Source organism: Lontra canadensis, unplaced genomic scaffold (assembly GCF_010015895.1).
Source record: "Lontra canadensis isolate GAN:19392208 unplaced genomic scaffold, GSC_riverotter_1.0 scaffold54, whole genome shotgun sequence".
Classification (NCBI taxonomy): Eukaryota; Metazoa; Chordata; class Mammalia; order Carnivora; family Mustelidae; genus Lontra; species Lontra canadensis.
Window position 1 is genome coordinate 5289456 of NW_022631048.1, and position 72089 is coordinate 5361544.

At 41.1% G+C, this 72089-nt stretch overlaps 1 protein-coding gene and 1 non-coding gene across 2 annotated transcripts; both read right to left on the reverse strand.

The window, feature by feature from the left end:
• Window positions 1-1750: 1750 nt before the first annotated feature.
• LANCL2 (LanC like 2) lies at window positions 1751-51625 on the reverse strand. Its single transcript, XM_032874986.1, has 9 exons — window positions 51321-51625; window positions 44220-44337; window positions 18713-18920; window positions 17698-17845; window positions 16315-16461; window positions 12642-12824; window positions 5283-5459; window positions 4916-4988; window positions 1751-2091 (listed from the first exon to the last, which is right to left on the reverse strand). Exons 1-9 carry the CDS (start codon window positions 51522-51524, stop codon window positions 1988-1990), a joined length of 1362 nt encoding a protein of 453 aa, XP_032730877.1. The 5' UTR covers window positions 51525-51625; the 3' UTR covers window positions 1751-1987.
• LOC116877972 lies at window positions 28233-28342 on the reverse strand. Its single transcript, XR_004384743.1, has one exon. It is a non-coding gene; the product is annotated as a U6 spliceosomal RNA (small nuclear RNA).
• Window positions 51626-72089: the final 20464 nt, after the last annotated feature.

Sequence of the window (72089 nt, forward strand, 5' to 3'; positions counted from 1 at the left end):
AGGCAGGACGGGCTGCAGGTGTCTGGGGGCAACCCATGTGCAGTCCCACTGGCTTCCCCTGAAGAATTAAGTTTGGGCAAAGCTTTTAGCAAAAGCCTCGAGGCAGGCAACACCTCCTAAGCTCTCATGTGTGGTTTGGAGGAGGTGGGTGGGGAGGGAGCGAGCAGGGCTGTTGGGCTCGGCCGTGTCATCAGGGGAGCTCTCCTGCCAAACCATCTCCCTCAACGGGTTCAGGACCGCAGAGCCTGACTAGGAATGGGGCGCTTGACTGCCCGAGAAGCACTGGGCGGGCCCGGGAAGTTGGTTACACTATAACCATGAGAATTTACACCCAGGGAAGCCATCAACCTAACTTGAGAGAGGATGGTCACGACTTAGAAACAATGTCTGCAATGAAGGGATCCATGAGGCTTCATTTAGAAAATGAAGGTCACAAGCTAGGAGGCCACAGCCCCGCAAATAAAGGGTCAGCAACATCCTACACGAACTGCATATGCCTGAAGATTTGTCTTCCACGTTGATATTCTTGCTCCTTTATGAAAGGAGAGGGAACCAGGGCTGATGAGTGATTAGACAGACCCTTACAGGCAAGGAGCAGACCAGCGGAGAAGCCTGTCTAGGCTTTTATGACCCATGCCTTAGCTCCCAAGAGGACAAGTACATGGAAAGTCCTAGGCCACTGGTATGGTGATGACAAAACTCTTCTAAAAACTGAAATCTAAAAGAATTATTGAGGATATGCTAATCAAAATTAATGCCCCCTTTTTTTTTTTTTTAGATAAAACAGGTCAGACAGATAACACCACAATTTTCTTGGTTAGATTATGTTTCCCATATGTATAAATGCAGACTAGTCCTTTTTCACTTAATATATTTCATCAAATGTGAGATTTCAATCACCCAAAAGTAGGCCAAAAAATGACTATATTCCTCCCAAATTTATACTGCAGTAACTTACCAAATTTTGAAGTAAGCTTAATTGCAAGGACAAGGAAACAGATGAGTATCTGCTTATCACCATCTGGAACTGTATCCACTGAACTTATAATAGGTTACGATGTTGATAAAATTGAGGTGTCGTCTGTTTTAATAATGTAAACCAAATCTAGAACGGCCAGTGCTTAGTCACTCCTACTTGATTTACATTATGCTCATGAAAAGGCTTCCCTTGACTGTTTTCTGGGATCACGAAGTCCACTGCCCAGGGCACTGGCCGCTTTGGATAGGGTTGAAAGGAGCCTCTGGAACTCCACACCGGCGCCCGGAGCTTCTGCTGAGAACAGGGAGCCCCAGTAGAGCTGCCGTGCGTGCCCTCTGGCTTCTTAAAAACACTAAGGGTGAACACAGAACACAAGGGGGGAGCATTCAGCTAGCTTGTGCAAAGGCTCAACCCCCACCCCCAACCATTCCCGCCCCCCCCCCCCCCCAATTAACATGACTCTTAATTTCAGTCTTTGGACCAGTCTCCCCTCATGCTTGTCTGAAAGGTACTCACAGAAAGTGCTGACAAAGTATCACTAGGATATCACCTCAGAGAAGCTTTCTGATCTGTAAGAGGGACACCACCTGACCATTCCTGCTTGTCAACACAGAAGACACCTCCCTTGAAATACTATGTACAGAGAAGTGGCTGCCACCGTCCTCTCGCGCGCGGTCGGCTCCGGGCTCGCGGAAAGAGCAGGGCTTCCTGTCTGGAGCAACTTACACCTACACACAACACACACCAAGAAACATGCAAATGCTACAGAAGGCCGGATGTGAAGAATTCGTATTTTACACCGGGAAGGGGAACACTGTTACAAAACGCTGATGGGATGGTTTCTGTCATTCATGCTCTAACTTGAGGGTCTCTGCAACAAAGGGGGCCCGTGAAGGTGTTTGCTTCTCTCTCTCTCCTTTTCTTGCCGTCTTCAGGATTCATAGTTGGTTCTGTGGCAGGCACTAAGCAATCTGGCTTTTGGTCCAAACCGGTGTCTTAGTAGTCTCTCTACATCTTTGTGTTCCTCTGCGAAGGGGCAAGTTCAAATGCCGGAAACCGGGAGGTCTCTGGTGCCAGGATGTCGGAGAGGAAGTGAATCGCGCCGGCCATGCCTGCAACGTACAATGTGGGTCCCTTTATTAGAGGCCATTAGGGAGTGTCTGAAACCAAGTGAACTTTAATCATTTCCTTTGCCAGGGGCTATCGGGATGATGGAAAAGGTGCTGAGGACTTCATCAATGACTTCATAAAAAAAAAAAAAGTACAAAACAAACAAAGAAATCCTTACATTAGCACCCAGCAGATAACACCAGTTTTCTTCTTCTTTTTTTTTTTTTAATTGGGTTCTGGGCTTTAATCTCATATCTTGAAACTTTAGGATGATCTCATGGAATGGCTTCCTACAAAGCTACAGTGCTGCTATGGTGAGATTTCAACTATAAAACTTCCTCTCTCAGAGCTTTATTTTTAGTCCAAACAAAAGGTTGCATTTTTTTTTTAATCTCCTTTAAGTTTTAGGAATTCCACTTTAATTTTTAAAACTCTAAATTTTAACATTAGCTTCAGGTGTACCACTGAGGGAGTCAATACTTCTATGCATTATTCTGCACTCATCCTGGGTCCTCTTCATTCCCTTCCCCTATCCAGCCCCCGCCCCGCCCACCTCCCCTCTGGTAACCTTCAGTTTCTTCTCTGTAGTTAAGGGTCTGTTTCTTGGTTTGTCTTTTTTCCCCTTTGTTTTGTGTCTTAAATTCCACATATGAGTGAAATCATACGCTATCTTTCACTGACGGATTTGGTTTGCTTTGGGAAGTGGTACATTTGACCTTCTCCATCTATGGCAGTATGGCAAGATTTCTTTTTTTTTTTTTAAATTCTATTTATTTATTTGACACAGAGAGAGAGAGAGATCAGAGGTAGGCATAGAGGCAGGCAGAGAAAGAGGGAGAAGTAGGCTCCCTGCTGAGCAGGGAGCCCGATGCAGGACTTGATCCCAGGACCCTGAGACCATGTCCTGAGCTGAAGGCAGAGGCTTAACCCACTGAGCCACCCAGGCGCCCCAATTTCCTTCTTTTTTTGTGGTTAAATATTCCATTATTCTCTCTCTCTCTCACACACACACACACACACACACACACACAAATGCCACTTTAAAATGAACTTTGTTTTCGGGCGCCTGGGTGGCTCAGTGGGTTAAGCATCTGACTTTAGCTCAGGTCATAATCTCAGGGTCCTGGGATTGAACCCGGTGTCAAGCTCGGTGCTCATGGGAGAGTCTCCTCGTCTCTGCCCCTCCTCTTGCTCCTGCTCTCTCAAATAAACAAAATCTTAAAAAAAATAAATAAAACGAACTTTGTTTTCATCAAAATCACTGCAAATCATTGTGGTCTGCACCAAGATCGGGTTTTAAATTGATCTACAGGAGGGTGGGCAAGGTAGTCTGCTAGCTGGCTGGCCCCAGCCTCTAGGCCTTATTAAACTATTAAACAGGGGCACCTGGGTGACTCAGTGGGTTAAATCCTCTGCCTTTGGCTCAGGTCATGATCGCAGAGTCCTGGGATCGAGCCCCACATCAGGCTCTCTGCTTAGCGGGGAGCCTGCTTCCCCTCTCTCTCTGCCTGCCTCTCTGCCTACTTGTGATCTCTATCAAATAAATACATAAAATCTTAAAAAAAATAAACTATTAAACAAACTGATCTTAAGTTTTAAAACTACCCCTGCCCAAATCTCTACTCCAAGATTTCACTGGAGAATTCTACCAAACATTTAACACCAATTAATACATTATCTGTCCCAGAAAACAGAAAAGCAAAGGATAGTTCTCATTACCATTTATTAGGTCGGTATTACTTTGATACCAAAACAGACAAAGATAGTACAACAAAGGAAAACTCTAGGCCAAATTCCTCATGAATACAGACACAAAAGTCCTCAGCAAAATATTAGCAAATACACTTCAGCAATATGTAAGACCAAGCGAGGTTTACCTCAGAGATGCAAGGCTGGCTTAAAATTTGAAAATCAACCAATGTAATCCACAATGTTAATAAATTTAAAAGAAAAAAAAAACATTATGTCAACTGATGCAGAAAAAAGCATTTGACAAAATTCAACACCCATCTATTGTTTGGTTTTTAAAAAAATAGTCATTTATTCCTTCTGAAGTTTACTTCGGAATTAGTATAAAATGAAGCCCTAAAGTAATTAAAAGTCATCAACAATTTATCCTAATACCATTTAGCCTTTGCCCTTTGATTTCTGTGGCTGGCATTACAAATTATCTAATTCTCTCTTTCTCTCTTTCTCTCTCTCTCTCACACACACACACACACACACACACACATAGAATACAAATACAAAAAATGTATGAGTCCTCTCTGTAGGGTTTCTATTTTGTTTTCCTGAATTATATTCTACACATGGTGCTTTGCAACAGACTTATTGTGTTTGTCCATTTCCTGTCTTTGCTTGTTTTTCAGAACTTTCTTCAGTAGGCTATCATTTTTCCAACTACTAATACTTTCAAATTACTAAGATCAATTATTTATACTTCTTTATACACCTGAAATAATTAAACACATTTAAGTAACCAGTTTCCTGTGAATAGATATTATATACACACTGTTAAAGACAATATGCAGAGGAGTAAACTTATTTCTTCTATTACTGAGCAGCAAACATTCTATCTTGTCTGCAGGTATTTTCTACCAAAGATTGAGAAATATCTGAAGGACACTCACAGGTACATGAATTAGGTAAGGCAGAGAGACTCAATATAACTTTCAGCAATGAACTACATTGTTCACAGTTATTTCATGGCTGTGGAGTTATTACTTGAGTTAGGAGCCAATGTAATAGAGCCAGTGCAGAGAGAGGCAGAAACACCAAACTCACTCACCCACGTATTTAAACCGGGCGTTTCCCGCTTGCTCTTACCTTCAAAGAGAGAATAGGGCCGGTCGGGAATGCGGCACCCATGTGCTCCATAGTCTAGACACCACTCGGCAAACTACGAGGAAACATATTTAAGAGCAGAGATTTCACTAGGTGAAAAGGCAGCAAGTAAGACACCGCATGAATTCACCAAGAACACAAGGAAGAAGATTCTCGGGCAACAGAGAGCGGTCAACATGGCCCAGCTTGGCCAGAGGTGCGGTGCGGGATGGGGGGGCTGGGTGGGCAGGAGAAACAGGGGAGACCACAGAGTTGCAAGAAACGGGCTAAGAGAAGGGGAGAAGCTGTATTTTTGGATTTTGTGCAGGCCCTGGAGTATTCAAAAGCTGTCTGAATAAAGGCTCCTTACTTTGCAAGCTCGGTAGAGGTACTTTTTATCCTGCGTGAGATGGTACAGGGACAGGAACGAGTAGCCATTGCCGGCGGTCCCGTGGCAGATCCCGTAGCCCTTCCGAAGCAAACCTCGCTGCCAGATGACGTCACTGCACTCCATGGCGTCCTTCAAGTACTTCTCCTCCTTAAAGACCTGGGCCATGAAAAGGCAAAGCGGTGTTAAAAAGATGTTTCTAGTTTCCCGTTCTGCTTAGTCGACGACACATTAGGAAACCTGACCCGGCTCTGGGGGTAGAGCAAACGCCATCAGCAGCGCCACGTATGGAGCCTCACAGTCTTAATCCACCCAAGGTCTCCTCCCCTCGTCCTCCTGGTTCATGGCTTTGCAGAAGTAAAATGAGTGGTTTGTACGGAAAGAGACAAATGAGCTCAGCGAGGACAAAAGCCCGGCGGGAGGGAGCTGTTTGTGCCTCCTCCAATTCCCTTTTACATTTTCTTCTCTTTCTCCCCACATTTCATTTATTTTGTTTCTCTAGTCCTGCCCTCAGAACCTGTCGTCCGCATCTCCCCCTGCTTAGCTCAGTCCATGCATGCATAAATGAATTAGAGGCAAAAGCGTCATCAGAGACGCTCTCCTTGTGGGAAGCAAACAGGATTCATCTACCTGTAACTGATTAGCAGTGACCTCAAAAAAAACGAGATGAATGATGTGAATCCGTGTCTGCAGAGGGTCGAAGGGGAAGGAGAGAGACATTTGCATTTCACTCACTTTCCTCATGTGGGATCTATTCACCAGGGTCAGAAGTAAGACTCCGACTCCTGAGAGCAGCTGAGGGGTGAGCTCTGGGGTCACACTGCCCTGCATCGGAATCTCAGCTCTGTCACCTTTTTAACTGCGTGGCCCAGCCCTGGACGAGTCGCTCAACCTCTTAGGTCTCAGTTTTCCCAGCTATGAAAGGATATAAGGTCTTCATCTCAGTGGCCTGTTATGAGTATTAATGACACCAAATCAATCAAATGGGGGAAAAGAAAAGTCTTTTCAATAAACAATGTAGGGACATTCAGACATCCTGATGCTTAAAAAAAAAGACTCTCTTCTTGTCACATATACAAACCTAATATGTGAAATATACATGTAATATATAAAATTTAAGATAGCTCATAGTTCCAAATCTCAATCCGTGCAGGCAGGGAAGAATGCTATCTGTATAACCTGGGGCTAAGTAAAATCGGTGACCATTAAAAAAATAAAAACTGGGGCGCCTGGGTGGCTCAGTGGGTTAAAGCCTCTGCCCTCGGCTCAGGTCACGATCCCAGAGTTCTGGGATCGAACTCCACATCGGGCTCTCTGCTCAGCGGGGAGGCTGCTTCCCTTCCTCTCTCTCTGCCTGCCTCTCTGCCTACCTGTAATCTCTGTCAAATAAATAAATAAAATCTTTAAAAAAAGCGAAAACTCACTGAAGTGGGGTCAGGAGGTTAGAAGGAAAACCTGCCACTCTACTCAATTCCAGGAAGACTTGTCAATTACAGACCCCAACAGAAGAGGAAACTGGAAAGAGGAAAGAATCGTCAATTTTAGGCCCCAAGAGGAGATCACTGCGTCTCCTACAAGAAATTGACTAGCCCTGCAACTCAGCCAATGAGAAACCGCCATGACCCTGAACAGCTGCTCTTGTCCAGTGGACTTACATTCGAAACAACCTCTCCCCGCTTCCTCCTCCTCCTCCATAAAATAATGTTCATTTCCTTTGTTTGTTGGACTTGCCTATGGTTCTGTTACAGCTTGCATATCCCAAAATGTAATTCTCCACTATTCTTGAATAGGCCCATTTTGCTGGTAAAATAATTGACTGTTTTATTTTGTAGGTTAACAATTTCTTAGACAAGATACAGAAAGAAATTACCATAAAAAACTTGAAAACACATAGACTTTATCAGAATTAAAAAACTCTATTCATCAAAAGATACCACAAACATTATGATCAGGCAACTACAAAATTATTTCTAAAACATCTGTCTGACAAGGACTTGTAACCAGAGCATATGAAGAATCCTTACAACTCAATAACAAGATAAAAGAAAGAATAAAACAACGTGGATAAAAGGAATGAACAAACATTCAACAAAGGAAGATATATAAATGAGCCAGGAACACGGGCAAAATTGCTATCCATTAAAAACTACAATGCGGGCACCTGGGTGGCTCAGTTGGTTAAGCGACTGCCTTCAGCTCAGGTCATGATCCCAGGGTCCTGGGATCAAGCCCAGCTCAGTGGGGAGCCTGCTTCTCCCTCTCCCACTCTCCTGCTTGTGTTCCCTCTCTCTCTGTCCCTCTCTCTCTGTCAAATAAATAAATAAAATCTTAAAAAAAAAAAAAACAATGAAATATCTGCCCGAATGTAAATAAAAAGCCTTTTAATACCAGGTGTTGCCAAATATGTGAACTCTCTTACGTTGTCGATGGAACGTAAAAGGAACGAGATTCTTTGTGAAAAGGTCTAGCAGTTTCTTACAGTTACTCTGATCCAGCGATTCAACTCCTAGGTGTTGGCCCCAAAGGAATGAAGACACGCATCTACAAAAAGACCCGTACAAGAATGTTCATGGCAGCTTATGCGTGAAAGAGTAAAAAACTAGAAACAACTGGAAAACAAATGGATGAAGCGTGGTAGATTTATGTACGTGATGCTTAAACTTAGGAAGGAAACTTAAATCTTGAGGAAGAAGGAAACAAAGTGCAATTTGAAGGGATCTCTCCAGCTCATTCTGACGGGCACCCCAAGATAGTTCATGTTTCAAATAGTCAACTTGCAAATGAGCTTCTGGAGCACTGTTTACATGAAAGCATGTTTGATGTATGCTCAGCAGCCGGCCATCAGAGAGCATTTCTAATACGGCTCTGATGTGGGGTTTCCAGCAGAGGGATGTAGGTAGGAGTGGGGAAGGCGGGATGGTTTCATACTTCACAGAATCAAGAGTATATTAATCTCACTGTGGTATGACTTACATGGTTTTCCTGGGCAGCATATTTGTAAATACCTTTCCAAGTACAATTTTCATTGGACCAATGTGAGCATTTGTTGATAGTGGCTGAATTCACACAAATGCTAACACCGGAGGGCCCATCTGTGTAGTTAGAAGGTAGAATTTGTTACCATCGCCTGTAATCTACTGTCAGATAATCAAGAACTGCTCAGCAAAACAGCTTCCAGCTATAGGGTCCAGAAATGTAATCTGCTAGAAAATCATCTGCAATTCCTATAATTCCTAATATAGCATAGAATATTATTAAAACCCTGACATTTTTCAAGGATCATCTCGAATACTACATAATTTCAAATTAACAATATGTGTTCATACAAAGTAGAGGACACCCAACTACACACATGATTAGCAATTCTGAGAAGAGAAAACAAATGAAGTGAAACTAGATTCAGTTTATAGTTTTATCTGTGAAGGATATTAATATCTTTTTCAAATACTTGAAAACCTTATGCTTCCATAAGCGTTCTTGAAGAACTTACGGATTCACATGGCAGCAAGAGAAAACAGTGAAAACTTATATAAAATGTAAGCACTTCCTAATTCTGAGACCGCTTCAGCGAATGCAGATGCTCTGAATCTGAGTTAACAATAACGCGAGAGAAAAGGGAGCCTCGAGCTGACTTTCTTCCTCGCCTTCCTCGTGTTTGAGAGTCTTGATGGAAATGGACAAAATCAAGTTTTAGTGACTGAGTATGGGATCTTTGTGTCTTTGCTCTACGCTTAAAAGAAGAGAGAACTTTCTGTTTCAGAGTAAGCAAGGCAGGGCCAGACATTCAAATGACAGTCTGAGCCGAAGCCAGACAGGAAGCAGGGGCTCAGGGACATCTGTGACGTTGCTCCCCGTGTGACCAGCAATGCTAGAAGCAGACGGCAGGGACAGGCAACAGCACCAGGAGAAATGGGCCTCCTCAGGATGATGGCCCCGCTGGATGTCGGGGCTCCTGACGACCCGCTTACCACTGGCTCGGGTGGGGACGGGGGAGACCCCCAGAAGCAAAAGGTTCCACTTTTTATCAAAGTCATACATCTGTTTTGAATATCAAAGAGTTGTTGTTTGTTCACAATACACTCATTAGGGTTGGACAATTCTAAAATTGTAGACTTATCTCTGTGTCACCGAAGTTACAACCATCTCTCTAAAGCTCTAAAAAAGGGAGGCAACCATTTGAACAGAATTTTATTTTAATTTAAAGACTGAGGTCGTGTTAAGTTCTTATTTCCAAAGAGTATATTTCACTGTGCTTTTTTTTATCATAACTTTCTGAGTTATTTTCTTAAATGCTCATACCTGAATTTTATATTTGAATATTTTACGTATTACTGTTGTAGGAGGACTAAAAAATTCAGAAAAATTAGCCAATATCATGAACAATTCCCACAGTTTTTCTAGATTATTATGGTTAGCCACAAAGGGAAAATAAAATTGATTTGGGGACTAGTTCTTTTGTTATTTCTAGGTAGAAATATGAATTCTGCTTCACTGATTCTATCTATTAAAACTAAAGAGTTTAGGGGCGCCTGGGTGGCTCAGTGGGTTAAGCCTCTGCCTTCGGCTCGGGTCATGGTCTCAGAGTCCTGGGATCAAGCCCCATATCGGGCTCTCTGCTCAGTGGGGAGCCTGCTTCCTCCTCTCTCTCTCTCTGCCTGCCTCTCTGACTACTTGTGATCTGTCAAATAAATAAATAAAAATTAAAAAAAAAAGTTTATGCCAAAACACTAATTATTATGGTTACTATTATATACCTTGATATATGAACAACAACCTCCAACATCAAATATTACAAATAAAGATGCATTAAAAAGATAAAACTACAGAAGAAGTACTGCTTACAATGCAATTACAAAATGGGCAGAGGACCTGACTAGACATTTTTGCAAAGAAGACATGCAGATGGCCAACAGACAATGAAAAGATATTCAACGTCACTAATCAACAGGGAAGTACAAATCAAAATCATAATGAGGTATCATCTCACACTGTCGGAATGGCTAAAGTCAAAAAGACAAGAAATCACAAGTGTTAGAGAAGATAGGGAGAAAAAGAAACCCTGGTGCACTATTGATGGCAATGTAAATTGGTTCGGCCACTGTGGAAAACACTATGGAGATCCCTCAAAAATTTAAAACTAGAGGGGCGCCTGGGTGGCTCAGTGGGTTAAAGCCTCTGCCTTCAGCTCAGGTCATGATCCCGGGGTCCTGGGATCGAGCCCCGCATCGGGCTCTCTGCTCCGCGGGGAGCCTGCTTCCTCCTCTCTCTCTCTGCCTTCCTCTCTGCCTACTTGTGATCTCTGTCAAATAAATAAATAAAATCTTTAAAAAAAAAAAAAATTTAAAACTAGAGATAACATATGATCCATTAATTCTACTACTGGGTATTTGACCAAAGAGAACAAAAACACTAATTCAAAAAGATTATGCCCCTCTGTTTACTGCAGCATTATTTATAACAGCTAAGATATGGAAGCAACCTGGATGTACACTGATAGACAAATGGATAAGATGTGTGTGTGTGTGTGTGTGTGTGCGCGTGTGTCTATTAATCAGCCATAAAAAAGGAGATCATGCCAGTTGGTACAACATGGATGGACCAAGAGGGTATGATGCTTTAGTGAAATAAGTCAGACAGAAAGGCAAATACCATGAGATTTCACTCATGTGGAATCTAAAAAAGAAAAGTGAATAAACAAACAAAAAGACTCATACCTGTAAATACAGAGAACAAACTTGTGGTTGTGGGGGTATCGGGAAAATGGGTGAAGGGGAGTGGGAGCTAACAGGCTTCCAATGGTGGAATGCATGCGTCACATGAATAAAAGGCGCAGCATAGGGAATAGAGTCAATGACAATGTAATAGCATCGCGTGGTGACAGATGGCAGCTACACTTGTGGTGAGCAGAGCATAATGTAGAAAATTGTGACACCACTAGGTTGTACGAAGTAATACAACTCTGTGTGTCAACTACATTCAAAGAAAAAAAATTAAGATTTTATTTATTTATTTTAGAGAGAGAATCTGAGGGGGAGTGGGGCAGAGGGAAAGGGGGAGGCAGACTCGCCGCTCAGCAGGGAGCCTGATGTGGGGCTGGATCCCAGGACTTCGGGATCATGACCTGAGCCAAAGGCTGATGCTTAACTGTTGACTGAGCCACCCAGGCGCTCTCAAATAAGAAATTCAAAAAATAAAATGTGGTACAGTCTCCTAAAAAACTTGCTTGAAACATTTTTTTCTTTAAATGTGAATTATTTTTCCAAGAAACACTAAAAAACTTAAAAATATTGCAGGATACAGTAAGCTGTTTGTAATTTCAACTTCTATGCAATAAAATACTATGAAGACACACTTAAAGACAACTAAAAAAAAAAAAAAAAGGCAGCATTGTTTGCTTTCAACTTACAAGGTTAATTCTTAGTCCAGGAGAGAAATCAAATGTATTCCTAATATTGTGCCCAAATACTATCTTGAGACTACCAGAATTAACCAGTAAAGGTACTGCCTATTTGTTTGTAATACCCCATATGTGTAAAACTTTGAACATCACACTCCTTCCTTATGAATAATTTTATAGAAATTTTAAGGTCCAATTTAAAGGGCCCCAAATAAGCATATCGTCCAGGAATGAAGCAAGAAAATAAAATGATGTGAAGTCCAACAAAAAAGCATTTGGTTATAATAGTGCCGACTGCCTTCTCAGATATTTGCATGCAGAATGGAAATCCTTACTCTGCTGCCACCCAGCCTTTCTTTCACACATGAACATAATCCCTATTAAAACACACACGCATTGGGGCGCCTGGGTGGTTCAGTGGGTTAAAGCCTCTGCCTTCCGATCAGGTCATGATCCCAGGGTCCTGGGATCGAGCCCCGCATCGGGCTCTCTGCTCAGCAGGGAGCCTGCTTCTCCCTCTCTCTGCCTGCCTCTCTGCCTACTTGTGATCTCTCTGTCAAATAAATAAATAAAATCTTTAAAAAAACAACAACACACACACACACATGCACTGGGGAGGGTATGTGCTATGGTGAGTGCTGTGAAGTGTGTAAACCTTGCGATTCACAGACCTGTACCTCTGGGGCTAATAATACATTATATGTTTATAAAAAAATTAAAAAATTAAAAAAAAAACCACAAAAATACACACACACATGCACTCACAGCTCCAACTTCCGGGGCAAGATAAAGTGAAATAGGGAGACTTAATTTTGTAAAAACATCAGTTCTGAAGGGTTTTTTGTTTGCAATCAAATGTGCTGGCCAAAACCAGACTAAAAGCCTGGCAGAGGAAAGCGGATCTCCAAACATCCAATGCGTGTGACACGAATGGCGACACTGACCTTGTAGGCCTGCATGAGCATGTGGATGACCCCGGGGGCACCGTGGCACCAGTGGACCAAGCGATCTGTTTCATTGCTCAGCGATGATGGGTAGTTCCCAGAGCGGAATCTTTTGTGGCGCACATAATCGATACTAGGTTTCACCATTTCTGTCAGGGTTTCTTGGTCCACTTTTGCTGCTGGCTTTAAACAGAGGAAAACAAAACATTTATTTTTCCTTACTTTTTTTTTTAAGCCTTTGTACTGTAGCTAATATAGCAAAGCCTCAAGGCCTCAATTACCTGGAATACCAAGAAGCATATAAAGCTCAAATTAATTCAATTATCTGGTTATTTAAGACTTGGGGGGGACCTTTCTTTAGTTCAATTTGTCTTGATGTCGAAGCCAAAGTCTGAAGGCCGTCTGCTGGAGAAGTCCCTCTTGCGCAGGGCAGGCCTTTGACTGACTGAATGAGGCCCACCCACATTATGGAAACGGCTTTACTAAAAGTGCAAGCATCTGTGGGAGTGCTGGCAATTATGACTCCATCTCCGGCCCCCCTCTTGTTCCTATTTGCTCGGTGACCTCTCCTGCGGCTACGTGCTCCGGGCCCCGGGAGACTGACACACGTACCTTAGAAATGGCGGCCAAGGCAGGGACTGGGGGAGGCTTGTTTTGGCCTCTCATGAATCTGCCTGAGGTAACACAGTCTTACCCTTTCCTGATGCACAGACGGGGGCCCCAAGATCTCCGTAAAGGGTAGCTGTCAGTTAGGTGCATGCAAGCCCTTTAAGGGGTGTGAGAACCTTCTGACCTCACTACAGTGCCCTCTGGACGTCCCCTCCGTCTATAAAATCTATGGTCTAAGGTCTGGTCTTCCTGAATAATAACTAGGCAGCTGCTGTGGACCGTCCTCTGCTGCCCAGCCCCCCCCCCCCCGCCCCCCCCCCCCCCCCCCCCCCCCGCGTCAGAAAGTCATCCTGAATAAAACTCTGTAGACTCTGTGAATGGCCTGCTTCGTTTTCTGGTCTCCAAGTGTCTTCTCAGTCAGGGGATACTTTACTGTCCCTCCCCACCTTCCAATGCCGTTTAAATGTAAATCTCACCCAAAATGTCCTCACAGAAACATCCAGAAAAATGTCTGACCACCTACCTGGGCATTGTGGCCCAGCCAAATTAGTAGAGACTAAGAACCAGCCAGCTAACATTTCTAACGGGGACTCTGAAACTCCTACATTGGGCAACCTTTCATCTGAGCCATTCCTCCAATAACAGAATACAACAACAACAACAGCCCAACTTCAATCCCCGTGGGGGCAGGGAGGGCTGCCCAGAACCCGGTGGACACGCAGGCCTGCCCCTGTGTTCGGTTCTATGCTTCACTTCAACTGTCTCACACTGGCCTTTCTGAAGCTGCAGGATCTTGTTCAGTTGCTCCAGACCCTTCCATCTCCAGCAGAAGTCAGGGGAGGAACAATCGGTTTGCGGGGCCATCTCACTGATGGAGATCCAGTGGCTCCGTGTGAATATTTTCAAAGCTGCCCTCCTGCACCCACACCTCCCCCGTATGCAACGTATCCCCCGTTCGGCTCTGCCTCCCCCAGCAACGGCACTTCCAGTCCCCGGGGCCCGGGTGCTGCCGCACAGACGCGCTGGCTTCCGGGGCATCTTCCTCTGACCCCACGCATGATCCGCCTCTGTCCCATCTGGTCCCCCGCCGCTCTTTCCTCTACGCTCAGTCTACGTACATGTACTCTGGGCCTCCAGAGTGTCTCGTAGTCTCATCAAGGAAGTTGGGTTTCTGGGTTTTTTTTGTTTGTTTTTTTGTCTGTTTTGAGATCGTTTTCAAGAGGAGAAATGTCTTTATTCTGCCATCCTGAAAGCGAGTTTAAGTCACATTTTCAAAGTTTTCGTGCGACCTCTTCTGAGAGCCTTCCCAATGAAACCACACAGCAGAACCTACGGCACCACGCAGTCCCCCCGCTGCTCCGCGGAGTGGCGTTAAGTGCCTGGCTGGGTGGACAGGTGCGACCTGGCTCCGGCTCAGAAGCTGGTGTAGCACACTGCGGCCTGTGATTGCTACAAGAAAACTGACATCGATTTCTATACAGAATCCTGCCGAAAGTGTATTCTCACGTTCTTCACTTTAAAGCAGATAAAGGGGACAACTTTGTGACTTGCGTTTCTCTCAAGGAAGCCCCTGATATCTAACAAAATTAGCCTAAACATCTACATCTAAACTTTAAGGTTATGTCTTATTGGTGTGGTTTTCATAGGGTTCCGTTCCCCTAAGGGCATCATTTAAAAAGAAAGTTTCAGGGGCACCTGGGTGGCTCAGTGGGTTAAGCCTCTGCCTTCGGCTCAGGTCATGATCTCAGGGTCCTCGGATCAAGCCCCGCATCGGGCTCTTTACTCAGCAGGGAGCCTACTTCCCTCTCTTTCTCTGCCTGTCTCTCCGCCTACTTGTGATCTCTGTCTCTCAAATAAATAAAATCTTAAAAAAAAAAGTTTCAAAGGCTAGTGTTAACACATTTTCTGTGAAAATAGAAAATATACACAAACTACCAGTGTTCCAAACTAATAATGCTATTTTTAAATGAGCTCTGGAAACCTAGTTACTTGAAAACGTGTCTGCACCATAAAGAAAATTCATAAACTGGGATATGTACGTTTTGCTTCCTACAACAATAAACAAAGAGAACTAATTACCAGAAAAGGGGGTTTTCGTCCCATGTAGATATGGATTTCCTTTAGCGGTAGAGTAGGTTTAAAAAAAGGAATTTGAAGTAAAAAATTTCTCGCTTTTAGTTAAAAAGTTTTAATCCAAATGCTAATCCATGTTCCTTGACTTACTAGCTGTGTGATTTCGAGCATTAATGAACTACTCTGTTATGGGTGTGGTAAAGAAAGGCTTAATTAAAAAAAAAAAAAGGGAAGAAAAGGCTGTGGACAGAGCAGGGAGGGGAACCAGAGGCCCAGAGGCTGAAGCAGGGTGAAGCGGTGTGCGGGGGGTTCTCCGCCTGCCTGATGCAGCGGTGGCCGCTCCAGACGGCAGGCACGACTGAGAGACGAGATCATAACCACGACAAACCAGTTACAGGTTTAGAACACAGCTGGTAGCAAGTTGGGGTGTCTGAACATGAAAAAGTCCCTGTCTCCGTCAGGATCCTGGAGACCCTTTCTGCTCCCTGAGGGTCCCCCTCTGTTCAGTCACTACTGCAATGCGCAGAAGGACGCGGACAGAGGAGGAATGTGGGCAACCAGACCCGACTCAGCACAAAACCACATGGAGAAGGTGCTCTTGGCTCCTCGCTGCCTGCGGGCCACGAAGTAGAGCTTAGGTTTCCATGATTCAAGGGAGGATCCTTCTTTTCTATCAGCCTGCTTGACTTATACTAAAATTTCCATCCCCATTTACTCTTTGGCCAAATAGTTTTTTCTTTTCTTTTTTTAAGATTTATTTATTTGAGAAACAGACAGAGATAGCGAGAAGACAGCATGGGTTGGTGGGGGAAGGGGTGGCAGCAGGCTCCTCACTGAGCAGGGAGCCTGATGCAGGGCTCGATCCCAGGACCCCGGGATCATGACCTAAGCCGAAGGCTGACACCCAACTGACTGAGCTACCCAGGCGCCCCACGGCCAGATATTTTATACCGTGGCCCCTGTCTTAGTATTTCCGAGTGCTCTCACCTACCTGCATTAACATGTAGTAGATCCCGGTCATGCCGTGGGCCGCTCCCACGTACTGCTTCCGGTGCCACTGATACAGCAGTGGGCAGCGCTCGGCTTTCCTTTCTTCCCTTGACAGAGTCTTGCCGGAGTCAATGATAGCACTGACCACCTAGGAGATAAGGCGACAGCGTTGGTCTAGAAAACTTACATGGATCCTGCTTTCATCTCCTTGACACTAACAACTCTCTATTGATCACTTAATCTAAAAATCTACAAGCAGTCAGCAGCCACGACTGTTACCTTTAGTTCCTAATAAATACGGTCAGAGAGAAATCAGAAGACAATCTCAGGACAGAAAAAGAAATGAGGAAGTCAAACCACGAGACTGGAAGTTCTTGGGATGAACAGTTTACTAGAATCTAGTAAAACTTCCTATAAAAACTCTTACTTAGTTGCCTCGTAACTGCAATGTTTCCTCAAAGGACTGGCACTACGTCTTCTAGGAAAGGCTGGAGGGATTACCCTTATTTATGGAAAGGCTAATGAAATGAGGTCTCTTGTGGCCCGCAGAGTTTAGTTAAATCAAAAGAAAAGCCTGTCTGTATTGACTATGTAGCAAAGGCACGAAATGTTCCCTCCTCTCCTTTCTCCCTTCATACTTTCGGTAACAGTGCTCCAGGTTCTAGCTGGGTGTCTGGCCTATACAGACACAGTCTTTTGACTATTTCTGGAAGTAGGAAGTGAGCAGAAGTGTAGCAGACAACTTCTGGATCGTGGCCTTAAAAAAGAAGTTTCTTATCTTCTACTTCCTCCCCCGCCTTGAGCCGAGGGGTGCTTGATTAGCTTTGGGCAGGCAGGCAAGGGCATGGCCCTAGGATATGGTAGGATACAAGAGAAGAACCCGGATCCGGAGCCATATTTGCTGGGACTGCCTACCAGTTTGGATGCATTAGGAAAGAGGAATTAAACATCCTGTCTTTCTGAAGCTGCTGTTGTTTTTTTTTTTAAAGATTTTATTTATTTATTTGACAGAGAGAAAGATCACAAGTAGGCAGAGAGGCAGGCAGAAAGAGGGAAACAGGCTCCCCGCTGAGCAGAGAGCCCGATGCGGGACTCGATCCCAGGACCCTAAGATCATGACCTGAGCCGAAGGCAGCGGCTTAACCCACTGAGCCACCCAGGTGCCCTGCTGTTTGGTGTTAGTAAAGACAGGTGAATTAACAGGCCCAAGAGGAGGACAGATTAAAAAAAAAATTCCGAGAAAGGAGAATAAAGGAGCTACATATTGCTTTTATGAGATGCCTTAAGAAATGACTCCTACCTAGAAGCAGCGTCCAGCCCCTAATGGTAGGTTGGGACAGTAGAGATGACGGGGCGCCCACGGTTGACGCCAACCCCACAGTACCTCTTTAATAGCTGACTCACACACGGTGCCTGGACCGATCTCTGTGTTCAGGTAGAGTAAGGCGTACAGGTAACCTGCCCGTCCGTAGAGCAGCTCGTCGGGGAGGTCTGAATCCCGGCACACAATGGTCCTCTGAAGCTGCAAAAGTCTACCCAACGAGAACATTCCGTTTTCCCAGAGAATGGTGGAAACACCTCTTCCGGAAACTGTTAGTAACCCTATCGCTGCAGAAGTTTCCTGTTATTTATTTTTCATTTAAAACTGATTTTAAGGAATGCAAACAAATGGAACCCAAACAACAAAAACTTCTCCACTACACTCATCTCCTCTCAGATATCACAGTAATGACAACACACCTTTCTGTTCAAAGTATCTACCTTGATACTAGCCTAAACCATGTGAGAGATGATATTCAATTTTGAAATCAGGATTAGAAGAAGGTGATTTAAAATTTAAGAGAAAATAGTACTAAATAAATAAATAAAAGGAAAAAAAAAAAGAAAATAGTACTAAAATGTAGTCAATGCTTGGGAATTAGCTTGACTCAGTCTATCATTCAACAAACATCAACAGATACTCCACCAGGCACCAGGGGAGCGGGGCCTGACTTCTATCTCTTCAAAAACAGAATATAAACCAGAGGGGCAATAAAAGGTTTACACGGACTGTTCTAAAACAACTGAACCTAAAAATAACTTAGTTATGATAGTAGATCTAAGGCACATAAGCTAATTTTTGTGCAATGAAGGCAACCAAAAATTATTTATGAAAAGGATCAAAGTAACATGAAGAAGCATGTTTATTTCTCCCAAAATTAAGGCAGATGCAAGCTTGATAGAAAGGAGGCATGTGATCTTATAATCACACTCAAGGTTAATATGCAAACCTCTTTACTTCTTGGAAAGACCTGCTGGCAACAGCAGATGAATTAAAGAATTTTCTTTTTGAATGTCTTCCTACGGGAAGACCTTGATCTGAGAAGTTAGAGTAAATACTGCCAGTTTTAAAGACTCACTTTGTGATGCATTCCTGGGACTCGCAATCACTTTTGAGTTTATGATACACCACAGCGCCTACAGCAAGGGGTCCAGCATCCCCACAGAGGAAAGTGACCCTGCGGCCATTCAGGTTCCGAAGGGTTCTCTTTACGTAGTCCAGGGATCGGAGCAGGTAGGTCTGGTCACAGGTGACCCGGTACAACTGCAGGTACAAAAGGGCTATGCCTGGAAAATTCCCCCGGCCCCAAAGAAAAGCATTATTACCTTCCAGACATTATTTTGTGATCACCTGAAAAACTTACACAAACCCTCTGTTTCTGAAGGAGCATCAGCAAACTAATTACATCTGGTACATCTTTTAAAAACAGAAAGAAAAAACCTCTCAGGGTAGAAAAACCTAAACCGAGTTTAAATCCCTTCTTTTGCTAATTGCTCTGTTACAGTGATTCAGTACCTCCTAGACAAGGTAAAACGTAAGACTGCCCACACATTCCCATTTTCCGTACATTCATTTCAAGATTTTATTCCTTCTCTGTATTTTGAGCTAACTGGATCCTTTCCTTTCTACTTCTCATATTATCACTTTCTCCTATCTTACCCCAAATTAAATCATGACTTTCTAAATTTTACAGCCCTACCAGGCTCCCCACCAAGCAGGACCGATGCGGGGTTTAATCCCAGGACCCTTTCTAAAAAATTAGAAAATTTTTCTATTTCTCACAATTTTTCAATTGTCTTTAGTGACCAAACTATCCAAATGACCAACCGACCAGTGAAGTCAACTCACTGTTTATGGAATAAGCCATATGATGCAGAGTAAGGTAACTAAAGGAATACGCAGCCTTCCTATCTTAAAAATTTTATTTATTTATTATTTAGGGAAAGAGCAGACTATGAGCTGAGCATGAGCCCCGCGCGGGGGCTCCATCTCACAACCCTGAGATCACGACCTGAGCTGAAACCATGAGTCAGATGCTTAACCAACTGAGCCCCCAGGTGCCCCGTCACCTTCCTATTTTAAAGGACAAATCCAGACACTTAAGGGAACCAGAGAGGGGTCGTCTTCTGGAAATCTCCAGAGGATGACCTATATAGCTTCTGGAAGAAGCCTGCTATTATTCCTGGCCTCCAGTCACTATGACGGCTAAGTAAAAAAAAGGATCCATATAAATATATGCTTAATAAGATATGTTATAAAGTACTGAAGGAAATGATAGGATGGTGAAAAGGACAAAGAGAACATTTATTCATGTTAGATTGGGATTCTCTCATACTATGTTCTTTGTCTAATATCCTACTCTCACTTCTATTAGTTTTCCTTTTGCTTTTTATTTTATTTTGTTGCGATGTTTCACTTGAGTGTAACTGGCACGCGACATTCCAGCAGTCTCCGGTGCACCACATGGCGTGGTTTAGCAGCTGTGTTCTGCTGTTTGTTTTGCTTTTTATATTTCTCTAAATAGGTAGTTTCTTTTTTCTTTAATTCTCCATTTTGGAGTATCCTACTTCACTTTCAGATGCTTAACAGCTCTCTCTACATGTATTTGAAAAGTCCTTTTCTCATTATCTATTTCTTGAAAGTTGTTAAGTTAGGTATAAAAGTACCGTATTTGTAAGCCTTAAAAAGTGTCCCATAGGGGCACCTGGGTGGCTCGGTGGGTTAAAGCCTCTGCCTTCTGCTTGGGTCATGGTCCCAGGGTCCTGGGATCGAGCCGCGCATCGGGCTCTCTGCTCAGCAGGGAACCTGCTTTCCCCTCTCTCTGCCTGCCTCTCTGCCTACTTGGGATCTCTGTCTGTCAAATAAATAAATAAAATCTTAAAAAAAAAAGTGTCCTGTATTTAAGCTGTTTCTGTATTCAAGAAATTGAAATTATAAACATAAAGAAAGCAAGCTAAAAGTACCTACAAATTTCAAACATATTTATTATAAAAGGTTTACAAATAAGTACTTCACAATTGACTCAGAAATCCCTAGAAAAGAGAATGATAATGTGGTCAGCCTGCGAACATTAAAACCTATAGTTATAGATGTATTCAAAACTTAAATGTTGTAATTAATTAAATATTTAATTTTAGAGAGGGGGAGGGGCCGAGGGAGACAGGCCCCTCAAGCAGGCTCCACATCCAGACAGGGTCCAATGTGGGGCTCAGTCTCGCAACCCTGAGTTCATAACCTGAGCAGAGAGGGAGAGGGAGAAGCAGGCTCCCCACCAAGCAGGAAGCCCGATGCGGGGTTCAAACCCAGGACCCTGTTATCATGACCTGAGCGAAGGCAGATGCTTAACGAAATGAGTCACCAGGCACCCCGAGTTGTGTAAATTCTTGACATATATTGGATACTATCCTTTTATCAGATAAGTCATTTGCAAACTTCCCCCATTCAGTACATTGTGCTTTGGTTTTATTGACTGTTTCCTTTGTTGTGTAGAAGCTTTTTATTTTCATGTAGTCCCACAGAAAGAGTAGCACTGGGATATCCTGTTCTTTCAAAGAAACTGTCTCTTTTAATTAGCTTATTATTCGTTTTCTCCTAGTTTTACTAAGGCACAAGTGACAAAATTGTACATGTAAGTGTACAACAGAGTGCTCTGATATACTTAGGCATTGTGAAAATATAACCGCAATCAGGTTAACAAACCCATTACCTCACATGCCATTTATTTAATGTGTGTGATGAAAACAATCTTCTCTCTTAGCAAATTACAAGTATACAGTACAGTATTATGAACTACAGTCACAATGTTGTACATTGGAGCTAAAGAACTAGTGTATCTTGTAACTGAAGGTTTTGTACTCTTTGACCACCATCGCTTCTTTTTCCCATCCCACAACCCCTGGTAATCACTGTTCAACTCTGTTTCTATGACTTCGATGTTTGTTTGTTTTTAAGAATTCATGTATATGTGAGATCATGGTTCTACCTGGTTTATTTCACCTAGCATAATGTCCTCTAGGACCATCCATGCTGTCACCAATGACAGGATTTTGTTCTTTCTCGTGGTTGCATAATAATATTTCATTACATCCACACAGATGTAGGTATAGGTACGTGTACACATAAATACAGACAGAAATAGACAGAATAGACAGAAAAAAACACTTCTTTATCCATTCAACCATCAGCAGATACAAAGGTTGTTTCCATATTTTGGTTGTTATGAATAATGCAATAAACATAGGGGTGCATGTATCTTTTCGAATTAAGTTTTCTCCCTTTAGAAAAATACCCAGAAGTAGAATTGCTGGATCACCTGGTAGTACTATTTTTAATTCTTTACATTTACTTTCCCACCAAAAGTATACTACAGCTCCCCCTTCTCCACATCCTTGTCATCATTTTTCATCTATTTTTAACAAAAGCCATTTTAACAGGTATGAGGTGATATCTCATTATGGTCTTGATTTGCATTTCTTGATAATTAGTGAACACTTTTTCAGGAATGTGTCAGCCATTTGCATGCAGTTCTTTGGAAAATATCCACTTAGGTCCTTGGCCCATTTTTTAAACTGGATTATTATTATTATTATTATTATTATTATTTTTACTATTGAGCTGTGTAAGTTTCTTATACATTTTGGATACTGACCCTTTAGCATAAATATGGTTTGCAAATATTTTCTCCCATTCTCCCAAAAGAAAATTACCTTTTCTGTTAATTGCTTCCCTTGCTGTGCAGAACTTTTTAGTTTGACATGGTTCCCCTTATTTTTTCTTTTGTTGCCTAAGCTTTGGGTATCATATAAAAATAATCATTGCCCAGATTTGAGTCAAGGAGCCCCTATGAATTCTCCTAAGAGTTTCATGGTTTCAGGCATTACATTTAAAGTCCCTAATCCACTCTGAGTTAATTTTTGAGAGTGGTATGAGATAGCGGTCCGGTTTCATTGTTTTGCACATGACTCTCCAGTTTCCCCAATACGATTTATTGAAGAGATTATTTTTTTCTCCATTGTGTGTCCCCTTGTTGCCTTTGTCAAGGATATTAACCATTTATGCTGGGTTTATTTCTGGGCTCTCTATTCTGTCCCTCTCAGCTATGTGTCTGTTTTCATGCCAGTACCACACTGTTCTGATTACTATACCTCTGCAATATATTCCAAATTCAGAAGTGTGATGCCTCCAGCTCTGTTCTTTCTCAAGACTGTTACTGCTATTTTGGTTGTTTTATAGTTCCATGAAAATTCTAGGATTTTTGTTTTCCGATTTCTGTGAAAAATACCATAAAATTTAATAGAAATTATATTATCCATAGATTTCTTTGGGTGATATGAATATTTTAACAATATTAATACTTCTGATCCATGACAATGGGATATTTTATCTACATCTTCTTCAATTCTTTTATCAATGTCTTACAGTTTACAGTACAAAGGTCTTTCACCTCCTTGATTAAATTTATTCCTAAGGATTTTTCTTTGATACTATGATAAATGGAATTGTTTTCTTAGTTTCATTCTCCAAGTTTCCTGCTAGTCTATAGAAACACAACTGATTTTTGTATATTAATTTTGTACTGAATTTGTTCATCAGTTTTAACAATTTTTTGGCAGGGCCCTTAGGGTTTTCTCCATGCAAGATCATGCTATCTGCAAACAGAAACAATTTCACTTTTTCTCTCTGACTTGGGACAGCTTTTATTCTTTTTTCTTGCCTAACTGCTCTGGGTACATGTATATATTCATTTCCTCTTGACGAACTAACTCCTTTATCATTACATAGCAACTGTCTTTGTCTCTTGTTAGAAGTTTTTGAAGTTGAAGTATAGTTTCTCTGTCATAAGTATATCCAACCCGGCTCTATTTTGGTTTTCATTTGCATCAAATGTTATTTTTTCTGTCTCTTCACTTCCAGCTGTTCCACTTTCCGCAGTCCACTAGAGCTGACATGAGTCTCTTGTAAGCAGCATATTGTTACATCTTGTTTTTTATCCATTCAATCACTCTGTTTCTTTTGGTTTGATAATCCATTTGAATTTAAGGTACTTATGATACGTAAGGACTTACATATGCCATCTTATTCATACTATTATTATTCATATTCTGGCTGTTTTATATTTTCTTTCTTCCTCTTTCTTTCTCCTAGTCTGATGATTTCCTGCATTGGTACACTTTGGTTCCTTTTTAAAAATTGCTTGACTAATACTATACATTTTTCCTTTGTGGTTTATATAACATATAACATTCTATTTTAAGCTGATAAGTTAACTCTGACAAAAACTCTACTCCCTCCAACATTTTGTTTCTAATGTCACATTTACATATTCTATATCATATATCCATTTAAAAATGTCATAGCTATAGTTCTTTTTAATATTTTTGTCCTTCGACTTTTGCGGTAAAGTGATCTACACTACAGGGCCTGAATTTGACTATACACTTCCCTTTATCAGTGTTTTATATGTTCATATTTGCATCCTTTCATTGCAATGTAAAGAACTATTTCAGGGGGAACCTGGGTGGCTCAGTGGGTTAAGCCTCTGCCTTTAGCTCAGGTCATGATCTCAGGGTCCTGGGATCAAGCCCCACATCTGGCTCTCTGCTCAGCAGGGAGCCTGCTCACCCCCCACCGCCCCCGCCTGCCTCTGCCTACTTGTGATCTGTCAAATAAATAAATAAAATCTTAAAAAAAAAAAGAACTATTTCAGCATGTTCTGTAAGGCAGGTCTTATGGTAATGGACTCCCTCGGCTTTTGTCTGTGAAAGTCTTTGTCTCTCCTTCATTTTGAAAGGATGGCTTTGCTGGGTATAGTAGTTTTGCTTGGCATTTTTCTCCTTTAAGGACTCTCCCCCCAGCCTACGGGGTTTTTGCTGAGAAATCCACTGATAGGTTGATGGGTGCTCCTGTGATAAGGAGTTTTTTTGTCTCTTACTGTTTTCAGAATTATAAAATTATCTGTGTCTTTGGTTTTAGACATTTTATTACAATGTGTCTCACTGAAGTACTCTTTGGGTTGAATATATACGGGGGAATTACAGGCTTCATGAACTTTGATGTTCATTTCGCTCCTGAGATTTGGAAAACTGCCAGCCATTATTTCTTTAAATAAGCTTTCTGTCCTTTTCTCCCTCTTTGTCCTTCTGTGACTCCTCTAATGCACACGCATTGTTTCACTTGATGATATCCCATAATTCACATAGGCTTTCTTCACTCTTTTTTCATTCTTCTTACCTTTTTTCTCCTCTGACTTTACAATTATTAATTACAGATCTTCAAATTCACAGAGTCTTTTGTTGTGTTTCAGTCTCCTGGTGACGCTTTCTATTGCATTTTTTCATTCCATTCACTGTATTCTTCGGCTCTCCAATTCCTCTTCGGTTCTTTGTTTGTCTTTATGATTTCTATCTCTTGTTAAACTTCTTATTTTATATATAGTTTTCCTGATTTCGCTGAGGTGTCTTCCTGTGTTTTCTGGAAGCTCAATGAACTTCTTCAAAACCATTAAGTTTTTTCTCAAGCAAATTGTAGCTCTCCGTTTCTTTTGTAGGTACTTGAAAATTATTTTGTCCTTTTGCTGGTATTCTTTGATTTTTCATGTTCCTTTAGGTCTTACATTGTTGTCTTAGCATTTGAAGAACTAACCACCTCTTCCAGTCTTTACTAACTGCCTCTGGAGGTGGAGGTGGGATGCCTCTGTCAGCCCTGCTAGGGATTCTGAGGCTTTATCATACCTTCTCTACATATACGCCTACTCCAAACTTCTTGTTCCGTCTTAGGAGTGAATTCTAATGATTGTATGACTGCTCCTAATTCCACAAAGTCAGGATACATGCTAGGACTCTCCTGTTTGCTTTCCCTACAGCAATGTTAAATGCTCAAGTTTGTAAGCTCTCTTTCACTTCTACAGGGTTGAGCTGGCTTTCTATTTATTCTAACTGTCCACAAAGACTTGTACTCACTGCCTTCAGGGGCACACTCAGTTACAGGGTGGAGCACCATGTGGGTAAGGAGAATGAAATGTCAGAGATGCCTGTGGGTCAGATGGGAGGATTCACAGACCAACTGTCCCCAGTAGCCTGTGGCTAGGCTTCCTAACGGAGTGTGTGGTTAGTAAGACCTGTGTTCCTTGTTGAGTTCTGAACACTGATTGCTATGCTCCCAGTGTCTCCCTGCCACTCAGTCATGTAGATCACCCCTGTATTCTGAAAGAGTGAGAAAGAAGAGGTCTTTGATAGCTGGGGCAGCTGCAAACTCACATGTTCTCACTTTCCCCTGTGGGGGAAACTGCAGACCGAGTTCGTTTTTTAGCACTGAGCTGAGCCACCTTGGAGATGGGTAACATGGAAACGGGAAACTGTTCTGCTTATTCTCTTCAGTGTTCCCAGTCTCAGATTTTTTTCTTCTCCCAATGAGTGTGCCGAACTTGTCTACTGGACTCCTGGGTCCCACAAAGGTTCTCTCATCTGTGTGATTGCCCAAAGCAGTGTTCTTTGGGAGAAAGTTGGTAGAAAACTCCTGTTCCACCATCTTGCTGATGCCATTTTCCTTGGGATTTCCTGTTCTTTCAAGGTTTGGTAAAATTTCCCAGTGAAATTTTGGGGGTAGATCTTAAATACCATTCTCAAGTTTTTATTTGGAAGTTTGTCTACTTAGATGTTACATCTCTTCTGGGGAGAGGTCTGGTAGACTATGTAGTCAGAATTATCCATTTCATTTACATTGTGAAATAAATTTATATACAGTGAAAAGGAGTGTGGCTTCTAAAATTTCCTGTTACAGTGGTTTCTCCACCTCATTTATAATGTTTCTGGGCCTTCTTCCCCTATCTGCAAACTTCTGTTTGGATCTTAATTATATAATTAAAGGTAATGAATGTCACTATAAGCTCATGCTTGTGTTCCCTTAATCATATCTTCGTTATGATCCTCTACCATAGGATGGCTACTTTCTCATGCCCCTCCTCCTTTTTTGTAAAGGGCCAGACAGCAACTTTTATGTTACCCTTTAAAGTCCCCATTCAGTCTCATTGCATACTCTTCTATTTCAAAATTCTTAAGAATTAAAAAGAAAAAAAAAGAATACAAATATATACTAGCAATAGGTGAAAGCTCTGGTTGTTCCACATTCATCAGGAATTGGTATTGTCAATGTTTTGGATTTTGTCATTTCCCTAATAACAGACGATGTTGAACATCTTTTCATATACTTACTTCACATGTGTATTATCTTTTTTGGTGAGGGCCTTTTAGTTATGCTGTACATTTGTAAGAGTCTTTTTTTTCCCTGAGTTTTTAAAAGATTTTATTTATTTATTTGACAGAGAGCGCGCACAAGCAGGGGGAGCTGGAGAGGAAGAAACAGGCTCCCCACTGAGCAGGGAGCCTGATGTGGGACTCGATCCCAGGGCTCCGGGATCATGACCTGAGCCTAAGGCAGATACTTAACCAATTGAGTCACCCAGGCTTCCCCCTTATTGAGTTTTAAGAGTCCTTTGTATATATTCCAAAAAAACCCCTTTATCAGATATGTTTTCTGCAAATATTTTCTCTCTTTTTTTAAAGATTGTGTTTATTTGAGAGAGACAGAGTGAGAGAGTGAGAGAGAGAGAGAGAGCATGAGTTGGGGGAGGGGCAGAAAGAGAGGGAGAAGCAGACTCCCCACTGAGCAGGAAGCCCAACTTGGGACTCAATCCCAGGACCCCGGGATCATGACCTGAGGCAAAGGCAGATGCTTAAACCGACTGAGGCACCAAGGTGCCCCACAAAAATTTTCATCTAGTCTGCGAATTGTCTTCCCATTTTCTTGACATTATCTTTCACAGAGCAGTGTTTAATTTTAGCAAAGGCCAGATTCTCATTTATTTCTTTAACTAATAATGTCTTTGGTATCATATATAGAAAGTCATTGCCATACCCAAGGCCATCTAGGTTTTCTTTTATGCTGTTTCCTAGTTTTCCAGTTTTCTATTTTACATCTAGGCCTATGATCCACTTTGAGCTAATACTTTTGGAAGATATCTAAATTAACTTTATTGCACGTATATGCCCATTTGCTCCAGCATCATTTGTTAAAATGACTGTCTTCCCCCATTTTGCTTTTGCTCCATTGTCAAAGACCAGTGAACTGTATATAGTAGACTGCATTTAAGGGAGTCTACTTCTGAGCTCTCTGTTCTATTCTAGCCACCCATTTTTTTTGTCACTTCTTGCATCACCCTTACACTGCTTTGATTGTCATAGCTTTATAATAAATCTTGGAAGTCAGGTAAAATCAGTCCTCTAACTTTGTTCTTTTCCTTCAATACTGAGTTGGCTATTCTGGATCTTTTCCCTTTCCATATAAATTTTAGAATCAGTTTACCAATATCCACAAAATAACTTGCTGCAATTTTAGTTGGCCTTGCACTGAATCTATAGATCAAGATGGAAAGAACTGGCAAGATGCAAGTCTTCTCATCCCTGCACATGGAATATCTATTTAGTTCTCCTTTGACATCTTTCAGAAGACTTTTGTAGTTTACCTCACACAGACTTCATAGACTTTTTGTAATTTACACCTATTTCATTTGGGGGAGTGCTAATATGAATGGTATTATTATTATTTTTTTAATGGACTTCTTCAGGAGTTTGTGGCATCCTTGCCCAGGGGTCATGCCAACCTTCTCTGTATCGTTCCAACTTCAGTGTATGTTGTGTCAAAATGAGCACAAATGGTATTGTTTTTTCATTTCAAGTTCCACTTACTCGTTGTTACATAGGAAAGTGATTCACTTTTGTATAGTAACCTCATAACCTGTAATCGTGCAATTACTACTCATGGATTTTTTCATTATTTCTGATTTTCTACATAGAATTATGTCATCTACAAAGAAAGTTTTATTTCTTCCTTCCCAATTTGTATGCCTTTTTATTTCCTTTTATAATCTTACTGCATTAGTTAGGACTTCTGGTATAATGTTGAAAGCTATTGTGAGAGAGAACATTCTTGTCTAGTTGCTGACCTCAGCAGCAAAGTTTCAAGTGTCTTATCATTAAATATGATGTTAGTTTTAGGCTCTTTGTGGATGTTCTTCACTAAATAGAAGAACTATTCCTAAGTTTCCAGAGATAGCCTATCAAAAATAGGTGCTAGATTTTTGTCAAATGTTTCTCTGCATTTATTGATATGATGATGTGGTTTTTCTTATTTAATCCTACTCCACTCTCAAATCACACTGTATCATTTCGAGGATAGAGCCAGCACTTTATAATAACAAAATAGTCCTAATTCCTCCCTCTCATCCCTCATATCTTGAGGTCATTCAATTTACTTATATATATTACATGCATTTAAGCATTTAGAAGTATCAATATAAATATATATATAAAAATATACATGATTGAACAGTGTTATTGTTTTGAACAATATTTTACACAAATGCGATTTTGTATATTTTGACTTGTTAGAGCAATTAAGAATAAAAAAATAATTATTTCACTTTTACTTATTCATTTTCTGATGTTTTTTTTTATGTAGATCCAAGATTCTCACATCATTTTCCTTCTCAAAATAACTTGTTTCAACATTTCTTGCTGGTAGGTCTACTGGCAACAAATTCCCTTAATTTTTATTTGAGGTTTTTATTTCTCACTACCTTTTCAGGGCTAATTGAGCAGGTTACAGATTACTAGGACCCTGATTCTTTCCTCTCAGTACTTTAAATACTTCACTCCACCCTCATCTTGCTCATATGGTTGATAAAAAGAAGTCTGGTATAATTCTTTTTTTGCTCTGCTATAAGTAGGATTTTTCCCCCCCTTCTGTCTTTCAAGATTATTTTTTTATGGTTTTATGAAGTTTGAATATAATATGCCTAAGTGAAGTTTTTGGTCTTGGTCTATCTGTGGAGGTATTTTTTGGTGGGGGGGGGGATCTTTGCTATTTGGTGTTCTCTGAGCTTCCTGGATTTATAGTTTCGTGTATGATGTTAATTTGCAGAAATTCTCAGTCACTATTACTTTAAATATTGCCTCTGTTTTTCCTTCTGTTCCTTCTCCTTCTGATATTCCCATTTCATATATGTTGTGTTTTTTGTCATTGTCCCACTGTACTTAAATATTCTCTACTGGGTATTTTTTTATACTTTTTTTCAATTTCCTTTTCAGTTTTCTAAGTTTCTATGTCATTTTCAAGGTCACTATTTCTTTCCTTAACTGTACCTCATCTAATAATAAACCTATCAAAGGAATTCTTCATTTCTCTTATAGTACATATGATTTCTAAGCATTTCTATTTCATTTTTTCTTAGAATTTCCATCTCTCCTAGGGTTTCGAAGATGGTGGTGGAATAGGAAGACCCTAGACTTTCCTCATCTGAAAAATACAACTAGGTAACTATTGAATCATCCTAAATACCTCAGGAATCAATCCGAATACTGAAAGAACAAACTCCAAAACTAAAGGAAGGAAAGAGGTAGGAAGTGCAGAGACATGGTTTCTGAACCATGCGAGAAACGGATCACAAGTTCTGTGGGAAGGAGGGAGCACAGGTGGTGGAGAAGAGCAAGAGAGAAAAGCACACAGGTGGACGCACGAGAACATTTCTCCAAAGCTGCTGACTTGGAAAATGAGAGGGGCTTAATTTCATGAGTTCTTGCAGCCAGAGGGGCTTAAAACCTGTTGTTTTAAAGGTCAGCGGACATAGATGCAACAGAGCCTAGAGGGCGCTGTGCAAATCGTGGAAGGAAGGCAAGCAAACAACCTGAGGGGCAGATAGTGTGGAAACAGCGATTAGAAGAATGTCTGAGGCACACAGTAGAGATTATTTGCTCTTCTTGGAACATGTCCCTGAAAAGCTGTGTTCAAGGAGATGCCTCTCAAAGGAGCTAGCTGGCGCCATTTCCCTCTCCTGACCCGAAGCATAAAGAGAGTCACTTGCAGGAAGCAGTGAGATGTAAACACTGTCTGCCTAACTTTTTGCACCAAGAAGCCCCACACCCCTGTGCTCTGGGGAGACTGCCCTTCCAGTCACACTTCCTTCAGTCCCAGTGTAGAGGGCCCTCACTCCAAAGACCAGCACAAACTCATGCCCACACATCTCCCAAACAATGAGTTCTGCAGGGCCTCAGTTCCAGTGGAGGTGGTGACAGGTCTCATTTCAAAAGCAAAAGAGCACACCTAGTTAAAACTTGCCACATTCAGGCCAGGCAACAAACATGCCCACAGCAAACGACTGGTTTAAAGGATGGAGAAGCCAAAAATAACAGTAAAGTCCATGCAGCACACACCAGAGACACTCCCTGAAGTGCCAGGTCTTGGGCACTATACGAACACATTTCATAAAGCCATTACATTCAGAAGCACGAGACATAACTGGTTTTTCTAACACAGAGAAGGCGGCAGAAATTTAGAAAAATGTGAAAACAGACGAATTTGTCACAAATGAACAAGATAAGGCCATGGCAAGAGATCTAAGTGAAACAGATATAAGTAACATGCCTGATGGAGAATTTAAAGCAATGATCATAAGGATACTCACTGGGCTTGGGGCAAAGCAAAGAAGACATCAGTGAGATCCTTATCATAGAGATAAAAGTTAAAAAAGAATCAGAGATGAAGAGTTCAATAAAAAGAGATGAGAAACACAATTAATGAAATAAACAGCAGGCTGGAAGAAGCAGAGGAACAAATTAATGACCTGGAAGACAAAATAATGGAAAGAAATGAGGTAGAATGAAGGAGAAAAAGAACTATGCATCATGAGAATAGATTTAGGGAACTCCATCAAATGTAGTATTATCTTTCTTATAGGAGTCCCAAAGGAAGAAGAGAGAGAAAAGGGGAAAGAAAATTTATCTGGAGAAATAATAGCTGAAAATGTCCCTAAGTTGGGATAGAAAACAGAAAGCCAGATACAGGATGCAGAGAACTCTCAACAAAATCAACAAAAGAAGGCTAATACCAAGACATACTGCAATTAAATTTGCAAAATATAGTGACAAAAAAAAAATCTTAAAAGCAGCAAGACAAAAAAAAGTCTTTAACTTACAAGGGAAAACCCATAAGGCTAGCAAGAGATTTTTTTCAACAGAAACATGGCAAGCCAGATGGGAGTGGAATGATATATTCAACATGCCGAATGGGAAAAATATGTAGCCAGGAATACTTTACCAAGCAAGGCTATAATTCAGACTAGAAGGAGAGAGTTTTCCAGACAAACAAAAACTAAAGGAGTTCATGACCATTAAATCAGCCCTGCAAGAAACATTAGAGGGGACTCTGAGTAGAAAGGAGAGACCAAAATTGACAAAGACAAGAAAAGATCAGAGAAAAAATCTCTAGAAAGAATGACAAAACAAGTAATAAAATTGCACTAAATACATATCTATCAATAATTACTCTAAATGGATAAATGCTCCAACCCACACAGAATGACAGAATTCATTAAAAAAACAAGACTCATCATATGTTGCCTACAAAACTCACTGTATTTTAAATTCAACTTGTACATACAGTACATCATTAGTTTTTGATGTAGTGTTCAATGATTCATTAGTTGCATATAATACCCAATGATCATTGCATCATGTGCCCTTCTTAATGCCCATCACCAAGTCACACCATTCCCCCATCCACCTCCCTTTCCACAACCTCAATTTGTTTCCATAGCTACGAGTCTCTCATGGCTTATCTCCCTCTCTGATTTCTTCCCATTCAGTTTTCCCTCCCTTCCCCTATGATCCTCTGTGCTGTTCCTCATATTACACATATGAGTGAAACCATATGATAATTGAAAAGACTCACTTTACACCTAAAGTCAGATTGAAAGTAAAAGGATGGAGAAATATTTATCATGCAAACAGATAACAAAAGAAAGCCAGAGTTTGGAATACTTCTATCAGACAAACTAGATTTTTTTTAAAAAGATTTTATTCATTTATTTGACAGAGATCACAAGTAGGCAGAGAGGCAGGCATAGAGAGAGAGATGGAAGCGATTGAAGCGGGCTCCCCGCTGAGCAGAGAGCCCGACGCGGGGCCTGATCCCAGGACCCTGGGATCATGACCTGAGCTGAAGGCAGAGGCCTTAACCCACTGAGCTACCCAGGTGCCCCCAGACAAACTAGATTTTAACCAAAGACTGTAACAAGACAAAGAAGGACACTATAGGGGAGGAGTTAAGGTAGCAGAGGATTAGGGGGACCCTAAGCTGTGTTGTCCCTCCAACACAGTGTTATATAGCAAATCATTCTGAACACCCAAGAAATCAGTCAGAAGTCCGAGAGAACAAAAACTGCAAGTCTACAAGTAGAAAAGCGACCATTTTTTGTAAGTTAGGAGGGGCTGTGAGTTGAGTTGGGAGAGATACAGCTATGGATACGGTGGCAGGGATAAAGCCTACTTACAGAAGCCACCGCAATGTATTTTAAGCAAAATCTGACCTTTTAGAAGTCTGCTTTAATGGGGAACGTGCCAAGCTTAAAGGTGCTTGAGTGATGAAGTAGGGCAGAGTCCCAGGTGTGACCCTGTGGTCTGAGAAGCTCCTGGGTTGCAAGAATGGGTGGCACCTAAGTGTTGCCCTGTGCCTAGGCACTGGAGCACAGAAGGTGGCTGAGAACAGCGAGTGTTGGTGCTGGCTTTCTGCTCTGTTTGGACATAAACTGAGAAACGCTGGGTGGCTGTATGGTCACTCTCCCAGGATGGTCTAGCAAATGGAGAAAGCATGGTGATACACTCCCCTGGAGGAACAGTGCCGGTAGGCTCTGGAGAAACCCATAAAATTTGGAGTTTTGAAACTTGGTCCTGCACCTGAGATAAAAAACCTCAGATACAGCCAAGGTGAATGCAGAGCTCCGATCAAAAGAGGGGACACAGGACTGACTGACTCTTCTTCTGTGAGGGCTCACTGGAGAGTGTGGAGGTGAACTTTCACCTCCAGGGCTAGAAAGTCGGACACTGCCATATTCATCAGTGCTGCAGCCTTCAGGGAGGAAAACAGCACCACCTTGTGGAGGCCAGAGTAGCTTACAGCCAGCCTGCAACCCTGCACCCCGGAGGGGTGCACTTCCCACTGAAACAAGTCAGCCTGAGAATCAGCACAGCGGACCTCTCCTCCAGACCAGCATGAACAACTTATTTACACTAAATTTCCTGATCACAGAGGGCTGCAAAGCTTGAGCTCCAGGGGTAAAAAGAGGATCTAATGGCCTTTTTACTTTCATTCTTTATTCATTTTATTATTTTGTAATTATTTTCTTACTTTTTCAATTACTTCTTTCTCTTTAATATTAACTTTAAATTTATATGTATATACTTTATATGTTTTTTATTTTTTGTCTACTTTTACATTATTTTATCTATTTTATGTTGGTCTCTAGATCCTTCTAACAAGGAGACCAAAACACACCCAGGATCTAGTTTTTTTGTTTTTGTTTTGTTTTCTATATTTTTCTTTATCCTTTATGGTTTTTTCCCTCTTTTTCTTCTTTTCTGGACCAAAATGACAAGATGGAGAAATTCACCCCCCGAAAAAGGAAGTTCAACTCGTGGCCAGAGATTTAACTGATACAGATATAAGATGTCTGAACTAGAATGTAAAACAACAATTATTAGAATACTAGCTGGGCTTAAAAAAAAGCATAGAAAACAGTAGACAATCACTTACAGCATAGATTAAAAAAAAAAACTAAAATCTAATCAGGCCAAAATAAAAAATGCTATAACCAAGATACAATCCCAAATGGAGGTCATAAGAACAAGATGGATGATGCAGAAAAGCAAATTAGTGATATAGAAAATAAAATTATGAAAAACAATGAGCCTGAAAAAAAAAGAAGGAAAGAGAGGTAATGGACAATGAAGGCAGACTATGGAACTCAGCAACTTAAAAAAATGTAATAATATTCACATCTTAGGAGTCCCAGAAGATGAAGAGAGGAAAAGGGGTAGGTTTATTTGAACAAATGACAGCTTAAAACTTCCCTAATCTGGGGAAGGACACAGACATCAAAATCCAAGAAGCACAGAAAAGACTCACGAAATTCAAAAGAAGCTCACAATCACCATTGCACATCATAGTCAAATGCACAAAATACACAATGAAAGAATCTAGAAAGCAGCAAGAGTAAAAAAAAAGTCCTTAACCTATAAGGGAAGTCACATCAAGTTCACAGCAGATCTGTCCACTAAAACCTGGCAGGCCAGAAAGGAGTAGAAGAAAATATACAATGTGCTGAATTGGAAAAATATGGAGTCAAGAATTCTTTATCCAGCAAGACTGTCATCCTGAATAGGAGAGATAAACACTTTCCTAGGTAAACTAAAGGAGTTCATGCTCACCAAACCAGCCCTGCAAGAAATATTGCATGGGAATCTTTGAGTGGGGGGTAAGGGGGAGATCAAAAACAACAGACTAGAAAGGAGCACAGAACACCACCAGAAAAAAATTGCACTAAATTCATCTTTCAATCATCACTCTGAATGTAAGTGGATGAAATGCTCAAGTCAAAAGACAAAGGGTATGAGAATGGATAAAAAGCAAGATCTATCTATAAGCTGCCTACAAGAGACTCATTTTAGACCTAGAGACACCTGCAGATGGAAAGTAAGAAATGGAGAACATCTCTCATGCTAATGGACATCAAAAGAAAGCTGGGAGTAGCCATATTTATATAAGACAAAATTGACTTTAAAATAAAAACTGTAACAAGAGATGAAGAAGGGCATTATATCATAAATGAAGAGACCTATATCCATCAAGAATATCTAACGATATTTATGTTCCCAGCTTGGAATACCCAAATATATAAAACAATTAATAATAAAGAAACTCATTGATAGTAATACAAGAATAGTAGGGGACTTTAACACCTCACTTACAGCAATGGAGAGATCATCCAAGCAGAAAATCAACAAGGAAACAATGGCTTTGAATAACTTACTGAATCAGATGAACTTAACAGTTATATTCAAGACATTTCATCCTAAAGCAGCAGGATACACATTTTTATCAAATGTACATGGAACATTCTACAGAATAGATCACATACTAGGTCACAAATCAACCCTCAACAAGTACAAAAAACCTTGAGATCATTTTATCATGCATATTTTCAGACCACAATGCTATGAAACTGGAAGTTACCCACAAGAAAAAATTTGGAAAGACCACAAATATATGGAGGTTAAAGAACATCCTGGTAAGGAATGAATGGCTTAATTAAGATATTAAAGAAATAAAAAAAATACATGGAAGCAAATGAGTATGAAAAGATAACATTCAAAAACCTTTGGGATGCAGCAGAGACAGTCATAAGAGGGAAGTATATTACAATACAGTCATACCCCAAAAAACAAGAAGTCTCAATGAGCAATCCAACCTTACACTTAATGGAGCTAGGAAAGGAATAGCAAATAAAGCCTAAGGCCAGCAGAAGGAGGGAAATAATAAAATTAGTGCAGAAATAAATGTTATAAAAGCAAAAAAAAAAATCAATAGAACAATTCAACAAAACTAAGAGCTGGTTCTTCAAAATAATTAATAAAATTGATAAACCCCTAGCCAGACTTAACAGAAAGAAAAGAGAAAGGGCCCAAATACATAAAATCATGAATGAAAGAGGAGAGATCATAACCAACAAAGAAACACAATTATAAGAGAATACTATGAAAAATTATATCCCAACAAACTGGACAACCTGGAAGAAATGGACAAAGTCCTAGAAATCTACAAACTACCAAATCTGAAACAGGAAGAAATAGAAAATTTGAACAGACCAATAAACAGCAAAGAAATTGATTCAGTCATCAAGTATCTCCCCACACACAAAGGTCTTGGGCCAGGTGGATTTCCAGGGGAATTCTACCAAACATTTAAATACTAATTAATACTTAAACTGTTCCAAAAAACAGAAATGGAAAGAAAAGTCCCAAACTCATTCTATGAAGCCAGCACTACCTTGATTCCAAAACCAGACTCTACTAAAAAGGAGAATTACAGACAATATTCCTGATGAATATGGATACAAAGATTTTCAACAAGATACTAGTAAATCAAATTCAACAGTACATTAAAAGAATTATTCACCATGATCAAATGGGATTTATGTCTGGGCTGCAGAGATGGTTCAATATTCTCAAATCTATCAATGTGATACACCACATCAATAAAAGGATGAGAACCATATGACCCTGTTGATGATGCAGAAGAAGCTTTTGACAAAGTACAGCATCCTTTCTGGATAAAGACCCTCAACAAAGTAGAGACAGCTGGAACATACCTCAACATCATAAAGGTCACATATAAAAGACTTACAGCTAATATCATCCTCAATGGGGAAAAATTGAGAGCGTTTCTCCTATGGTCACGAACAAGAGAGGGATTTCCACTGTCCCCATTACTATTTAACATAGGACTGGCAGTCTTGGCCTCAGCAATCAGGCAGCAAAAAGAAATAAAAGGCATCCAAATTGGCAAGGAAGAAGTCAAACTTTCACTCTCTGCAGGTGACATGACGTTCTATGTAGAAAATCCAAAAGACTGCACCAAAAAATTGCTAGAATATGTGCATTCATCAATGTTGCAGAATATAAAATTGATGTGCAGAAATCTATAGCATTTCTATACATCAATATCAAAGCAGCAGAAAAAGAAATCAAGGAATCGATCCCTGTGTAGTTGTGCCCCCAAAATAAGATACCTAGGAATAGGTAACTAAAGTGATAAAAGATTTGTATTCTGAAAACTATAGATCACTTATGAAATAAAATGAAGAGGCCACAAAGAAATGGAAAGATTTCCACGCTCGTGGAGTGGAAGAACAAACATTTTTAAAATGTCTGTGCTACCCAAAGCAATGTCACATTTAATGCAATCCCTATAAAAATACCACCAGCATTTTTCACAGAGCTACAATAACAATATTAAAATGTGTATGGAACCAGAAAAGACCCCAAATAGCCAAAAGCAATTCTGATAAAGAAAAACAAAACTGGAGGTATCACATATTCCAGATTTCAAGCTATTTTACAAAGCTGCAATCATGAAGACAGTATGGAACTGAAGCAAAATCAGACACAGATCAATGGGACAGAATAGAGAGCCCAGAAATGAACCCACAGCTGTATGGTCAATTAATCTTTGCCAAAGCAGGAAAGAAGATCCAATGGGGAAAGGGGTCTTCAACAAATGGTGTTGGGAAACTGGACAGCCACAGTCAGAGGAATGAAACTGGACCACTGTCTTACACCATACACAAAAATAAATTCAAAATGGATGGAAGACCTAAATGTGAGACAGGAAATCATCAAAATCCTAGAGGGAAACACAGGCAGAAACCTCTGAACTCAGCCATAGCGACTGCTTATTAGACATGTTGTCAGAGGCAAGCAAGAATGAATTATTAGGATTCATCAAGACGAAAAAAAGCAGTTTTAGAGGCAACATACCTCACGATAATCAAAGCCATCTATGGCCTCTACCATCCACAATGGGGAAAAACTGAGAGCTTTTCCCTCATGATCAGGAACAAGGCAAGGGTGTCCACTCTCACCACTGTTAGTTATTTAACAGTACTGGAAGTCCGAGCCACAGCAATTGGACAACACAAAGAAATAAAAGGGATCCAAAATGACAAGGAAGACATCAAACTTTCACTATTTCCAGATGACATGATACTCCATATAGAAAACGCAAAGACTCCACCAACAAATTGCTCGAACTGATACATGAATTCAGTAAAGTTGCAGTAAAGTTGCAGGATATATAATCGATGTATAGAAATCTGTACCATTTCTACACACCAATAATGACACAGCAGAAAGAGAATTAAGCAATAAGTACCATTTACAGTTTACACAAAACATAATAAGATACCTATGAATACCTAATCAAAGAGATTAAAGGCCTGTACTCTGAAAACTATAAAACATTGATGAAAGAAAGTGAATATGACACAAAGAAATGGAAAGACATTTCATGTTCATAGACTGGAAGAACAAATAGTGTTAAAATGTCTATACTACCTGAAGAAATCTATACATTTAATGCGAGCCCTATCAAAATACCAACAGTACTTTTCACATACCTAGAACAAACAATCCTAAAATTTGTATGGAATCACAAAAGACCCTGAATAGCCCAAGTAACCTCAAGAGAGAAAAGCAAAACTGGAGGAATTACAATCTGGACTTCAACTTATATTACAAAGCTGTAGTAACCAAAACAGAATACTGACATGAAAACAGACACATAAATCAATGGAACAGGATGGAAAAGCCAGAAATGAACCCACAGCTATATGGTCCATTTATCCTTAACAAAGCAGGGAAGGATATCCAATGGGAAAAAGACTTCAACAAAAAGGTGGTTGGAAAACTGGATAGCAACATGCAAAAGAATGGATCCAGACCGTTTTGTTACACCATACACAAAAATAAACTAAAAATGTATTAAAGACCTAAATGTGAGAGCTGAAACCATAAGAATCCTATAACAGGACATACGCAGTAGGCTGTGTGACATCAATCATAGCAACTTCTTTCTAGTTATGACTCCTGAAGCAAGGACAAAAGCAAAAATTAACTACTGGGACTACATCAAAATAAAAAGCTTCTGCATAGCAAAGGAAACAATCAACAAAACTAAACTGGTCCAGATGATATATCTGATAAAGGACTAGTTATCCAAAATATATAAAGAATTTATAAAACTCAACACCAAAAATACAAGCAATCCAATCAAAATATGAGATTTTGATAACAGTGGAGGGGAGGGGGCAGAGATCCAGCAGAAACATGGACAGATACTTCTCCAAAGAAGACATCCAGATAGCCAATGGACACATGAGAAGATGTTCAACATCACTCATCATCAGGCAAATGTAAATCAAAACTAAAATGAGGTATCACCTCACACTTGTCAGAATGGATAAAATCAACAACACAAGAGACAACAGATGTTGGTCAGGATGCGGAGAAAGGGGAAACTTCTTACACTGTTGGTGGGAACACCCAATCTAGAGAACAATATGTAGGTTCCTCAAGAAGTTAAAAATAGATCTACCCTATGACCCAGCAATTGCTCTATTAGGTATTTACCTAAAAGACAGAAATACTAGTTCGAAGGGATACATACACCCCAATGTTTATAGCAGTATAATCTATAATAGCCAAAATATGGACACAGCCCAAGTGTCCATCAACTGGGAATAGCTAAAGAAGATGTGGTATACATATATACAGTGGAATATTACTCAGCCATAAAAAGGAATAAATCTTATCACTTGCATTGACATGGATGGAGCTAAAGAGTATTACGCTAAGCAAAGCAAGTCCGAGAAAGACAAATACCACATTATTTCACTCATATGTGCAATTTAGCAAAAACAAAGGAGCAAAGATAACAAAGAAACAGACTTTTAACTATAGAGAACAAAGTGATGGTTACCAGTAGGGATGTCAGTGGGGATGCTGGTTAAATAGGTGATGGGGATTAAGGGGTGCACTGGTTGTGATGAGCACTGCATGTTGTATGGAAATGTTGGATCTTCTTACATATTTACTTTTTTCACTAAAATCCTTAGCATTATTAATCATAGTATTTGAAAACTCCTGGTTTGATAATATCAACATTCCTGCTGTATCTGATTCTGGGTCTGACGTCTACTTAGTCACCTCAAACTGTTTTAATTCTATTTTACTTTTTAGTATGCCTTATAAATTTTTATTGCAAGGTGGACTTAATGTACTGGGTAAAAGAAACTGCAGTAACCAGTCCTTCAGTAATGTGGTGGTAAGGAATAGGGGAGTAGCAGTATTCTATGGTCCTATGATTAGGAATTGGTCTTTTGGTGAAGCTGTGCCCTTTGGACTATGACCTTTACTAGTGCTTCTCAATGTTTCTTTCCTGTAGGTTGGACAGGATAGGTACAGGGGGCTGGAGCTGGGTACTTCCCTTCTCCCATGTGAAAGGCCCAGACAGAGAAGGTGGAGTTAGGGATTTCCCTTCTCTAAGGGAAGTCTAGCTTCAGTAAAACTCCAGTAGGTTAGATTCTAGTAAAATAGTTTCTCCGGAGGGCGGGTCTTGTGAAGAAAAACAGAATGCTCTGGCATATTTCAAAATGGTTCCGCTTTCTTCCCCTTTCCGGAAGCACAAAGGGATTTTTCTCTAATATCTACGGTGAGAACCTGGGAGGACTCCTGGAGTTAAACTTGAAAAAGTGAAGAAGGGTCCTTGTAACTGGGTCCATCTAGAGGCATTTTCTTCTCATCAAATGAAGTTTAAAGTTATTATCCCCCCACTGGTTCCCATGGATGTTCCTTCTTGTGGATCTCTGCTCCAGTAAATTGTGATTTTTCTGTGTGTGTGTCTCTCTCTCATTTTTGGTGTAGACATTTGCCCTATGACCTCACTTTGCTAACGGATCTAAGAATTGTTAATCTTTCAGTTTGTTCAGCTTTTTACTTGTTAGGATGCAGTGACAACTTCTAAACTCATTACATCCCAGATCAGATTTTGTGTTTTTTCATTTTTATGGTATCGCTGTGCTTTCTGGAGCATCAGTTCCTCCTTCAGCCCCTTGTCATTTGGACTTTGTTTCTGAAGGGACTTTCCCTTGTCCTTCAATTTCTTTTCTTAGTTCTTTCAATTCTTATTTCACATCATCTTATTGTCTGGCCATCTCTTCCCTGGGTTCCTTTATTTCTGCTTTGTGATCCATTTGCTTAATTAAGTTCCAAAATTCATGTTGAAAATGGGGCAATTCTTCTCCAGGTTGTAACGGCATTTTCCTGGTTTCTTCTTCTTCCATTGACGAAACTTTATATTCCTTTTTTCCTAATATTATGTACACAACTGGATTTTTTCTTAAGTTTGAATTAGGTGAATTTTCCTGAATCAAGACCCTCTAAAAGAGGGAAGTGTTAGGACAGCTTTCCCAGTTTTTTTTTTTTTTTTTTTAATCTCAAGGGCATCCTCTTCTTACTAAGTGACAGTTTATTTGTATATGATGACTTGTGGTGACTGGATTTCCTTTGATTCTCATATCCTTCTTTGTTGCACAAGGGTTCCCCCACTGACGTTTCCTTTCGGACTACACTATTAGCCAGCGCCACCAGGGATGAAGTTCCTGCCTCATAAAACAAACCCCTTTATTTATTTTATCTTACATAATTCACAACAATCCTTTTTTAGAATAATGCGGTTTAAAAGAATTCTATAACCTCTGTTCCCTGTATGCTCTCCACACCATTTTTCCCTGCCTCTCTTCCTCACCCATTTCGTGTTCAGACAGGACCTCAAAAATTCCCCCCGAGGGTGTGTCTCATCCTTCTGAGAATAACTATTTATTGATTTGGGAGAGGGGGAATTGCAGAATACATTTTGCCACCTGTGGGTCATCTGGCTTCCTCCCGTGGACACCACTGTGGCTTTCTCAGTTGTTTTGGATTCTATTCGTTTTTCATATTTCATACATTATTATTCAGTGTATTCTCGATCTCACAACTTTGCTAAAAAAAAAAAAAAAAGGTGCGGGTGCTTCATTCATTCTTCTTGTATTGTACAGTTTTAGGAGAAAAGAGAGAGGAGGTATGGGTCTAAGTAGATTCCATGGTGCTACCCGAATCCCAAAGCCCTAAATATTACTTTTAACCATTCACACCAAATACCTCCATGATGGCTCTAACATTGATTCCAAAAGATAACAACAAATGGGGATTTTTAAGAAATACTGATTCTTGGACTCCTCTACTCATGTAATCATTCTGAGATGGAGGCTTATAATATGTTGTTTATTATAAAGCTCTCTGAGTGTTTCTGGTACATAGCTAATTTATAACCTAATAATCATGGACTTAAAACCCTGATTTCAACAAGAAATGTTTTAAGTAAAAAACTTCTTAGGGGAACTCTGTGCTAATAATCACTATGTTATTTTTCCTTTAAAACTATTCTTCTTGGGGCGCCTGGGTGGTTCAGTCGGGTTGATCATCTGCCTTCAGCTCAGGTCATGATCTCTGGGTCCTGGGATTAAGTCCTGCTTTGGGTTCCGGTCCTGTATTGGGCTCCCTGCTCAGTGGTAAGTCTGTTTTTCCTTCTCCTTCTGCCCCTCCCTCCCAGTTCATGCTCTTTCTCTCTCAAATAAATAAAATCTTAAAACAAACAAATAGATAAAAATATCCTTCTTTGCTTTTTAACTTCAAGTTAGCTAAAATTATCTTGATGCTCCTGAGTGGCTCAGTCAGCTGAGCATCTGACTCTTGATTTCAGCTCAGGTCATGATCTCAGGGTCGTGAGATTGAACCTTGTGTGGGGCTCTGCACTCAGCAGGGAGCCTGCTTGAGATTCTCTCTCTCTTTCTCTCTCCCCTCCTCTGCCCCTCCCCCCACTGACAGGCTCTCCCTAAAAAATAAATAAAAAAAATATTTTTAAAAAATCCTTCTTTGCATTTTGGTTTAAGTTAGCTAAAATGATCTAAATTTACATTTAAAGGTGAATTTCTTTGGTTCTGTAAGCTGAACTAGCTCCATGTCTTCCTGAGTATAATAGTTTGAAAAATTTAATTTTCATGTCATTACATAAATGTTATATTAACATGAACAGGCAAATACAAATAAAGCAGCACAGAAAAAATTATAAAAATGAACACACAAAAAAGATCAGGGCCATCATGTTTGGTTGTACGCTGCAAAAGCAGTTATCAGTTCTCAGTGATTCTAACATGAATACTTACGTCTGTGCTGTTCATTGGCTCAACTATAATAACAAGGGCTACAAATTGATACGGAAATTGTTATTAGCGGTAATCATACTGCAGCCTCATCTCTCAGGAAATGATCTTTTGTTTCTTTTACACTCCCTAAAGAGTTATTACAATGTGTTCTGGCTATATAGTAAAGTAATAAGAATGTAAAGATTAGATAAAGCAAGCTAATTTTGAAATTGAGTTATTTGAGGTAGGTGTGTATATTACAAGTTGCTTATTCAATTATTATCACCAAATTCAAAATCAAAATCTTTAGGTGTACAAATGAGTCTAATGACTACAAGCAAAAGGTTAAACAGTTTATGCATAATGGAGAAATCACATACTACAACTTGTCCCAAAGATCAAAGGAATAAAGGCAAACAAAAAACTGACCCGAGGGCAAGCTTTCTCTTATTATGCATTTTCACAGATACCCATATATTCGGTCAAATAAATAATGCTATAAAATTAGAACATACTACATACCAAACTTCAAGTGGAGAAGATTTCTTTAGAAATAAAACTCCAAAACATCTCATCACTGAGTAAGTTCAAGTTTTCATTTAAAGGGTAAAACCTAGGGCGCCTGGGTGGCTCAGTGGGTTAAGCCTCTGCCTTTGGCTCAGGTCATGGTCTCAGGGTCCTGGGATCGAGCCCCGCATCGTGCTCTCTGCTCAGCAGGGAGCTTGCTACCCTTCCTCTCTCTCTGCTTACTTGTGATCTCTCTCTGTCAAATAAATAAATAAAATCTTAAAAAAAATAAAGGGTAAAAATGTCACCATTTTCAAAGAAGAAAAATTTTAATCGAAGTGGTATAAACCCAAAATAGAACATCCCAATTACTTGTATCCCACATTCGTACCTGTCCAACCAGTATAGGCCGAGCAGTCATGGGGATCGGCTGTCTTCAGCCCTTCTTCCATTTGCTGCAGAAGATCTTTGATTTTAGTCTGGATTCGCCTCGTGAAATTATGTATGATCTGAGAACCAAAAGAATACAGAAATTTAAGTTGCACAAGAACAGGCCAATGTTACAATAAATACTCTAATAATCTAAGTTTACAGAACAGATTACTTGGCCCATGTCAATGCTTCACTGGTGAGAGGGCGTCTCCCTTAATTTTGTAGGTTAAGTTCTTAAATGAGGTAATGCCCTGTGTGGACTACAAGGCATTGGTAGGATTACAAAAAATAAGTTGTAGGAACCAAAGCAAAAATTTTTTCAAAAAAGATGGACTGAGTACACAAACGTGTTAACTTCTAGAAGTTAAAGAAAGTAAGAATGATGGCTTAAAAATTACTGACAAGGGGGAAACAGCTGCAATATAAAACATTGTTAGTAAAAAAAGACAACAACACAGAAATAGACCTAAAATTATTGATGTACCTTATAAAAAGAAAAATATCAAATGACAAACATATAAAATATTCCCTTAGCAATTAATGAAGTTCAAATACATATGAGTACCAGACTTTGCCTTATCAGAACAATAAAAAATATTAAAAATATTAAGTCCCAAGGCTGCTAAGAGCAAAGGAAACAAGTATTCTTAGTCACTGAGAGCCTTTCTCAAGAGAAACTGAGTATTCTCAGATAAGTAGTTGATAGTGTTCAGATTTTTATGTCTTTTATGATTTGTACAATCTAGCTGCCTGAGAAACTGCTGAGGTATATTAAAATCCATGACTATGTTCGTGGAATTTCCTATTTAACCCTTTAATGATTATTTTCTGCTTTCATGTATTTTGTAGTTCTGTTATTAGACACAAATGTATGACTGTGCATACCCTGACAGATTGACTTGTTATAATGAAATGTTCCTCTGTGAGACTCAGGAGGAAATGTTTTTGTGTTACTACACAGTTCGGGCTTTCAAGGCAAATTTCCTGAAATTTGGGATTCTAGACTAAAAGTAAACCTTAGGAATCAAGTTACAACTGCATACATTGTAAGGCGTCCAGAGAGGTTTACTTGACCCTGGAGGTATGTGTTTATATTTCAGGGGGGATGAGGCGGTGACACAGGGATATACTTCTGAGTTGTACAACTGTAGAGAACAGGGCTTCTCATTTTCATAGAGAAATCTATTTACATTCCAAAGACTTAGAGTGTGGTATTTCCAATGAAACTCTCCCAGAAGGAGAAGGGAAGACAGTTGTCTCTTTTCCATTTGTAAAAAGCAGAGAAAGGTTCAGCTTCTTCCTTATTTGCCTACAATACATAGACTTTGCACATGGAAGACATCTGACCTAGGTTTCACTGTGTTGCCCCACAGGGAAGACTTGAGACAGGTGGAACCACTCACCGGTTATAGTCTTGTCTGATAAATAAAAAATCTCTGATCCAGAAGCCCCTTGTGTAACTTCAGGAAAAAATTAAGAGATAAACATTAAAGGCCTCAACCAGGGTGACGTCAGCATCACCACAGCATTAAGATTAGGCATCCCTTGTTTTGTCTTCCCTTGAACAATAAAAATTAGGCATCCATCCACAAACAGAAGTGCTTTTGTGTGAGTTGTGGAACCCAGCACCTTACACCAAGGACCCATGGGCAGTCCAGCCCACCAGTCTACCAGGTAATAAGCAGGGGTTTTCGTACTGGCTATGGAACCTACAGGAGACTGGGAACTAGTCGTCGCCCCTGCCCCCAAGCTGTGATCGAGAGTGCATGCAGAACCCCGAACTGAGCAATCAGATCAGATCCAAAAACCTCTGCAGAAGTCCAGGGTTTCAGAGCAAAAGTTCCAACAGTCCATTAGAGGAAAAAAAAAAAAAAAATGAGTTTGTGTGCATTAAATTGGGTAAGAGCTTGTCTTTATCAGCATCGCTCCTTCCCAAAGGTGGAACAGCATAGGGTGAAATAGATGTCCATGTTTTCTCCCAAAGGGAAAGGGAGAGCCCTCGAGTGCCTAGTTTTCAAATCTGTGCAGGACTCTGCTGAAGAGACTCTTTATCTCACGGCATCCAGAGCATTACTGACCTGAGCTCTACAAGTGGGGAGAAGAAGAAAATCAGGCAGTAGCATGTAAGATTCCCAGAGCAGAGCGCATGAAAGGGACAAAGTTCCTGCAGATGTGTTCTGATTCAGACACAGGTTAATGAAAAGTCAAGGAAACATGATATACCCAAAGATCACAATAATCTTCCACTAACCAAATTCAAAGACATGAAAATGTATGATTTACCCAATAAAGAATTCAAAATAGCTGTTTTAAGGAAACTCAATGAACTACAAGAAAATGCAGAAAGAAAACTCAATGAAATCAGAAAATGAAATACATGACCAAAATGAGAAATTTAACAAGGAGATGGAAATCATAGAAAAGAATCAAAGATAAATTCTAGAGCTCAAGAATTTAATGAAATAGAAGACACAGCACAGAGAATCAAAAGCATAGTAGACCAAATAGAAGATAAAATCAGTGAGAGGATAGGAAATTTGAAACAACACAGTCTGAAGACAGAAAAAAAAAATCAAAAAGAGTGAAGAAAGCCTATGTGATCTCTAGGACATCTTCAAAACAAAACAACAGTATCTGAATCAGTTCCACAAAGAGAAGGGGGCAGAAACCTTATTTAAAGAAAAGATAGCAGAGAACGTCCCAAACCTGGGAAAACATTGGGACATAATAAAGAGATCACCACATTATTTTAATCTGAAATGTCCTTGTCTAAGACACATTATAATAAAACTATTAAAGATCAGACTAGAGGAGTGCTGACAACACTGACTCCATCTTTGGCCCTCCATCTTGTTCTTCCTGTTCACCTGATGACCTCTTTTGAGGCTACATGCTCTGGGCCCCTTGGAGATCAATACACACACCTTAGAAATGCCCATCAGGGCCAGGATGGGGGGAGGCTTGCTCTGGCCTCCCATGAATCTGTTAGAGATTACATAGTCTTACCCCATCCTGAGGCTCAGGTGATGCCATAAGAGGTAATTAAAGATTAACTGCCAATCAGATACATGCAAGCCCTCTGAAATGCATGCAAACACTTCGGTCTCTCTACAGGGCCCTTCTGTGTCTCCACCCTCTATAAAATCTCTGAACTAATGTTTGGACTTTGCAGAGAATGACTACAAAGTGACTGGATCATCCTCCACCTGATCCCCCATCAGTAAGTTCCCCTGAATAAAAATCTTGTAAACTGTATGAAGTTGCCTGCTTTGTTTCCCAGTCTCAAAGTCCTCCATTTGGGGGATGATGTAGGAAAGATGGTAGGGTTTGAAGCCAAGGGCCAAAAAAGGATTCTTGAGACGTCACAGGTGCAGAGAGGTGGTTTTGTGGGGACAGGACCCGTGGGCAGAAAAAGTTGCAATGAGGTCATGAGGGGTGGTGATGATATACCTACAAGTTAGAAGGGGGCTTAGGGATAGCGTTAGTCTAAGGAATTTTGAAAACAAGATTTTCAGGACCTTAAAGTCACTTAGCCATTGCTGGGAAAAGGTCATTTATTACCGTTTAATAAAACCTTAGTCATGAGACCCTTCAAATACGTATCAGGGGCCATACATTTGGGGGATGATTGCCAACACGTATCTTATGGGGTTTAGAGATAAAGGAAAATTTCTGAAGAAATTTTTATATGTTAAAGCAGACTTACAGGATGGGGAGGGGAGTTGGGCTAAGTGGGCCTTTTGCCCTTAGCAATGTGTTGGCATTGGGGCAGTTGAGTCCCTAGAGGAATGTCACTCTGCCTGTTTCAAGGACTTGTCAGTGGGCTGTGAGTAATAATGATATTTAATATTTTCTTTTCTTTTCTTCTGTCTCTGTTTCCCACATCAGGGGATACGTTACTATCCCTCTCCTACCTTCTAACATAACACAAAGAGAGAAACCTAAAGATAGCAAGAGAAAAGATTATAACCTACAAAGGAACCTCCAATGGGATTTCTCAGCAGAAATCTTACAGGCTGAGACTAGGATGGTTTATTCAAAGTGCTGGAATTCTGAGACATGATTAATGAACACAGGTTCATCTACTTTTGGCTTATTACAAAGGAACGAAAGACATGTGGAGCCACTGGTAAACAGGTCTGCCCCATTGAAAAAGCTACCATGAGGAAGAATATACTTCTAGAAATTGTAAAATGTATTCATTAACTAGCCAATTCACAGAATGCTTGCGGAACAGACAATCCATAATTGTTTACTTCTTAGTCTTCACTAGAAATTAAGGTCCCTAAGGGTTAAGAATCCTAATCAATACACATCATTAAAACTAAAAGAAATAACAAGACTAAAATTAAAAGAAATAACAAGACTAAAAGGAAACAACTGTATTAAAAGTAGGCTAAGAAAAAGTACAAGTTTTTGGATAAGTTAAGATATGTTTTTTGTTAAAGAAAAAAAGTGTAACTGTGTCCTAGTAAAATGACTGGTTGTTCCAGGATAAGAGATAAAACCTGAATGGATGGGAAGGTTGTGGAAAAGGAGTCTTGGAAAAGGAATTTTCTGTGTGAGCAAGCAAGCTAAGATTGGAATGAATTTAAGTTTTTAAAGAATGAGTCTGAATATCAAATGGACATACGCAAGATTAGAATTTGGTTTTCTCCCTGCTAAAAGGAACTTTTCTTGGACTATTGGTCTATGAAGAGGCTGTGAAAGGTTTGTCTTTACTTTTTAAGTAATCGGCCCAGAAAGCAAAGATTGTATATCTTATCAAAGTAATTTTCTGTGCTTAATGTTGTCTCTATCAAGATTTTGATTACTTTGGAGCACTGAGTCTTCAATATTGTAAGAGTTGAGTTTTGTTCTCAACTCCACAACCTTGTGAATTTGCCTTTAAAACCTTGTGTTGCCACCGTGGTTATGTGAATCGCTAAGTATTATTTCATCATAATCTATGATCCTATTTAGTCAAATGCTCCAAAGTTTTGACATTTTGGCAACTTGCCAAAAATCAAATTCTAAATGGTATGTTTGACATTAAAACAACCTAGATTTCTGAGGGTCCCTGGAAAATCTCCAAGGATTTGTCTCTTACCTTGTAAAGCAGAGATAAAAAATGAAATACGTTTATTTGGTGTGTTAAATTACATGGGGAACACTGACAAATAAGTGATGATAAACCTTCCCAGGGTGTGTAGGGGCCAAGAGGAGGCAGCCTTAAGATGGGCCACTTTTGCATGAACACTATTTTGAGTTAAAAGTAACCAAAATCCAGGGGTGGCTGGGTGGCTCAGATCACCATCTCAGGGCCCTGGGATGGAGCCCCACATTGGGCTTCCTGCTCAGCAAGGAATCTGCTTCTCCTTCTCCCTCTGCCTCCCCTGCCTCCCCTCCCCCCTGCTCTAAAATAAATCTTAAAAAAAAAAAAAAGTAATCAAAACCCAGCAGATGCAGGAAAAGCTCTTGGTCTCCCCCACAACTGCCTAAATTTACATTGGAAAGGTTAGACTGCAATAGGAGAGCTAGTAAAAGAGACTCCCCTTTACTTAAGGAACTCATCTGTATTATATGGTAACCTTGTTTTTTCCAAACATCCCCTCTCACCTCCTTGCTAAAGGTCTTTCTCCCCCTTTCTGTCCTCAGAGGCCCCCCTCCACCTCTACTTAGCTTATATAGGCTTCCTGTTGCCTCACTGTCTTAGAAATCTCCAGCTCATATGGATTCCCTGTAAGTACACCTATTAAATTTGATTTACTCCTCTTAATCTCTCTTATGTCGATCTAAGTCCAGCTATAAGGACAATAGGGCAAAGCAAGATCTTCCACCCCAACAGATGTATGTGTACAGATGTATGTTCCAATATGTCCAATTATCTTAAACTGTTTCACACCGCAGAAATTACTACATTTCCTTATCAAATGAACTTTCATCGCATCTTTAACCATGGCCATTGTTTTAAGTCTTTGCTCATTTATAGTCATTGTCTTACTCTGATGCTTTCGCAAATGTGCTTCATCTTCAGAGAGATACACAACGCTAAAAATTCTGACAAATAGTCTAGAACACAGATTTCACCTAACTTTAGGATCATAAAACTGAACTACGCAATAATTTCCAGAACTAATAAAAAAACTGGATTGGAGCAGTACAAGAATTAACAACACGGGACTGATTGAGCTGATGAGAATTACAACTTTTTCTTTGAAACATCAGTGGATCCTTAATATTTTTTTCCTCCAGATATAAGAAAACCTCTTCTCTCTACTCTTAAGCTATTTGTGACATGCAGTAAGAATACAAAATACATGGGGAACCAGGGAGGTGAAGTGGGACTTGGAACACTTAGATCAGTTGCGGGGGGGCGGGGGGGCTAACTGGTAAACGTCAGGTTTTACCAAACATGAGCAGCTATGCTGATATTCACATCTTCCTTTATTTCTACTTTCCTCTGCGAAGTGAACATTTGTTCAAATAAGCAAGTCCTGGGCACTCAGACAAGACCCATTCAAATGACGCTACTGTTTATGAACAGTATTTTGGTTGCTGTTCCTCTGCGGTAAATACCAAGGGCAGGGACCAGGGGCCAGACCCGATTAAAATCGGCCTCAGGGAGACTAGGAACAGATCGTCAGGGGGCACGTCTGCAGCTCCAGAGATTGGAGGGCGTGCGAGGGCCCCTGACAGAAAATACACCTGCACGTCGACCGCCACTACAGCCCTGATATTCACTTGCACGTGCCAAGAAACAGAAGCTTCATCAGTGTATTTCAAAGGCAAAAGAGGCCAGGAGGCGCCTATCAAAACGCACGTTAACAGAACAGAAATCTATAACCCTTCCTCCCGGAAGCCGGGCAGCTTGCCAACGGAGAAAGCGCGCCCAGAAGCCATTCCTCTCCGATTCCCTCCAGCTCCCAGGGTGGGACCCACGCACGACACCGGGCGCGGAGAGGTGACGTCAGCGCGCCTTAGGGGCGGGGCGGGGCAGGACGGGTGGAAGCTACCATCGCCACCACCCCCCCTCACCTGGCGCGGCCCAAGGCCCGGCCAGAGCCGACCGCCGACTCACCTTTCCGTCGTTGTGGAAAGGGAGGCCAAGCTCGTCGGTAGTGGGCGGGGGGCGAGTACAGCCCGTCTCCTCGGCCGCTCCGGCGGCGAACACCGCGGAGGCAGCGGCCTCGTAGTCCGGAAAGGGGTTGGCGAACGCCCGCTCCTCCATCTCTGCTTCCCCGCCCAGATGGAACTTCAGTCTCTTTGACATGGTCTCGCCCATCTCAGCCGCGCGCTCTTTCCCTTTCACGGGGGCCGCGCAGCACGGCGGGCGGGCGGGGACAAACCTCCTGCCGAGGCTCCTCGATTCGAGCAACGCTCTGCTAGCCCCAGGGTGGGTGCTCGCGCCGCTGCCTCTCTCCGGGACCCTGCCCGGCGGGGGCCGAGGGCTCCCTTTACGAAGGCCGCCAGCGGCGAGGACGAGCGGGGCTTCGGAGCTGGCGGGAGCCTCTCCGGGGGGCCTGCCTCGCAGCGGGTGGCTGGCACATCTGGCGGCAGCTGCTGTGCTCCACGTGGTGCCCCGGCCCCGCCCGGACGCCAACTGGGCCGCCGATCCCCGGTGCCGCCGGCTCGGGTCAAGCTGCCCAGCCGGGAGTGAGCAGGCTCCGCGAGGAGCGCTCGGGCCGGACCCTCCGCTGCGCCGGGCAGCTCAGAGTCCGCTCACGCCTTTCCGCATCGCCCCTTCGCTGCCGCCGCCGGCTCTCGGGCAGCGGCCTCGCGGGGACGGGGACCCGCGGCTGGCACAGCTCGTCAGCGGCGACGTGCACGGCAGGGGCCGGAGTCCCCAGGCTCTGGAATCGCTCCCGGGGTCGCCGCGCCCGGCTCCTCTTCTGCGTCCGAGACTCTCTCGGGATTTTCTAGAGAAAGCCGGAGGACCGCGCGTGGCTCTTCCCGCAGGAGCAGCCTGTAGAGAATAATTCGCTGTCATTCAAGGTGTGTGCGATTTGCAGACCAGGGAAAGCGCGACCCTAGACGCGCCATCATCAATCTGCATTTTCACCGGCCGGGAGGTTCAGCCGCTGTCCTCGGGCCCCGGTGCGCCAGCCACGCGAGCAGCAGCGGCTCCTTGATATTAAGGAAAAAAATTTCTAAAGAAAAGAATTTCAAAACAGCCTACAACACTGCAAGGATAGTGTCTCCCAGGGGCAGGGGGAAACAGTCCCTCCTATTCATCACAGCTGGGAGGGGGGTGTCTGGAGGAGGAGCCACAGGCCTTTTTTTTTTTTTTTTTTTTCCCTTCCCTCTTCACGTTTTATTTCAGACCCTTTGTTTGAATAAACATATCTTTGGTAACAAGAGGTAATGTTAAGCATACTTAATCATCCACCTATTTAATTGACCTGAAAGATTTCTCCAGGATTAACTTAATTGCCAGGGAAAGTAACATGCATAGTAAAAGCACAAGCAAATAAATCTTGCCATTTATGTAATCACAATATGGTTAACAACAGTCTTTATTGGTTCTCTTTGTTCTTGTTACCTTAATTATTTGGCACCGAACACATATAATGATTTCTCCTTGAAGAAAATATCTTATCTCCCCCTCCCCCATTTAAGTATTGATTGAATGCCAGGTGATGCTAAGTGATGAAAAATTGACATTAAAAAGATAGTTTTTGCCCTTCAGGTTCCTAAAGATAGTGGATGAAAAAGGTAAGGATTATGGCATAGGGAGAGAAAGATTTTTACCCCCCTGGAACCAAGCACGATGCATTAGTATAACAAAAAAGTGACATGACAGAGGAAAACAGGGTATCAGGAAGGGATCAATCTTGCCTGTGGTCTGCCTCCCACGACTGCCTGTACCGTTGTCTCCCCCAGGTGCACAGGGCTGTGCATGTGAAACAGCCCCTTTTGATGGGATGGCCACCCGAGATTACAGTGTAGGAGGAAATAATTTTAAAGGGATTACTCAGCACAAGTATCCTGAGTTCAAGGAAACAACTATACAACAGTGTGCCTATATAGCTGTGTCCCTTGAGGGCCAGCTCCACTTTCTGCTTCATTTCCTTGTCCTGGGGTCCAACCCTCAGTAAAGGAAATTTTCTAGAATTTTCTTATTGCTCCCAGTGTTCATGCTTTCACCTGAAGGAAATTGAATTCCCTGACTACTGATGTTCAGCTGCCTCAGAAACCAGCCCTCGCCCCCCTCCAGGGACTTCACTAGACAAAATTACCCGCAGCAGATGTTCAGCCAAGCCTGTGTTATGTAGGACACCACAGGCAGGTGTGGCAGAGACAGCCACGTCTGGCTTTGCTATGGAAGTCTGGTGACCTTTTGCCTTCTCTCCCCCATTGACCTTTGCTCTCTTACCCACATGCTGTGAAGGGAAGATCGTTTTTTCTCATTCTTAAAATTTGGTGGGTACCTGCGGACAACTGATGGCAAGTACACGAAAGAAGGACAACCAATATTTTCAAAGGCTGGAAAATTTAAAATCAATTTAAGGAATTGGCATATTTTGCCAAATACTGTCAGGTCTGCTGTTAGTGGAAATTTTACTTACACTAGTTTGCAGGGGAGTGAACAGTTCTTTCTTCACACTCCTGTTCGCTGGAGGCTTTTTAATACAGAAGATGTGGGGATCCCTTCTGCTGTCCTGTCAAGCTGAAGGACCATCTTCCTCTAGTGGCCACTCTTTAGTAACAAAGACTTAGGTCAGTGCCTTGAAGTTACAACTTTCTATTCACTTAAGGTCGGACCAGATTTTTAGGGTGTCCTTCCCTACTCGTCTATGCAAGTAAGGGGGGGGGCAGTTACAAGGATTGATGTAAAAAACCAATACCTGGGTGTGGTGAGGACAACTAGCGATTCCTAACAAAGGAATCTAACTGGGAGAGGGGAACACCTGTGTTCACCTGGCTGGAATTAGGGCACCACTCAAGGCTGGGAACTCAGAGGGTCCAGGTGATGAGGGGACAGAGGACAAGCTGAGGACAAAGCAGAAGCACAACCTTTCCCCCTCCACCCCTCCCCCACACACAACATGAGATATGTGACACTCCTCATGCACTCCTGGCTGCCCTAAATGAAAAACAAATAGTTAACCTATAGAGACCAAAATCCTAGAAGACTTGAGTCTACCTCAATTTACAAAACCCTTAGTGGCGTTTTGAGAAAAATTCTTTTGAAACCTCCCTTTTCCCTTAACTCCCCCAATCCCATAATATATAATCAACCACCCCTCACAACCCTGGGACAGCAGCTCTTTCTGCTCACGGGTCCTGTCCCCATGCTTTAATAAACCACTATTTTGCACCAAAGATGCCTCGGGAATTCTTGGTTGTCGGCTCCAGACCTCACCCGAGCAAACCTCACCTGTATTCCAAAATCACATCACGGGGAGTGAGTCTTCCTCCTGTAGGAGACAGGTTTTCTTAAGAAGGTGAGAGGGGCTGCACGGCAGAATCTTCTAGGTAGCATGGATGTTGGCAGAGGGGTCAGGTGAAGGAGCATCTCTTGAGTCCATGTGAAGGCCTGAGGTTTTGTTTGTTTGCTTATATTTTGATTAGTAAATATATTTTTATTTATTCTCCACATGTGTGTCATATGACAAACTTCTAGATTTTTCTGCGTTCCTAAGCCACTGAGTGAGTCCTCCGGTCCTTTCTGTGTGTTCTAGAGCTGCCCAAGACTCCACAATGAAGACTTTTCCTTCGCATAGTGCAAGGGGAAGCCCCAAGAGGCAGACCAATAAATTCCCTTCTTCTTACACAGCAATTTGCTTTTGAGATTGCCCTACACTCTGTCCCTCCATCAGGGTCCAGGTTGTTGGCTTGCTGGGGGAAAACAGGCTGGTGCAGGGGTATGGAGGGGAGATTTGCTTTACCCCCATTCTCTGTTGATTTGGAGGATGGTTCCTTCCAGCTTCAAGCCATATATGCCATACAGTTCGAACTGACAAATTTGATCCCTTAAGCTCATGATTGGTTCTCAAAGTATCATCAGGGACTATTGGGAGGCAGCTGTAAGGCTAAAAATGTTTTTCTTTTTTTCTTTTCCTTCCTTCCTCTTTCTTTCCTTCTTTTTTTTTTTAAATTTGAGAGTAATTTAGTATGTTAACTTAAACATACAACTATATTCTAATGTCATTATTTGAAATATAAAGAAACTGATTCTCACAGAACTAAAATAACTCATAGGCCATGAGGTTGTTTTTTTCCTTGTCCTTTTCTTTAAATTTAAACAAATTTGTACCATGATGTAACAAATAAGGTAAACGCCATGAATAGGAAAGCAGCAGTTTGCACTATACCCATCTAGAACCCAGGGCAGGTGCAGTAGACAGAAGTGGTAGTCATCAGGATAGCATAAAGAATAGAGTCGATAATATTGTAATAACTGTATGGTGACAGATGGTGACTATACTTACCATACTAAGTATTACGTAATATATACAATTGTCAAATCAGTATTTTGTGCACCTGAAACTCAACTATAGCATTGTGTGTCAACTATACTTAAATCATAAAAACTAAAACAACAATAACAACACATCAGTTAGATAACATCATGAAAAACTGGTTTGCAGTATCAAAACTGTCCATTTAAATTTCTTTTCTCTTAACGATCAGAGGTCTCCTATCGTCTCCAGTTTCTTCATTGTGTTTTGTGTGAAATCCATCATAGAGTGGAAATTTTTGGACCACCACCAACGGCAGCACAGGCTGGGGTTCACGTTTCTGGATGTGGATGTTTACTGTAGATTTACGGCAATGGTCTTCAACATAAAGTCTTTTGTAAACTAGATAAGCAATTGCAGCTGTTCTAGCACCACTGCTGGAATCCGCTCAGCTGGAGCTCTGGAAGTCAGACTCATTGCTTACAAGGCATGTGCCCGGGATGCTCAGAACAAATGGGCTTGTGTAGACAGTGCCGTCAAGGTGCGAGAGGCGTTCTCAACACATTATTTGCTTTTCTCACTACCATTCTCTCATGAGCATACAGTGGGGTTTTCTAGAGGCAACATGGTATAAGATGTCATCACAGATTTAATAGAGAAGCAAATATGAGAGTTTAGCTATCTTCTCTCTTAGCCAGGTGTAAAGGAATTTGTACAAATGTAAAACAGTGCCACTTTCCTTATGTGTATTATTTCGGTTTTGAAAATAGTTACCTTTCATAAAAATATGTTGTTTATGTTAACCTATAGCATGTAATTTACATTATGTTGCCAAATTAATAGTTAAAAATTTTCAGTATTAATTTCTAAATTGGTACCTATTAATAGATATTGTCCCCACAAAATTTCTTTGGGATTCTCAGTAAATTTTAAGTGTAAAGGGATTCTAAGATAAAAAATTTAAGAATTGCTAACTTCAAACCTATGGAATGGAAGATATTTGCAAATGACATAAAGATAAAGGACTGGTATCCAAGATCTATCAAGAACTTCTCAAACACAACACCCCAAAACAAATAATCCAGTCAAGAAACGGGCAAAAGTCATAAACAGTCATTCTCCAGAAGAGACATACAAATGGCAACAAGACATTTGAAAAAATGTTCAACATCAGTCAGCATCAAGGAAATACAAATCAAAACCACAATGAGATACCACCTCAAACATGTCAGAATGGCTAAAATTAATAACACAGGAGACAACAGATATTGGCGAGGATGAGGAGAAAGGGGAACCCTCTTGCACTGTTGGTGGGGATATAAATTGGTGCAGCCACTCTGGAAAACAGTATGGATGTTGTTCAAAAAGTGAAAAATAGAGCTACCCTATGACCCAGCAATTGCATTACTGGGTACTTATCCAAAGAGTGCATATAAAATGGTTATGCAAAGGGCACACGCACCACAATGTTCATAACAACAGTGTCCACAATAGCCAAACTGTGGAAAAGCCTAGAGGTCCATCAACAGATGAATGGATAAAGAAAGTGTGGTAGGTATATATATAAAAGGGAATATTATGCAGCCATCAAAAAGAGCGAAATCTTGTCATTTGCAACGACATGAATGGAACTAGAGGGTATTATGCTGAGCAAAGTAAATCAGTCAGAGAAAGACAAGTACCATATGATTTCACTCCTGTGTGGAATTTAAGAGATAAAACAGATGAACAGAGGAGGGGAAGAAAAGGAAAAATAAAATAAGATAAAAAGAGGGGGAGAAAAGGAGGCAAACCACCAGAGACTCTTAACTGTGGGAAACAAACTGAGGAATGCTGGCGGAGAGGCGGGTAGGGGGACGGGGTAACTAGGTGAGGGGCATTAAGGAGGGCCCTTGAGGGAATGAGCACTGGGTTTTAAATGCAACTGAGGAACCACTAAATTCTACCCCTGAAACTAATAAAACACTAAAAAGAAAAAAACACAAAAAGGGAATTGCTGCCTTCAGCAAGCTGTTCCATTGGGCATATTTTATTTCAGAGATTTGGAAAATACAAAGCAGTCCAATGTGTGGACAAATATTGCAAAGTGTCCGTGGCAAAGAGCACTTACCTCCTGCTGTTTCCTGCCTCCTGTTTTCTTTTTTTACTATGTCTCCCTGTGAACAACTCGTGTATTTTGATGTCATTTATATAATTTCTTGTTTTGTGGCACTCAATTTATGACTGAAAGGTGATGATCAAAGAAAGGCTCAGTGTCTCTTCAAACATGTCAAAGGAGAGTAGGAAGTTACTGATCCAAATTTTGTGTCTAGTGATGGAAGTTTCAACAGATTTGAAGCCTGTGCTGAAATTCAGAAGGTAAGTTGGACGCTAGTGCTTATACTATACTTGTAGAATCCAAAAGCATTTTAGCTTTTAACCAAGTTGGGGTTCTGTAAGCTTTCCCAGGAAGATGTGATGGCACATTGGAGAACATTTTTTTCTGCTTTTGTCATTGTGGCAGCTGTCACGTGGGTTCTCTGTGGCACTGCACCTGGCTGCTGACCACAGGGCCTCTGCTCTCATAGGGCTTGGTGGGGACTGCTGAAGGGGTTCTTAACAGAGGAGGGCGTGGTCATCCTTAAAGTCTCTGAGTCAAAACAGACAATTTCATCCTCTTCCATGCTCTCCTTCTACATAGGATCAAAATCTGTCATGATCATCCAAAATATCGAGTTCGATTTGCTTTTGGTAGGAATTCATGAGGATCTAACTTGTTTCAGACTGAGGAGCAGACAATGAGGCAGAAAGGAAGCCAGAAGCTGGTGAGATCCCAGGAAAGGTGATGGAGAAGCAAGAGGTGTCACCGAGGTACAAGCACAATTTCTGCACTACTCAGTCTGGGCACCCCACCTCATGAAGGCTTCTCTGGAACACGAGGTCAGGACCTGAGGCGGAATGAGGAGCTGAACTTAAAACACTGAGCTTAGGCGATGCTGGTAACTGGACTTCTTGTGTGAGACTTAGGCCAAGGGTTGTGCTAACATAACCATCTCCACCCCACTCTCTTGTCAAGGCATGTGTCCGTGGGGCACTGTTCCTCAGCTGTCCTTCTGGAACCTGACCTGAGGAGAAAGGCCACACTGAGAACAGCAAGCCCTTGAGAGAAGCTCATCTAGAGTGTCCCAGAATATAAGAGACATAAGGATTTACTCAGATAGGAAATTAAAGGTACAGCAGGGATCTCACTGCTGGGGTTCAGATATCTCTGAGAAGGTCTGGGGACTCGCAGGCAGGCCCAACACCAGGCATTTTGCAAGAGTTAGTCTTCTCGTCACCCTCTGAGAGTCAGATATAACCATCTGGCGCAGCAACAAAGCCTCAGTTGTTTGCAGGCATGGTGTGATTCGGAGAACAATGTGGGTGGGATTGGGGCTTGTCCTCAGCTCAACCTGCCACGGGTGGTAGGAAAAGAGAAAGTCACATTCAAGGAAAGATGGGCTTTAGCGATCTTGTGTATTTCCGGCACAGCCAGTCAGGTGCCAGACACAGTGTGGTGCCCTGCAAAGGAGAACCAGCACCCAGGGGAGCAGACTTATTCATGAACATAGGAGACGTACTATGAAGACTCCCATGTATTTGGGAGGGGGTCGGTTTGTAGGTAATGAGCCAGTGAAATGTAATTACTGTTCAAGTGACCCTACTCATAAGCTAGTGGGCTCTGCCCTACCTGGCACACAGAGCAATTGCAGAGGTAAAGTCTTTCTGTGAAAAAATACAGTATTTTTTGGTAATGAGTATTGTAAGATAACTTCTCTACTTGGTTGACTACTCTGCCTCCATCTAGCTAATTATCTCCTTTGCTCTTCTCCATGCAAGAAATAGGCCTCTCCTGATGCAAGCTGAGCCTCATTTGGGACAGCCCTCCCCACCCCTTCATTTATGAAGAAAGAGTTGACTACCTAGTTAACTCCCTGACTCCCTAAGCAGATAATGACATGGAAAGGTCCACCTCCTACCCTACACATGGCATTCCATTTATAAGAACTACTCAGAATAATCTATGAAAACAGAAAATAGATTAGTAGTTGTGTGGGACTTAGGGGAGTAGAGGTTGGATTGGAGTGATGGTTAGGAGGTACAAGGTGTCTTTTTGTGGTGATGAGAATGTTCTAAAATTGGTGGTGGTGATAGTTGCAAAACTTTGTTACGTACTAAAACCCAATGAATTGTACACTTTCAATGAGTGAATTATGTATGAATTACATCTTAATAAAGCATTATACACAAAAAGCAATGGAGGGACTGGTAGCCAATTCCTAGATAGCAGAGTGCTATGATCCTACTCTCCAAAAATATAGGTGAAAGAAAGGACTGTTCTAACTTGCACTATGTGAGGTAGAAAGACTCAAGACACCTGGGTTCCATGTTGGAACACAAATTCATTATTGATTATTGTTGAAAAAGAAGGTTGTGGGAGTGGACATTGCATGATATTGTTTGAATGTGCTCTGATGTGGCCCCCATGAGACTTAGCAGGGGGACAGAGATAACAAAATGCCTCCCTAGGCCTTTCCTCAGAATTCTCTAAGTTCCTCTTATAACCTAGGGTTGGTGAAGTCTGGCAGTGCAGTCTGGGTGGGGAGCCCCAAGCCCTGACAAAAGATACAAGGGCCCACTCCCATTTCTTTTCTTCAGAGCACTCACCGCTATAGGGTACAAATCAGGAGCTCCAGGAGTAGTAGCTCTGAGGTTTTCCTGGGGTCCCCATGCCTGACCCAGATTCTAAGAGAGTGGCCTAGAGTGATTAGGCCATAAGAATGAGGCTGATACACTGATTCAAATTGTTTATGTAAATAGTGGTCCTGTAAAACATCTACCATGGGCCCTACACACCCTAAGCTATGCCTTCCCCAACCTCAGAAATAAGGTTAGTGGAGAAGAAGGAATGTCATGTGACTCTGTCACAGACAATATACGTGGTCAACAAGGGATACACAAGAATACACAATATCTCTTCCAGAAATGGTATTGGAGAATGATATCCACATGCAAAAGATAGATCTTTATCTTATGCCATACACAAAAATCAGCTCAAAATGATTACAGACTTAAACATAAGGCCCCAAACTATAAAATTCCTAAAACAGAGGAAAACATTTATGGCACTGATCATGGCAATGATTTCACCAATGTGACACCAAAAACACAAGTAACAAAACCAAAAATAAGCAACTAGGGCTGTATCAAACTTAAAAGCTTCCATACAGCAAAAGAAACAATCACCAGGGTAAAAGGCAATCTGTGGAAAGGGAGAAAATATTTGCAAACCATATATCTGAGAAGGGGTTAATCTCCAAAATATACAAGAAACTCCTATGACTTAACAGTAAAAAACTAATAACTGGATTTTAAAAATGGACTAATGGGGCACCTGGGTGGCTCAGTGGGTTAAAGCCTCTATCTTCAGCTCAGGTCATGATCCCAGGGTCCTGGAATCAAGCCCCTTGTCAGACTCTCTGCTCAATGGGGAGCTTGCTTCCCCCTCTCTCTCTCCTCCAGCCTCTCTGCTTACTTGTGATCTCTATCTGTCAAATAAATAAGTAAAAAATATTTTAAAAAATAAAATAAAAAATAAAAAATGGACTAATAACTTGAATAAAATAGTCAAATTAGCAGAATAAATAAATGGAATGGTGGTTGCCAGGAACTGACGGAAGAGGGAAATGGGGAGTTACTAAAGAACAGGCATAAAATTTTGGGCAAATGAAATGAGAAAACCCTGGAGATCTGCTATACCACTCTGCACGTACAGTCAACAGTAATATATTGTACACTTAAATATCTGTCAAGAGGTTAGACATTGCTAAGTTTTTTTTTCCAAAATAAAATAACAACAAACAAACAAAAGGTATGTTAGCTACATCTCCCCTATAATTTGTGCTGTTGGCATGTTTACATCATCTACATATGTTATAAACATCACAATACGCTGTTAAACTTTAAACATAAATTAATATTAATTAATTAATATTTAAAATAAATTAATAGAATCTTAAAAATTCAAATTCTGTATCCCCTGCAGTGAGCAGCAGCTGAAATCTCTATTATTTCAATTTTCAGCTGTTAATATGTTGCTGGGCTCACTGGAGTCTCCCAGGCATGTGTCGTTTATCAAATCAGCCAAGAATTTGGGCAGATTTTACAATCGGATTTTAGCATTTATCCCTTTTGTCTTCCTGTCATCCAGGATTTATTCCCTAACTTTCCATCTGCTTTGCCAGCCCCACATTCTGTCATGGGACATCTCAAGCCTGTCAGTCTGAGGCTGAGGCTGCCTTGAGCTGCCTGTGGACTGAGGAGAACCTCCTGGGCAGAAGCTGCATATCTATCTCTTGCCTACTGGGCTTCCTGATTTTCAAAGAATGACTGCACTCCTGTTTCTTCCTGCTTTGGGTCATACTCCAGTACCTGGACACATTTAGAAAGACATTTTAAGATTTTTTAATTCAGATTTTATAGTAAGTAAAGAGTCACAGTTTGGCAAAATCATTCCATTATAGCCTCCAGAACTCCTTTCTGTTAAATATTCTTCGATAGCATGATTTTATTGTCTGCATAAGATGCCACTGTATGACCTGCCAGATCTTATCTTACCAGTCCACTATTATTAGACATTTAGTTGTGTCTGTTTGTTTAATAAGTAATAATAAGAAGATATTAGTGGCCACCAGATGGCCACCAAAGTGATCATGTGGCAGTACCACTGCGTTGTCCAGCTTTGGGTGAGGCCACTCATATCATGTTATACCTGAAGTATCCCTGGAGCACAACTTAGGATGTGGTTAGCACACTGTGGAGGTATGCTGTGCTGTGGTCATATCTAGGAATCCCTGGGGCCCTGTCTGGGGAAAGGGGGATATGAAGCTCTGGGCATCCCAGTGAAATTATAACTTGGAACTGAATAATAGCTTTATTGTTAATCCTAAAATTACAAGTCATGCCCTTTATGGGGCTGTCTACATCTCGAGCTGCTGTGGAAAGTATGGATTACATATGGTCTCAAACTCACTGGGTCCTTTCTTCTTTTACACCTACCTTTGGTCTTTCTGAATCTCTTTCACCTTGTCTGACCCTTGAGCCCATTCCTTCTCCATTGTTCCCATACTCAGCTCCAGGAATTAGCGTGGCTCTGTCTGTGTAAGTGTAGAGAGTGGCACCTTGATAACAGGGCATTTTTGAAGACTTGCCTAGGGAAGAAGAGAACATTCTTTATTGCTGATTTACATTTAGGAACTCTCTTGCTGGGTAGCACTTGGCTTAGAAGAGAAAACATCTTCACACACACACACACACACACACACACACACATACAAAAAGACATAACTATAGTTTTTTTCCTGACCTGGATATTTTAAAGATTCTTATTTTGATTGAGAGGACTTTGGATATAATAAGACTTTAAACATTGCATTTACTTTCCTTTATATTCCGTTCTAGGAATATAACATCTTGACTGACAATTTATACATAAGGCTACACAACTAAGACAATGAAATATTATGTATTGCAAAGGAAGAAAAGAAGGAAGGAAGGAGAGAAGGAAGGAAGGAAGGAAAGAAAGAAAGAAGGGGAGGATGAATGAGGGAGCAAGGGGAAAGGTGAAGGGAAAAAGACAAAAGAAGGATGGAGGGAAATAATGAACACTGGGTATTATGTGTAGGTGATGAATCACTGAATTCTACACCTGAAACTGGTATTACACTGTATATTAATTAACTGAAATTTAAATAAAAACTTGAAGAAGAAGAAAAAAAGAAGGATGGAGGGAAGGAATGAAAGGAGAAGAAAGTACCTTGTGTGGGTGTCTTAAGTGACTAAGCTCCTTCTGGGTGAAGTCAGTTGGGGTCCCATAAGCCAAATCTTTTCAAATGAGTGTTAATATTGTATTCCTACAAGTAACTAACTTTTAGAATGTTAATCCTGCTATAGACACAGTTTAGGATCATTCGTCTCTCCATCTGTCAGGGAAAGAATTGGCAAGGGTAGGGCTGACTCACATGACGGTAACTTCTTCTAGACTTGTATTATTTCCCTGGCCATATGAATACCATGGGCATTCTATGTGCTTGAGCAGAAGGTCTCTCTATGCTTTTTGTTATTATTTTTAGTAAACTCTATATACTCAGAATTCATATAACCACTGGAGGTTTCAGTTCTTAAAAGAAAATGAAGATTAACTAAGATTGGTTCCATCTGTACTGTGTCCTGTCAAGTGTGGGATTCATCCTCCTCCTAGTACTTGGTTAACAAAGATAGAGAGCCTGCTATAACTCAACTGACTAAAAGGTAACCCAACAAAGAAAAATTATAGATTGGGTATCATGAATCTAATTAATATAAAATTTATCATTTACCACTATCAGTACATGGGTACTATGGTTTTCTTGGGTTCATAGATTCTTCATATATTTTATTGGTGGATAATGACATGATAACCCATTGATATAATCAAAGCAGGCAGTGAAAAACCCATGGTTAGGAGAAAGTTGTACATTCTGAGAAGGGTTATTTAAATCTAAAAAACGTTTTCCCTTAAGTCTAAGAAAATCTTTTCCCATCAATATAACAACTCACAATTAACTTCGTGGAAACATGATTAGGAAGATAGGAAGATTGACGCAACTAGTATGATTTTTTACTTGATTTCTGAGATACTTATCTTTAGAATCTTCAGCCCATACACTTATGATATTTTTAAAAATTTATTTATTTGTCAGAGAGAGAGGGAGAACAAACAGGGGAAGCAGCAGGCAGAGGGAGAAGCAGGCTTCCCCCCTGAACAAGGATCCTGATGCAGTACTCGATCCCAGGACCCCAGGATCATGACCTGAGCTGAAGGCAGATGCTTAACCAACTGAGCCACTCAGGCATCCCACACTTGTGATATTTTTGTTATCTTTCAGCGTCTTTTAATATGTGACACTGAGATGTATCCAGATGGAGCTGGGGGCTCCTGATATAGTTGCATCCTACACGTCCTCTTCAGGTTCAGCATCAGTATGTCTAAATGCCTACAATATATAAAATCCAATAACTTTTTTTTCCCAAAGCAATCTACAGACTTAAAGAAATCCCTATCAAAATACCACTACCATTTTTTCACAGAGCTAGAACAAACAATCTTAAACTTTGTATAAAACCTCAAAAGACCCCAAATAGCCAAAGCAATCTTGAAAAAGAAAAGCAAAGCTGGAGGTATCACAGTTCTGGACTTCAAGATATATCACAGAGCTAGGGTAATTGAAACAGTATAGTACTGGCACAAAAACAGACACATAGATCAACGGAACAGAATCGAAACCCCAGAAATGGACCCACAATGATATGATTAACCAGTCTTCAACAAAGCAGGAAAGAAGATCCAAAGGGGGGAAAAAAGTCTCTTCAACAAATAGTGTTGGGAAAAATGGACATCTCCATGCTTCAGAAGAATGAAAGTAGATCACTGTCTTACTCCATACACAAAAATAAATTCAAAATGGATGTAAGACATAAATATGAGACAGGAAACCATCAAAATCCTAAAGGAGAACAGGCAGGAACCTCACCTCAGCTGTGGCAACTTCTCACTAGACACGTCTCTGGAGGGAAGGGAAACAAAAGCAAAAATGAACTATTGGGACTTCATCAAGATAAAAAAAATTGAAAAATCTAAAAAGCAACCTACAGAATGGGAGAAGATATTTACAAACGGCATACCTGATAAAGGGTTAATATCCAAATCTTATGAAACTCCAGCATGCACCCTAAAAAAAAAATCCAGTTAAGAAACAGTGTGTGAATAAAACAGAAATATCAATAAAGAAATAGAATAGAAGAAATAAAAGAATATAAATAGAAATAAAAGAAACAAAAGAATTCTGGAGCTGAAATCTTCAATAACTGAAATGAAAACCCACCACATGGATTCAAAGGTAGGTTTGAACATTCTGAGAAAAGGATCAGCAAACTTGAAGGTAAAACAATGGAACTCTTTAGTCTTAAGAACAGAAAGAAAAAAGATTAAAAAAAAAATAAGTGAACCAGGCCTAAAAGTTTTGGGGGATGAATCTTAAAAACAGATGAGAGAAAAGAATCATCACTTGTGAAGGATTCTCAGTAAGATCAAAAGCAGATTTCTCATCAGAAGCTTCGGAGGCCAGAGCTCAGTGGGCCAATATATTCAAACTGTTGAATATATACTGAATATATACCAATATATACCTCACATACCAAGAGTCCGTATGTGACAAAACTGTCCTTTAAAGGTAAGGGAGAAACTAAGATATTTCCAGATAAACAAGAGTGGAAGGAGTTCATGACCAGTAGATCTGCCCTGAAGGAAGTGCTCAGGGGAGTCCTGCAGGATGAGATGAGGGGACGCTAGACAGTAACTTGAAGCCATGTGGAGAAATAACGTCTCAGTAAAGGGAGATGCCGCAGCAACTGTAATGCTAGCATTGTTGTAACAACGGTTTATAACTTTACTTTTTGGTTTCTGCGTGATTTAAGAGACTAATACATTTAAAAAGCAGTTTGAACAAAAGCTGGTATTACTGTAACATCGGTTTACAACAACCCATCTTGTTTTCTACATACTTGAAGTGACTAATGCACTTAAAAGTATTACTCGTTTATGTTTCGGGGCTCACCACGTATGCAGATGTAATTTTGTGATATCAACAACCAAAGTAAGTGGGAACAGGGCTATAAAGCAGTGAATTTTTGCATGTTTTTGGAGTTCAGATGGTGTAATTTCAATTAGAATGTTATAATGTTAGGCTATTAAATGTAGTCCCCATGGTAACCACAAAGAAAATAGCTGTAGAATATTCATATGAGAAAATGAAAAAGAAATTTAAGTATTTCACAACAAAAAAGTCAACTGAACACAAAAGGCAATAGTAGTGTAGGAAGTGAGGGACAAAAAGCTGTAAGGCACAAGGAAAACAAGTAGCAAAATGACAGAAATAAGTACCTCTCTATAAGTAATTCCTTACATGTAAATGGACTACACTTTCTAACTAAAAGACTGAAATTAGCAGAATAGGTAAAAACGTGATTCAACTACAAGTTGTCTACAAGAGATTCACTTTATATCCAAAAGCACAAAGAGGTTGAAAATGAAAGAATGAGCAGACATATTCCACATAAATAGTAACCAGAGGAGGGCAGGGGTAGCTCTGCTGATATCAGACAAAATAGAATTTAAATAAAAAACATTTAAGAGTGTGGAGATTCCTTAAGAAATTAAAAATAGAGCTTCCCTATGGCCCTGCAATTGCACTACTGGGTATTTACCCCAAAGATACAGATGTAATGAAAAGAAGGGCCATCTTCACCCCAATGTTCACAGCAGCAATGGCCATGGTCGCCAAACTGTGGAAAGAACCAAGATGCCCTTCAACCGACGAATGGATAAGGAAGATGTGGTCCATATACACTATGGAGTGTTATGCCTCCATCAGAAAGGATGAATACCCAACTTTTGTAGCAACATGGATGGGACTGGAGGAGATTATGCTGAGTGAAATAAGTCAAGCAGAGAGAGTCAATTATCATATGGTCTCACTTATTTGTGGAGCATAACAAATAACATGGAGGACATGGGGAGATGGAGAGGAGAAGGGAGTTGAGGGAAATTGGAAGGGGAGATGAACCATGAGAGACAATGGACTCTGAAAAACAATCTGAGGGTTTTGAAATGGCGGGGGGTGGGAGGTTGGGGGAGCCTGGTGATGGGTATTATGGAGGGCACGTATTGCATGGAGCACTGGGTGTAGTGCATAAACACTGAGTTCTGTTACACTGAAAAGAAATTAAATAAAAAAAATTTAAGAGACAAAGAAAGACATTATGTATTAATGATAGGTTTAATACAGCAGGAAGATACAACAATTATAAACAGTTATGCACCCAGGGAGAGACCATGAAAATATATGAAGCAAGAACTGACAGAATCAAAAGGAAAAATTAGTAGCTCTACAATAATGGTGAAAGATTTAATATGTCACTTATAATAATGAATAGAACAACCAGAGAGATAAATAAGGAAATGGAGGACTTGAACAACACAATAAGCCAATGTCTTTCGTAGAACACAGACCCAACAACAACAACATAAACATTCTTCTCAAGGGACGCATAGGACATTTTCCAGGACCTGCCATATGTCAGGTCACAAGTGAAGTCTTAATATATTTTTTAAAAATTGGTATCACACAAGGTATATGCTCTGATCACAGCAATATCAAGATAGAAATCAACAATAGAGTAAGAACTAAAAAATTCACAAAATTTTGGAAATTCAACAACACGGTTTTAAACCATCAATGGATCAAAGAAGAAATCACAAGGGAATTAGAGATGAATGAACACAGAAACACAATACATCGAAATCTAGGGACACTGTAAAAGCAGGGCTAAGGGGGACACTTATAGCTATAAAGACTTAGATTAAGAATCAGCAACGGTCTGAAACAAGATGTAAGAGGATCCTGAATTCACTTCATGCCACAGACATACCAAATCTACCAGCTACATAAAAACAAAAAACAAAAAACCTATAACTTCTCTAAAAAGCAACAACGACAACAACAACAAAAACTACCTGAGCAACTCCTACACAGCAGGCAAATGAGGAAAAAATGCAGATCAGAGTGGGTAGGAGAAACTGAGACAAAATCTCGTCATAAACCCCACTCCTGGTGCAGCAGCCTACAATTGGCAGGGATTTTTAAAATTCTAAGCTTCTACCTGAGAACTGAAGGGTTCGAACCCCACACTGAACATTCCAAATTCTAATATCTGCAACAGAAAGACAGACTCCAAAACTGCTAGCTTTGAAATCCAAAGGGTTCATGTCCATGAGACCCACAAGGCTACAGAAAAACAAGAAACAGTTCTCACAGGGTTTTTGCATATGGACTCCCTCACCTCAGGGTCCAGAGCAGAGGCAACTGACTAAAAAGGACCCAGTTCTTCTGTGAAAGAGGCTTATTTGCTTATCAAGGCACCAATCTGAGGGGAGGCACTTAATCTCACACACACTTAGGGGAGGAGACTGGCCATTTCCATCTTTGTGTTCTCTCTCTGCCTCACTCCAGCTTGCTGGTATTGCCCCCAAAGGAACACATGCCCTTCTCTGGCACCCTGATTTGTGCAGCTGGCACTGAGCAGACACCCCTGGATCACCTGGCTCTACTGTCCAGCAAAGCTGTAACATGTGGAGAAAGAGTTCTACCAAGCCTCAGTGCACACAGGAGGCAACAGACTGAGGAGCCCAGTCCTCTTGTGAAAGGGGCCTCTTAGCTCATCTTCACAGCTATGGTGTTTAGAAGCAGGCTTCTCATTAAACACACATCTAGGGACTAACTAGAATCCTCTCCAGAGACCCTGGGGCATGGGTGCTCTCCTCGGACCCTCCCTCTGCTGGACTCCAGAGCATCTGTCTCTTCAAGGGGGAGTTTTACATGCATCTGGGGCTCTGGTTTTTACTTTCTGATTAGCGGCCATTGGTGGCCAACAGGCCCTGCATTTCTCAGTCTCATGGGGCTGTACCAGTTGGGGAGAGAGCTCTTGGCCAGCCATTGACCTCAGGGCAGTGCAAACAGACCAAAAACAACCTTAGTCATTCTGTGAAAAAGAGGCTATTTGCTTGTCCTGAATCGTTGGTCTGAGGGTCAGGCTTCTGGTTTAGCTCACATCTAGGAGTCTAGATGGGCTCTCTGAGGATAGGGCCCAGTGCAGGCCATTTTTGTGTTTGTCCTCTGCCTCACCCCATGTTGCTGGTATCTATCAGGAAGCAGTCTGTACACTCACCTGTCACCCTGATCTTTGTGCTGCTGTCAGGGGAACACCCTTAGATCCCCCGGCTCTGGTGGCCAGTTGAACTTGTGCTTGTTGTCCCATAAGACACTGTATTTGCATACTTTAAAAACCACTGTGTGAGACTCTAACTTCTAATCAGCCTGTGTCTAGATGCTGACTGAAATTGTCTGCTTTAAGACACTCATAGATCTTGCACACCTTTACCTACTAGGGGCCACTAAAAATAAAGTAGGCTGTTTGGACAATCACAAAGGTTTAAGAGACAACCATAAATTAGGGTAGGGTTGAGCAATATGGCTCATCTACTAAACAAGGTCACTCCTTTAAGACTGGAAGAGGAGGGTGCCTGGGTGGCTCAGTTCTTAAGCGGCTGCCTTTGCCTCAGGTCATGATCCTAGGGTCCTGGGATCGAGGCCCACAATGGGCTTCCTGCTCGGTGGGAAGCCTGCTTCTCCCTCTCCTTCTGCTTGTGTTCTCTTTCTCTCTGTGTGTGTCTCTTTCTCTGTCAAATAAATACATAAAATCTAAAAACAAACAAACAAAAAAGACACACAAAAAACAAAACCTTAAAATAAAAAGTCTGGAAGAGGAGACTGTTTTTATGTATTGCTTAGAAGCCAACACAGAGAGTCAGGCAAAATAGAGAAACAAAGCAATATGTTTCAAACCAAAGAACAAGGCGAAACCACAGACAAAGACAACTTTAATAAAATGGAGATAAGTAATTTACCTGATAAAGAGTTCCAAATAGAGTGGAGTCCATGAGGCAGAGGAGTAGGAGACTTGAATTTTGTCTGGTTCCCAGGAATTCAGCTAGACCGTTATCAAACCATTCTGAACACCTGTGAACTCAACCAGAGATTGAAGAAAAGAATAGCCACAACTCTACGAATAGAAAAGTGACCATTTTCTTCAAGGTAGGAGGTATGGAGGAGTGAATCCTGGGCAATATATGGGAAGATAGTCCGTGGTGGGGAGGGAGCCTTCATCAGCCAGCTACCGGCAAGTGACAAAACAGTGGAGCAAAAATCAGAATTTTTAGAAGTCTGCTCTGGTGAGGGACATCGCTCAGGTGGCTAAGCAGAGGTGGAGAAGGGGTGGGGAAGGGGGGTGTGTGAAACCCTCGCTGGGACAGAGTGGTGTCAAAATCCTCAGGGTCCCAGGAAGACCAGGGGTGCCTGAGTGCGGCAGATATTGGTATATCTCCCAGGTATTGGAATGTGGAACCCGGCTACCAAGAGTGAGCCCAGGAGTGGGCTCTCAGTTTGGGGTTGGCATAAACTGTGATGTGTGGCACAGTCGAGCCACTGCTGTTTAAGTAGGGGCCCAACAAGTAGCAGAACCGGGGAGACACCCATTCCTTCCCTGGAAGGAGCAGCCTGGGAGCATACCATAGAGTCTGCTGGGCTTGGAGACTCCAAATGGGGTTGTGTGCCAGAGATAGAAACCTCTGGTCACAGGCCAGGCGAGCACCAAGTGCAGCAGAAGACCAGGAAGATAGGAATGATTGACTGTTTTTCTCTGAGGGCTCATAGAGGAGTGGGGCCCGGAGATTTCAGCTCCAGAGCCAGAATTGGAGGCAGCCATTTTCATTCTCATCCTCTAAAGCTGCATGGGAAGACTTCAGGAAACAAAAGTCACATAGAGCAAACCAGAGCTGGTTACTTAGCCTGGCCCCTGTTGAGCATGGAGCAATTCCGCCTGGGGCAAGGACATTTGAGAATCAATGCAACAGACCCCCTCCCCCAGAAGATGCCTGAATCTGTGCAGTTTGGTTTGGGCACAGAGGTATTGCTGGATTGACATGGAGTGCAACATTGTGGCTCTGAGCTAGAGATTCCTGCATGACCAAATTTGCTCTGACCCTCTAAAGAGGTGCCAAAAGCTTATTTCCCACAGGACTGTAAAACTCCAGTGCCAGGGGAAAATAATATAGGGAGCTCCACACAACTCGTTTATGCTCCAGGCTAAAATCTTACATTCCTTTTTTAGTTTCTTTTCTTTTTTTTTTTTTTTTAACCCTGCTCCCATTTTAATTAGAATCTTATTTACCAACCTATGTTTTTAAGTCACTTCTTAACTTTTAGCTTTTCACACATATATATTTATGCCCCATACTAGCCTTTTTTTCACTCTATTCAATTTTATCTTGATACGTAAGTTCTGATTTCTTTGCCATTTTGGGATATAGTGTCTTCTAACACATAGACCAAAAGTCAAGCAGGAACAGCCAAATCACCCTGCTTTGTACACCTTGAGAGATTAAAATCTCTCTCCCCGCCCCTGCCCTGTTTCTTCTTTCTTTACTTTCTTCCTTTTCATTGTTTTGGATCATCTTGGCTTTTGTGGCATGTCTGTGGCTTTTGACCACTTTTTCTAAGGCATATTTTGCTTGGATTGTGGTTGACATTTTGGACTCTGTCCATTCCCTCAACCATTCCTCAACAGAATGACTAGGGGGAGGAACTCTCAACAAAGAAAAGAACCAGAGACAATGTCCTCCCCACAGATCTAATGAATATGGATATAAACAAGATGTCAGAGATAGACTTCAGGGTAGCAATCATGAAGTCAATAGCTAGGCTCGAAAAAAG

Excerpts from the sequence above, each read along its gene's own strand:
- LANCL2 (XM_032874986.1), bottom strand. The coding sequence starts at position 51,524 with ATGGGCGAGACCATGTCAAAGAGACTGAAGTTCCATCTGGGCGGGGAA. Across the intron at positions 12,825-16,314 it reads TCTACTACATGTTAATGCAG|CCAGCAGCAAAAGTGGACCA; the intron begins GTAGGTGAGAGC and ends CTCTGTTTAAAG. Across the intron at positions 2,092-4,915 it reads GCCCTATTCTCTCTTTGAAG|GCATGGCCGGCGCGATTCAC; the intron begins GTAAGAGCAAGC and ends TGTACGTTGCAG.